Here is a 72,089-nt window from a genome sequence, read left to right on the forward strand (position 1 = left end):
ACCTACATCATCGCAGCACTGAACAACTAAATAAATTAAATCTCCAATGAGAGAAGCTTACCGATTCCAAAAACGACTAAACTTCACCCGTGAGACCATATGCCGCAATAACCTAGGCAAGGATCTCCACGTACGATTCACACATCACGCGATTTACCCGCGATATTTGAGTTTTAGGGGGTTGCAAAATCACTCAACCATGCCATTCCGTCCACCACCGACCGGTGAGCGCAACTTTGAGAACCAACCGTTCGACATAATACATACCTAGGGTAGACTCTTCGCCTCAGTTTCATTCACATTCTCTATTCTGTAACGGAAATGTAGATGACGGCGAGGGTGGTCGCCCTCTACCGACACGTGTAAATTTACAAATATCTCGGGGCATCCAAACCACCCTAGTATCGCTGGCTGGCTGAATCGAATTTGTTGATTTCCGAATCAGAAAAAAAAATGTGTGTGTACCTCCAAAAATGTGGCTCCAGGGCTTTCGTCATACTGCTACCGTCACGTCGCGTCGTAGGTTGTTACGAGGTTACACAGAAGCCAGGTCAGGTATGCGAGCCCGCCTGATCAACCCCAATACTGTAGGCTCAGTCGGTGTTCGTCGGTCGCGCGGTTCACATCGGCCGAAACCGGGAAAAACGTTCGTTCCTTTTGACGGTTTGACGCCAGGCAGAGAGGACCAGGTGTAGAGGACTGCTCCAGTTTGTTTGGTCGGTTCGCAGCAGTTACTGGCTGTAAGTGCTTCCGCGTGTGTATATTATGAATTGTATTTTTTTTCGTATCGTTAGATTACAGATAGCCTTATTAGTGGTGCAGATGAAATTTTCGGCAGAAGAGTAAAAACAGAAACAGTGTTTTTTTTTTGTGAAGGTCAGACTGACGGGTGTGTTTGTGTGAAACCCACAATATCTAAAGAAGAAAAACAGCGGCAGTAGAATAAGGTTATTGATTGTGGTGCTATCGGTGTGCTGCCATAACGATTTTATTTTGGAATAAGGTCAGCCGAGAGTGAAAGTGTTTGCATATCTAATAGGGGTTGGCGTGCGTTGGGCTACATTGGATTCTAGACAGCTTGGACAACTAGGGTAACGATCCCATAAATATGGGTGGAGGCTCCGTATTTCGCCCATTTGGTGCATGCTTATTGAAATACGTTTAATGGAAAACAAATTTAAGGTATTCCTGACCCATTAGAATTGCATCATAAGATAATACTGATTTTATATCTTACTAATTACACTGAGCAACAAATCTGACTTTTTTTTCTAGGACTGAGAAAGTTGACCATATTTGACTTTCTTGTGGACCCCTGAGCAAAAGTCCTGAACATACCTATACCCTAACACGTCCTTATTTTTTGGTACCACCCTCTTTATGAATTTTAGTATGTTGTCCCGATGTCGGTTGTATAGTACCTAACTAAAGCATGTTACGGCATTGCCGTCCAAGAGTTTTTTGTTGGAAATGACTTGAGAAACATTTTTTTAGAACATTTAAAAACGGTATCTCGTTGTCTTACCCCTCGTTTGGGTGATTTTTCATACTGAGTATCCCCCTAAAAATCTAGAATTCATGTAAATTCACTGTAAAAAACCATAGTATGTGCTGTATGTTGAGATTTTCATAAAGTAATTATTTTAACAACTTATAAGAATGAAAACACTTTAAATGCGATGATTTTAATGATACTTTATTGTTATTTTATTCAATTTAAAAATATTATTGGTCTTTCCAGATTATAAGAATAACACAACTTTCTAGGACTGAGAAAATTAATCATATTTGACTTTCCTGTTGTCCCCTGAGTAAAAGTCTAGAACATACTTATATCCTAACACGTCCTAATTTTTTGGTACCACCCTCTTTATGAATTTTGGTATGTTGTCCCGATGATGGTCGTGTGCTGCCTAAACTAAACATGTTACGATATTGCTGACGAGAAGTTTTTTGTAGGAAACAATTAGAGGAACATTTTTCTAGAATATTTAAAAACGATATCTCGCCGTCTTACCCCTCGTTTGAGTTATTTTTCAAATTGGACACCCCCCCTCAAAAATCTACAATACGACCATTATACATACTATTATTCCTCATTTTGGTGATTTTTCTTATGAAGTACTCACTCAAAGATCTAAAGTTAAGGGAAATGCTCAATAAACATATAAACATATATATATATATATATATATATATATATATATATATATATATATATATATATATATAGTTTATTAGGATGCGCTCAGATTTCTGGTTATAGGCAATTTCTTTAGCTTTAAGGAATGAAAAGATAAGTGGCCTTCATGCTTTTTTGTTTTTATTACGATATAAACCAAAATTGCAACTATTAATTACTCGGCTTCAAATAAGTTCCAGCATTATTCTGCCAATAGAGATGCCAACTTTTTTCCTGCATACCAAGCTTCAAATGGTGCAGCAATCTGATGGAATCTTTCGCCGTGTTCATCGGTTTCGGTTCTCAATTGTTTTTCGAGTTGATCGAGATGGCAATGAAGGAAATGGATTTTTAGGGACATATGCACATTTATATCGTTGAACGCGATTATCATACTCTCAATAATTGATCGGAATCTTGAAGACCGATTTGTTCCAAGAAAATTATGAATCACATCTTTAACGCATCTCCAGGCAACTTGTTCCTTTAGCAAAAGATTTTTTTTTTAACTCTTTATTTGTTCCAAATTTAAAATAAATTACATTTCATTTTAACCTAGGTGCTCCAGTTACTACAGTAACTTACCAGCCTTACTTGTTATGATATATATATCTATGTGTTTTTACATTGTTTCTGCCTTGGCAATTCAGGTTTTTTAAACCTGCATGTCAGAATAACAATTGAAATCTTAAAACTAAAAACTAAAACTAAATCTTATCTAGGTATAAAGGGAATTAATCGTTGCAATTGAGGATTGCAACGATTTTTGCCTGAAATTATTAATTATTTTGTTGGACATTTGTTCTAAAGTCTCAACATTCGAAATTCTATGTACTTCAGTAGTACTGTACCAGGGAGGCAACTTCAAAATCATCTTCAGAACTTTGTTCTGAATCCTTTGAAGTGCTTTTTTCCTGGTAGTGCAACAACTAGACCATATTGGCACAGCGTAAAGCATGGCCGGTCTAAAAACTTGTTTAAATATTAGAAGTTTATTCGTCAGGCAAAGTTTGGATTTCCTGTTTATAAGAGGATACAAACATTTTATATATTTGTTACATTTGGCTTGAATGCCCTCAATGTGATCTTTAAAAGTTAATTTTTGGTCAAGTACTAATCCAAGATATTTCACTTGGTTTGACCAGGAAATTGGAATTCCGCTCATAGTGACTATGTGACTACTACTAGGTTTCAAAAAGGAAGCTCTAGGCTTATGTGGAAATATTATAAGTTGAGTTTTGGAAGCGTTGGGAGAAATCTTCCATTTTTGTAAATAAGAAGAGAAAATATCTAAACTTTTCTGCAGTCTGCTGCAAATAACACGAAGACTTCTTCCTTTAGCGGAAATGCCTGTGTCATCAGCGAACAAAGATTTGTGGCAACCCTGAGGCAAATCAGGGAGGTCCGAAGTGAAAATGTTATACAATATAGGCCCAAGAATGCTACCCTGAGGAACTCCTGCTCTAACAGGTAGTCGATTAGATTTGGAATTTTGATTATTTACCTGCAGAGTTCTGTCAGTTAAATAATTTGAACTAATTTCATAATATTAAGTGGAAAATTAAACTTTTTCAATTTAGCAATCCAACCTTCGTGCCAAACACTGTCGAATGCTTTTTCTATGTCTAGAAGAGCAACTCCAGTTGAGTGGCCTTCAGATTTGTTTGAACGAATTAAATTGGTGACTCTTAAGAGTTGATGAGTAGTTGTATGCCCATGGCGAAATCCAAACTGCTCATCTGCAAAAAATGAGTTCGTATTGATTTGATGCATCATTCTATTTAAAATTATCTTTTCAAAAAGTTTACTTATTGAAGAAAGCAAACTTATTGGACGGTAGCTAGAAGCTTCAGCTGGATTTTTATCCGGCTTCAAAATTGGAACACTTTTAGCATTTTTCCATTTATCAGGAAAGTATGCCAAATGGAAACATCTGTTAAATAATTTTACCAAGAAAGACAAGGTACTCTCTGGGAGTTTTTTGATGAAGATATAGAAAATTCCATCATCACCTGGAGCTTTCATATTTTGAAACTTTTTAGTTATAGACCTTACTTCGTCCAAATCAGTCCCCCAGGAATCATCAAAAATATTTTCCCGAGAGAAAATATTCAGATAATCCCGAGCCACCTGATCCTCAATAGGACTAGTAAGACCCAAACTGAAATTATGGGAACTTTCGAATTGCTTAGCAAGTTTCTGAGCCTTTTCCAAATTTGTGATCAAAATTTTACCACCTTCTTTAAGCGCTGGAATAGGCTTTTGAGGTTTTTTTAAATTTTTGTGAGTTTCCAAAAGGGTTTGGAACTCGGGGCTAATTTAGAAACATTATTTTCAATTATTTTTAACTTGTTTTTGCAAATCCCGCCAGATAACTTTCATGGCAGGATCGCGTGTTCTTTGATATTGTCTCCTACGGACATTTTTAAGACGGATCAAGAGCTGAAGATCGTCGTCTATTATAATTGAATCGAATTTAACCTCGCATTTTGGTACTGAGGCAGCTCTTGCTTCAACTATAGAAGTAGTCAGAGATTCAAGAGCATAATTAATTTCATCTTTGGTTTGCAAAGGAATGTTTGGATCGAAGTTATATTCCATAATTGTTCGATATTGCTCCCAATCAGCTCTATGGTAATTGAAAGTAGAGCTGTTGGGATTAGAAATTATTTCTTGGGATATTTCAAAAGTTACTGGAAGGTGATAAGAACCGAAGTCAGCATGGGTATCCAATTGGCTACAAAGTTGACATGAATCAGTTAAGACCAAATCAATAGTTGAGGGATTTCTTGATTTCTTTGGTTTCAAATGAAGAAAGAATTTTATGTTTGATTCGTCTGATGATGAACAATGATGGCAACGCCACCACACGGTCCATCAAGACGATCATTTCTATAAATTAAATAATTTGAGTCCTTCTTAACCTTATGGTCGGGTTTAAGGAACGTTTCAGTTATAACGGCAATATGCACGTTATGAACTCTCAAAAAGTTAAATAGCTCGTCATCATTATCTTTAAGAGATCGAGCATTCCAATTTAAAACATTTAATGCTTTAAAATCCATTACTGAATTTTAAAGTCATGACAATATTATTTGCAAATTTTACCCCAGTTTGAATAGCATCAAACATGGAGTTAGATCATAAAGGGATTCCGTTAAGAGGTTCGACAAATTTAAAGGATGACAATATTATTTGCAAATTTTACCCCAGTTTGAATAGCATCAAACATGGAGTTAGATTTAAGCATATCAGAAATCATATCAATTAATGATTTCTGTAAAAAATCCATTTTAGGGGCAGTAATGCTTCCTAAGTCAAAATTGTCAAAATTTCCGTTAGAATTACGTTGGTTAGTATTTTGATTTCTACCCGCTGCAATAGCAGCATAGGTAGCTCCATTAACTCGCTGAACATTGTTAGCAGCAAGGGGAGTAGGCAAAGATGAAAAATTTGAAGCAGGGGTGATATTTGTACCCACGGGTACGAATGTACAATTTGTTCCTCGCTGACCGTTTTTAACAGCAGAGTAATTTGTACCTGGTCGGAAACGTGGAGCGTTTTCTACCTGTCGCTTAGAACGAGATTGAAGGATCGCTTTGCGAGTCTTACATTCCCAAAAATTGGATTTGTGGTTTTCACTATAATTTGAACATTTAAATTTCTTAGGATCTTCCTTCACAGGACAGTCGTCCTTTGCGTGAGAGGAATCACCGCAATTCATGCATTTAGCTGGCATGTAGCAATTTTTATTTCCGTGTCCCCATCCCTTGCACTTACGGCACTGGGTGAGGTTTTGGAAATTTTCTCCAGTCTTCCTAAAGTGTTCCCACTTCACTCGGACATGGAGTATAAGGCTAGCTTTTTCTAAGGCCTTAAGGTTGTTTAGTTCACTAGACTTGAAGTGAACTAAATAAAAATCATTAGAAATCCCGTTGCGCGAATCGCCAGGACGGGATTTTATTTTCATTTTGATTACTTGGAGTGGCACAACTCCAAGTAACTTTGCCAGTTCATCTTTGATCTGATCCAGGGATTCACCACTGGGCAGTCCTTTCATGACAACCTTGAACACACGTTCAGTTTTGGTATCGTAAGTAAAAAAATTGTGCTGCTTCTCAGTAAGATACTTAAGAAGACATTTAAATCCGTCCAAGGTTTTAGCCAGCATTCACTCCGACGTCCAATTTGCAGTGAAAACTTAACTTCCACAAAGTTCAAAAGTTCCATGCGAAGAGCTTGGAAATCGGAAGTGGTTATCACAATAGGGGAATCTTTTCCTTCTTGGCATTAAGCCGGGAAAGTCTACTATAATTTTTCTTGGATGATGGATCATTCTCATCATCCGTGAGCAAATCAAATTGATTACTCAAATTAATTTCATCAGAAGGGGGATCAAGAGTTTGCCCCTTTCTTTTGCGTTTAGGCGCCATGGCAGCAGTAATTTTTTATCCAAATCGACTTCCAAGCAGATTACTATAAGAATCTGAAGGATTGAAGAGGAATTTTCCAAATCGATATCCAAGAAGGATTACCTCGGGTCCAAACAAGGATCGAAAAGGAATAAGAGTTGAACAAGGTAGAAATTTTACAGGTTGAGCACTGAAAAGTACTGTTTAAATTTGTTGTAGCTTTAGGTAGTAGTAACACTTCCTTCAGCAAAAAGCAAATAGATCCGCACGGCAAGAGAGCACGATGCGGACTGATTTGGTAAAAGATTGTTTTCGAAGACTGTACTCTTCTCTAGCTTCCTGATATCCGGGCCATTAAGTGTTCCTGCCAAACGAATAAAATTAAGATTATTCTACTATTATTCTTGAAAGTTCCGGTACCATAATTGAAGAGCATTCTAAGCAGCCTCTGGCGGAACTTGAACGGAATTTTTAGAAAATAAATTAAAAAATGTTTTTGTCCTCTACACCAATTTTATATTTAGTTCGCACTTTTATGAAAGGGGTTGACAATTATCCACGGTCCATACAAATTTTAAAATTTTTGTAAGGACAATTGTCTACGCAGGGGGAGGGGAAAAAACTGTCTACGTAGTTTATGAACAGCCCCAAAGTTATTTCTAAAGGCAGGTATTATTAATGTGTATTGATTTATCAGCATTAGTATTAGTAATGGAGCTGTTTAAAGAATTAAACCCAGTCCTTCTGCGTGAGAGTCTCAGCACGAACCACTACGTCATCTGAAATATATTAAAGTGAGCTGTTGTCCCGCCTATTGTTGGAGTTTTCTGAGCCTGCTGACTGACTTGAGTACGAAACACAACACCTTGATGAATTTAAATTGGTGCTTGCCCACATGGTATTCCATCACACTTGTGGCGCAGTGGTTAGCAATCGTAGATCACATGCCGAATACACGGGTTCGAATCCAGGAAGATACTTTTTTTTTTTTTTTTTTTTGGATAGAATGTTGCATAAATATAAGAATTATGATTTATTCGGGCCACTGATTATTTCATATTTACGTACATTAAATTTTGTTACAAAAAAAGATTTGTGCGGATTGCTTCATGTGGCTTGAAAGTTCTGTCGGAACTTTATTTGAACTTTATGGAACTTGAAAGTTCTGTCGGAACTTTATTTGAACTTTATGGAACTTGAAAGTTCTGTCGGAACTTTATTTGAACTTTATGGAACTTGGAAGTGTTGAATGCGGAACTTTTGGTTACTTGGGTAATTTTGGATGGGATAGGAACTGAATTAAGAAATATGAAAAATTAATTCAATTAAGGATATTGAATGTCCGCTAATTTCAAAACTTTGAATTTAATGTTTGTTTATTTAGAATAAAATGTATACATCAATAATTTTGTAATGATAATTAAATTGGGCAAAAAACAACAATCTCGTAGCCCTACGTCAATAATGCGGTCGTGCTTGGTCAATCATATGGTCTTTCGCAAAAGTTTTCTGTAATCTCGCGACTATAGGAGTACTGTTTATATTTCTACACATTTGAATCCAAGACCGCATCTTAGATTTCCGCATTTCATTATTATATTCAGATAGGGTTTTCTTAAATTGAGTCCAATCAGAAGTGATTTTCGCCTTATTGAACATATTACGTGAAACTTTCCGAAGGCGGTCCAATTTCAAATTCCACCACGGCACATCCCTGCTAGAAGACGACCGTTTGATAGGACAGCTACTGTTGTAGGAATTTATAATTCTTTCGTTTACCTTTTCAGAAAATGATTCCAATTGTTGGATAGACTAGCGTGCACAGGAATCTTGTTAAGGGGAGGCAATTGTTTCTATGGTGCATTCAACTTGGGAGTACTCCAAAGTGCATGGTAGATGGTGCTATCCACCCACCACTGTTTTCCTACTGTTCAATTTAGCTGATTTAATTTATTTTTCGCTCTGGTGGTGGTTCATCTTCTTCAGTGCAAACTGCTTTCATAAAAAATTGGCAATTTAATCCCATCGACGATGTCGATAATGATCGGTTCGTCAAATAGTTGCGATAGTAGGGCTTCAACCGAAATGATACATTTGCTGCAATATTGTTGCCTTGGTGGTTGGATTCAGCTGAAGTCAGATGGTGGTAATAGCACCGACAAACCGACATGAATGACCAATAAGAATCGCTTTCTCCTTTCGCATGCAAACTGCGTCGACAAGTACAAGGTTCAAACAGTGCGCATAGCAGTGAACAAACAAAGTTCCTTGTTTTAAAATTTTTCCACGCTTCCATACTACCAACATGGGTATCACTGCGATTGTGTTTGCCCAGCTACTCGGTCGCTGTCTTTCAATTTCTGAACCCTGGAATCGGAAAACTTGGATCGTCCCAAAAAGACCGGCAGCGAAATGTTTGATTGTGTAGAATTAGTTCTGAAAATCCAGAGCAACATTGAAAATAGCTTTGAAGTTTCTAAAATGTCTTGGAAGTTACATAAAGTTACAGTCCGAATAATAATTTGATAGAAAAATGTTGTGATAATGTTTTGCGTCATGCTCTTCTTTACAGGTTAAAAATATAAACTATAGAAAATATATTCTTCAGTTACCTTTCTGAAATTTTTTGCAGCACATTTTTGTATATTTAGAAGGTATTGTTTCAGTTTATTTTTTACTATTTAAAGGTTTTGTAAGCCCTATATGCTGTTGTAGTTACACTTTACTATTACCGTTGCAAGTACGTTGAACTTGGTCATTTTCAGCGAAAATTGTAGTTCTATTTTTTTTTCAAATTTGACCTAAATGCCAAGGCTAATAGGATCATTAAAAAGGTTTAAAAAATATGTAACGATTGGATCAAAAGTGCACAAAACTATTTTGACAAGCGAGTACAGTATTGTTAACGGAATGACGAATTGTGTGAAGGATGTCAACCCTGTCCCAATGTACCGCCAGTCGGGGTGACAGAAAATGATGCCGAACATTTAACATGTTTTAAAGATGATATAAAGGACAAACCCGAGTTTATTGCAACGCACATAGACAGTTGAAACTTTTTAACCCCGGTAACAAATGACTTGAAATTTTCAGAGAAGATTCTTAGACGACAACAATAGACCAAGATTCAATGGAAAACTAATACCCACTTTTCAATTAGGGAATCCAAAAGCTGTCTTTAAACTTTGTACAGTTGCGAAAAAGTCCATTCACGAAAAAGTCCAGTTGCGAAAAATTCCTTGAGGTTCTTAAATTATCGATACTTCTTAGAATTTTCCTTAGAAATCCCTTTGGATGAACAGTGGTTGTATAAAGCTTCAAAAGTGTGATGATACAATTATTAACCTCTATTCTTCTAATTTTGGTTCTTAGGTTGTTCACTAGAGATGCCTTGTTCACAAAAGTACAAAATATAATCGATATGATTCAAATTAGGGGAATTTGGCGTGAACATATACCGCCCCCCTTGGAATATGGAACATTCCAACAACATACAACTTCTACTCCTCTTTCTAAACTCAATGGATTTTGCCTGTAACAAACTTACAGTAGAGTAACTTTATCTTGGCATAACAATTGTGAATCCTGATGAATGTGGGCGTCTAAGTAGAATACCTCTTATTGATTTCTTCTTGTGTTGTACTTGCGATGATAATATGGACTGAGGCTATCATCCGTTTCCGTATCCCGTATTCCGTGCACTGGTTCGCTGATACTGGTTTGAGAACCGGTGCAGATTTAACTGTATGCTGAATCCTCTATGGTTGCCGGTTCGATTTGTTGATTGAAGATGAGAGCTCTTGACTGTTGACTGTTTTTTGAGATTGTACGCTGGGACACTGGTGCGAAGTAAACACTTAGATTCGTATGTTCTTTGGTAACAGATTGTAGATAACTGGCTCTTTATTACATAAATGCAAGTTATAATTATACGTTTGGCGCGATCATAAGCCGGCCGCCTTGAAACCTGCTGGATTTCAATTCTACCTTCTAACTAAAACTAAGCTAAGCATATCTAAATCTACGCGAACCCTAACTAACCTTACAGGCTACAACGAAAAAAAGCTTGACAAATTAACTTAGCAAAACCGTCAGTGCATCGAGAAATTTAGTACAGTCCGAGTGTCGTATCTGAATGACGGCGGTTTCGAAAAAGTCCTGCGAAACCGTCGCCCCACTCTTGAGAGCCGCCTGTTCGAATGCTTTGCCGAAGAAGTTTTTACTGTCCTCACATACGGGCGGGACGCCGACCAGTAGCGAAAGGCCTCGATTCACATCGATCGGTGCCACGGCAATCAGCGGCAGCTCTTGCGCCCTTCGTTTTCGGGAGATAGCCACGTGACCGCGTAGTAAGAAGCGCGCCAGCATCAGCAGACCGCACGGACAGGTGAAGAACGGTATCTCCTCTTGCAGGATGAAGTATAGGAACGGGCCGGCTGAGTAAACGGCGTGCAGTTCCAGTGAACTTTGCACCTGCCTGAAGATGGCCGATAGGAGCGTTTTACACATCCCAAGTAACAATTCAGTAACCATTTAGCATCCACTCTGATTTATGATGGTTTTATAACGGCAATGAACAATCCATGTAGTTTAAATATAGCATTTTAAAGTGTAAAACATTCCTGCTTAGAAATTCAGCTTTTTGTTGTTTTAAAAACCTTTCATAGTCTGGCAAGAAAGTCAAAAACTGCCTTCTTTTAAAAATAAATTTAAAACAGTTATCAATCCCTCCTCAAAGCTGTTCTGTAATTCAAGCATAAACGTCATTAGCAATTGTTTATTAATGTCATGATAAAATACTTTATAAACGTGTTCTATATAAGCAACCATAAAACAATTAGGTTTTGCATTAGAGAAAAAAGCATTTATTGTTGCTTTTTAGCCTTTTTAAAGTGCATCATTAACTCCTCAATTACTTTGTTTACAAATTGAGCTTAAAAGATAATTCCTCATAGTTAATAAATGCCAAATTAATGACAAGGAAATCTCGAAGGATAGACGAAGTAGGATGAAGAAATCAAGTCAATTTCAGATAAATTTACTTCTTTAGAAGAACCAGCACACCACTAACGACTGACCATCTGTCGGACAAGAGTAAAGTGAGCGGGGCCCTCGAACTCATAAAACATTGTCTAAAGTTGAAAAACATACCAGCCTTCTCCAGATTTTGCGATGACAATCGAAATAACAACCGACAGCAAACCACTGAATCTGTTCGTTAGCGTAGATCAGCTGGTTTCCGATCCAACGCAGCGATTTTATCCGGCGAAAGACTCTTCGAAAATTTCATTCAATCGTACATCTCTGCATCATTGGATGGTGCACTTCTGTAACCATCCGGAAGAAGGGGATCTTTTTCAGGAACGATTGCGCTTCCAGCTGTTCGAAAATATAGTAGCTGCTCCCAATCCATCGGGAGAAAACCGTCTGGAAGAATCCTGGATCTCACAGCGCAACTATCGAAAGATAAACAAACTTTGACGTTTAACTTTTGCAGGCAACTTTGCCTCCATTAATGCTTCCATAAATCTGAACGGGTTAGGATCAAGCAAAATGGCTTTAGATAAATACAATTCAGCCTGCAAGTGTTCTTCATAAAAGCCATTTTAAAACCTTATGAATTTGTTAAGGAATTCTTGAAAGCAAAACAACTTTTTCACAAATGACCCATCAGTGTTCACTCGGCTGTCGACAAAAGCAGGCCACTCTCGATGTGTGCTACGCGATCGTCTGTTTTCTCGGCAGCAACCATTGTGTGGTCTTCCTCATTGTTCTTCATCAGCAGTTCTTTCGGTCGATGCGTCGTCGACTTTGGAAAGCAACCGTTTCGTGATGAGTGTGTGAGTGCTGACCACGTTTTGCGTCCATTGCTGCAATGGACGCGCTCTGACCCTCGTTGGCGTACAACAATTTGCCACACAATGAAACTACTGGAAGCGGCTCCAGTTTTGATGGAGGAGGCTTTTTGGATAGCGGAAGATAAAGTGTTTATTGTGTTGTACCTTTTGACTATAATTTTAAGATGTATTGTATAGTGACCAAGAATCCTCGGCTCTGTAAAGTTAATTCGGTTGAGCCTTATCAAATAAATTAATGAACAAAAAAAAAAAAAACAAATGACCCATGAAAATCAACTTTTATGTCACCGCCATGTTACAATTAGTTTGCTTGTTTTTTACAATCTTCGATTTTCAATCAACATTTTTTTTTTTTTTTTTTTTTAACTCTTTATTTGTTCCAAATTCAAAATAAATAACATTTCATTTTAACCTAGGTGCTCCAGTTACTGCAGTAACGTACCAGCCTTAATTGTTATGATATATATCTAAGTGTTTTTACATTGTTCATGTCTTGGCAATTAAGTATTTTAAACAGGTTTTTTAAACCTGCATGTCAGTATAACAATTGATATCTTAAAACTAAAAACTAAAACTAAATCTTATCTAAGTATAAAGGGAATTAATCGTTGCAATTGAGGATTGCAACGATTTTTGCCTGAAATTATTAATTATTTTGTTGGACATTTGTGCTAAAGTCTCAACATTCGAAATTCTATGTACTTCGGTAGTACTGTACCAGGGAGGCAACTTCAAAATCATCTTCAGAATTTTGTTCTGAATCCTTTGAAGTGCTTTTTTCCTGGTAGTGCAACAACTAGACCATATTGGCACAGCGTAAAGCATGGCCGGTCTAAAAACTTGTTTAAATATTAGAAGTTTATTCGTCAGGCAAAGTTTGGATTTCCTGTTAATAAGAGGATACAAACATTTTATATATTTGTTACATTTGGCTTGAATGCCCTCAATGTGATCTTTAAAAGTTAATTTATGGTCAAGTATTAATCCAAGATATTTCACTTGGTTTGACCAGGAAATTGGAACTCCGTTCATAGTGACTATGTGACTACTACTAGGTTTCAAAAAGGAAGCCCTGGGCTTATGTGGAAATATTATAAGTTGAGTTTTGGAAGCGTTGGGAGAAATCTTCCATTTTTGTAAATAAGAAGAGAAAATATCTAAACTTTTCTGAAGTCTGCTGCAAATAACACGAAGACTTCTTCCTTTAGCGGAAATGCCTGTGTCATCAGCGAACAAAGATTTGTGGCAACCCTGAGGCAAATCAGGGAGGTCCGAAGCGAAAATGTTATACAATATAGGCCCAAGAATGCTACCTTGAGGAACTCCTGCTCTAACAGGCAGTCGATTAGATTTGGAATTTTGATAATTTACCTGCAGAGTTCTGTCAGTTAAATAATTTTGAACTAATTTCATAATGTAAAGTGGAAAATTAAACTTTTTCAATTTAGCAATCAAACCTTCATGCCAAACACTGTCGAATGCTTTTTCTATGTCTAGAAGAGCAACTCCAGTTGAGTGGCCTTCAGATTTGTTTGAACGAATTAAATTGGTAACTCTCAAGAGTTGATGAGTAGTTGAATGCCCATGGCGAAATCCAAACTGCTCATCTGCAAAAATTGAGTTTGTATTGATGTGAAGCATCATTCTATTCAAAATTATTTTTTCAAAAAGTTTACTTATTGAAGAAAGCAAACTTATTGGACGGTAGCTAGAAGCTTCAGCTGGATTTTTATCCGGCTTCAAAATTGGAACAACTTTTGCATTTTTCCATTTATCAGGAAAGTATGCCAAATGGAAACATCTGTTAAATAATTTTACCAAGAAAGACAAGGTACTCTCTGGGAGTTTTTTGATGAGGATATAGAAAATTCCATCATCACCTGGAGCTTTCATATTTTGAAACTTTTTAGTTATAGACCTTACTTCGTCCAAATCAGTCCCCCAGGAATCATCAAAAATATTTTCCCGAGAGAAAATATTCAGAAAATCCCGAGCAACCTGATTCTCAATAGGACTAGTAAGACCCAAACTGAAATTATGGGAACTCTCGAATTGCTTAGCAAGTTTCTGAGCTTTTTCCAAATTTGTGATCAAAATTTTACCACCTTCTTTAAGCGCTGGAATAGGCTTTTGAGGTTTTTTCAAAAATTTTGTGAGTTTCCAAAAGGGTTTGGAACTCGGGTCTAATTTAGAAATATTATTTTCAAAAGTTTTGTTCCTCAGGGCAGAGAATCGCTTTTTAATTTGTTTTTGCAAATCCCGCCAGATAACCTTCATGGCAGGATCGCGTGTTCTTTGATATTGTCTCCTACGGACATTTTTAAGACGGATCAAGAGCTGTAGATCATCGTCTATTATAATTGAATCGAATTTAACCTCGCATTTTGGTACTGAGGCAGCTCTTGCTTCAACTATAGAAGTAGTCAGAGATTCAAGAGCATAATTAATTTCATCTTTGGTTTGCAAAGGAATGTTTGGATCGAAGTTATATTCCATAAATGTTCGATACTGCTCCCAATCAGCTCTATGGTAATTGAAAGTAGAGCTGTTGGGATTACAAATTATTTCTTGGGATATTTCAAAAGTTACTGTAAGGTGATCAGAACCGAAGTCAGCATGGGTAACCAATTGGCTACAAAGTTGACATGAATCAGTTAAGACCAAATCAATAGTGGAGGGATTTCTTGCAGAAGAAAAGCATGTTGGGCTGTTTGGATATTGAATAGTGTAATAACCTGCAGAACAATCATCAAACAGAATATTACCATTGGAATTGCTTTGAGCATTATTCCATGAGCGGTGTTTTGCATTAAAATCACCAATAATGAAGAATTTAGACCTATGACGGGTAAGTTTCTGGAGGTCACCCTTGAGAAAATTCTTTTGCTGGCCTACGCATTGGAATGGCAAATAGGCAGCTATAAACGTAAGTTGTCCAAATTTTGTTTCAACAGAAACTCCCAAAGTTTCAAAAACTTTGGTTTCAAATGAAGAAAGAATTTTATGTTTGATTCGCCTATGAATAATGATGGCAACGCCACCACAGGGTCCATCAAGACGATCATTTCTATAAATCAAGTAATTTGCGTCCTTCTTAACCTTATGGTCAGGTTTAAGGAACGTTTCAGTTATAACGGCAATATGCACGTTATGAACTCGCAAAAAGTTAAATAGCTCGTCTTCATTATCTTTAAGAGATCGAGCATTCCAATTTACAATATTTAGTGCTTTAAAATCCATTACTGAATTTTAAAGTCATGACAATATTATTTGCAAATTTTACTCCAGTTTGAATAGCATCAAACATGGAGTTAGATTTAAGCATATCAGAAATCATGTCAATTAATGATTTCTGTAAAAATTCCATTTTGGGGGCAGTAATGCTTCCTAAGTCAAAATTGTCAAAATTTCCGTTAGAACGTTGGTTAGTATTTTGATTTCTACCCGCTGCAATAGCAGCATAGGTAGCTCCATTAACTCGCTGAACATTGTTAGCAGCAAGGGGAGTAGGTACAGATGAAACATTTGAAGCAGGGGTGATATTTGTACCTACGGGTACGAATGTAGAATTTGTTCCTCGCTGACCGTTGTTAACAGCAGAGGAATTTGTACCTGGTCGGAAACGTGGAGCGTTTCCTACCTGACGGTTAGAACGAGATTGTAGGATCGCTTTGCGAGTCTTACATTCCCAAAAATTGGATTTGTGGTTTTCACCACAATTTGAACATTTAAATTTCTTAGGATCTTCCTTCACAGGACAGTCGTCCTTTGCGTGAGAGGAATCACCACAATTCATGCATTTAGCTGGCATGTAGCAATTTTTAGTTCCGTGACCCCATCCCTGGCACTTACGGCACTGGGTGAGGTTTTGGAAATTTCCTCCAGTCTTCCTGAAGTGTTCCCACTTCACTCGGACATGGAGCATAAGGCTAGCTTTTTCTAAGGCCTTAAGGTTGTTTAGTTCACTAGACTTGAAGTGAACTAAATAAAAATCATTAGAAATACCGTTGCGCGAATCGCCAGGACGGGATTTCATTTTCATTTTGATTACTTGGAGTGGCACAACTCCAAGTAATTTTGCCAGTTCATCTTTGATCTGATCCAGGGATTCACCACTGGGCAGTCCTTTCATGACAACCTTGAACACACGTTCAGTTTTGGTGTCGTAAGTAAAAAATTTGTGCTTCTTCTCAGTAAGATACTTGAGAAGACATTTAAATCCGTCCAAGGTTTCAGCCAATACACGGCATTCACCCCGACGTCCAATTTGTAGTGAAAACTTAACTTTCACGAAATTCAAAAGTTCCATGCGAAGAGCATGGAAATCGGTAGTGGTTATCACAATAGGGGGAATCTTTTCCTTCTTGGCATTAAGCCGGGAAAGTTTACTAGAATTTTTCTTGGATGATGGATCATTCTCATCATCCGTGAGCAAATCAAATTGATTACTCAAATTAATTTCATCAGAAGGGGGGTCAAGAGTTTGCCCCTTTCTTTTGCGTTTAGGCGCCATGGCGGCAGTAAATTTTTATCCAAATCGACTTCCAAGCAGATTACTATAAGAATCTGAAGGATCGAAGAGGAATTTTCCAAATCGATATCCAAGAAGGATTACCTCGGGTAGGGTCCAAACAAGGATCGAAGAGGAATAAGAGTTGAACAAGGTAGAAAATTTTTACAGGTTGAGCACTGAAAAGTGCTGTTTAAATTTGTTGTAGCTTTAGGTAGTAGTAACACTTCCTTCAGCAAAAAGCAAATAGATCCGCACGGCAAGAGAGCACGATGCGGACTGATTCAATCAACATTTCCTTAGATATAACTATATTTTGGTAAACTTAGCAATAAGCAAACATTTAAATGCGAAAATAATAAAAAAAAAATCTCGGCCAAGCTCGATCTGAAGAATATATTTTTTTTACAATTTTAAATAATTGGTCAAATCGACACCCTCGTAGGACTTAATTTTTTGGATGTTTTCACGTACATTTCACAAAAAATTTGATATGGCACTTAAAACTAGGCCACTGAATGAGAACTATTGTAATAAATTTGGATATTCAACAAGATTTTTGTATGATCAGTTTCTATTTTAATTATTTTGAAAAGATCGGATTCATAAATCTTTTTCTATCTTGATTAATGCTTTCCTAGCATGCGGCTAGGAGAAACGGCTCGGAAAGGGTTTTTATTGTTGCTAAATAGCTTTTATTGTAGCTTTCAAATGGTTCTCAACGCGTTCGTCATACAACCTTTTGCAGTAAATCAATCTTGAGAGCTTCGAGAATACACCCTTCAGAACCTTCTCCAGGGTGGGCCAACTAGACATATTCTAGTCTTAATGAGGTTATGGTGGATGCATTAATGACAAAATAGCCTTGACCAGGGTTTTATGAATGTTGTTTTATAGTTGCTTTGCAGTATTTCATAAAACTTAAAATGTTACTTGGGATGTCGATACCACCGTCGAGGATTTCCTTGTTGTTGCGCGACAGGGCGTCCATCGACTGGAGGAAGCAGGTTTCTGGGGTGCGGTCTTTCTTGATGGATTCCAGGATGGCCAGCATCGACTAAACGTAATCGGCGGCGGAGTACTTGTTGCGGTAGCCGTACTGCAGGATGAACGATCCGTAGATTATGTCCGGAAGGTGGTATTTTTCCGAGAACTTCTCCATTTTGTCGTAAAACTCCTTTCGCAGTTCCAAATCCATGGCATTGAAGGTTTGTTTAGCTTGTACCAGAGGTAGCCCCATGTCAACAAGCAATTCATGCATTACTTTCTCGCCCTTGTAAGTCCACAGTTTCATCTTGCAGGCCGGATATATGGAGTACTTTAAGGAATCCAGGACACTCCAGTGTCTGTACAGTGCCAAATGGAGATCGTTTTCGAAGTTTATCTTCACAGAAGTCTGAATCGCTTGATCACTGGCTTTGTTGGTGAGACGGGACACGTGTGATTGAACGCTGTCCGTGGCCAATGTGTACGTCGAACTTTCGACCTTTCCCAGCAGCAATTGTTCCGTCAAGCCTACAATGGCCCACCAGAGCAGGTCGATTGAATCCTTCGACAAGTGCCAAGCTAGCTCGAATATGGTCAAAGCCGAACTACGTCCGTAGTACCTGAACTGGGTGTATTCGAACATGATTCTGTTACGCTTTTCTTCCCAAACTCGATGCGCTGCAATCTGGTCCGTTCTCGACTACCCTATTTGCAACAAAGGTCTGCCATCGCGATGGAGTGGAAGCAATCCAAAATTTGACAATGTTGGAGTCCGTCCAGAAATACGAGGGAACTGCCAGTTGAGTGCTACGACGCACCTTTTCATATAGATGACTGAGTAACAGAGCGGACGAGAGTTCTAGACGGGGCGTAGACTGCTTGCGTTTCTTCTTTTTCAAATCCTCCAGCGGCGCTACTCTTGACTTCGATATCATTAGCTGGACTCGAACCGATCCATCAGCGTACGTGCATCGAAGATACAAGCAAGCACCGTAAGCGCTATCAGAGGCGTCGCAGAACCCATGCAATTCAATAGATGTGCATTTCTTGCTATACCCAACCCATCTGGGAATGGTAATGGATTCTAGGGCACTGAGATTCCTGCGATACTCCAGCCAAAAGGTTTGCAAGTTTTCAGCGAGCGGTTCGTCCCAACTCACTTGCAGTTTCCATAACGTTTGGATGAAGATTTTGGCTTCAACAACGACAGGTCCTACATAGGATCGAATAATTTGGACGCATCGGAGACGACGGTTCTTTTCGTAACGGTTGGGGTGGGATTCCATTTGGGAACGGTGAAGCAGAAGTTATCGGTTGTCGGACTCCAGAAAAGACCCAAAGTTTTGACGGTAGTGGACGATGCAGGCGAATCCATGTCAAATACCGCCCGTTCATCTCGTAGATGTGATGGAAGCTCGCTCAGAACTTCTTCGCTATTCGAATTCCACTTGCGCAAAGTGAATCCAGCTAAATTGGTCAGATTGACCATTTCCTCGACTAACCTTCTTCCTTCCTCAGGATCATCTACCCCAGTGATCATATCGTCAATGTAGAAATCTTTCCGCAGGATGTTCACAGCGATCGGGTGTGTTGATTCTCCATCTTCTGCTAACTGTACCAAGCAACGAGTCGCTAGAAAAGGAGCCGATGCTGTACCGTACGTAACGGTCGTCAGTTGGAAAATCTCGATTGGATCATCCGGGGATTTCCTCCACAGAATCAGGTGCAACTTCTGATCGAGCAGGAACATCTTAATCATCCGGTACATTTTGGCTACGTCTGCTACCATTCCGATGCGATGTAAACGGAACCGTGTGTGAATAGAGATAAGATCATCCTGGACTACAGGGCCAACCATCAACCCATCGTTGAGTGAGAATCCCGATGTAGTTTTGCACGAAGCATCGAATACAACGCGCAGTTTCGTTGTTGTGCTATCCGGTTTCAACACGGCATGGTGCGGCAGGAAATAGCACGCTGACTCGGACAGATCTTCTTCTCGTACCTTCTTCATGTGGCCCATCAACAAATACTCCTCCATGAACTCGCAATACAGCTCCTTCAACTGCGGATTGGTAACGAATCGCTTCTCCAAGCTTGCAAATCGTTTCTCAGCGCTACGCCTTGAATCTCCCAAGCGTTCAATGATGTGCTCCTTCTTGGGCAGTGACACCACAAAACGTCCATCGTCGTCACGAACAGTGGTCTGCTTGAAGATCTCCTCGCATGTAGACTCTTCCACGGAATATGTGCTCTTGACGTGACAACTCTCGAGCTCCCAAAAACGAGTCAGCTGTTCTTGAAGTTCAGTCATTGAACACAGCGTTGTAGACGTTTTGGGAACGGAAGACCGGAAATCGAATACACGCCCGGACACGATCCATCCAAAAACGGAGTTTTGGAAGGTAGGGCCATCCTCGTTTAGCCTGAGCCTTCCTTCGCATAACAGATTCATGTAGTGTTCTGCGCCGATTATCATGTCGATATCCAATGTCTGGTAGGTGTTACGATAGACTTACTTTTACACCTGACTCACAATATTTATCTGTAAACTGAGGAACGCGGCATTATAGACCAAAAGTTGCTGCGAATTGGAAAAAAAAAAAATCAATTTATGTTCACGCACATAAGAGCGATGGTAATCGCCGGTGTCTCACGCACTTAATTCCAACACGCAGTGATATCGTCACTATAAAAAGGCACCTTTAATCGCGGTTAGAGATACTTTTATTTGGCTTATAATACAACGTTTATTTGCCGTCGGCCGATCGCGGGGATGGTTTATTTATTACTTTTGGTAGCCTATTTATAATGGTACATTTGTATGTATTTGAGTTGACTTAAAGCACTTTTAGATGAACAGTGGTTGTATAAAGCTTCTAAAGTGTGATGATACAATTATTAACCTCTATTCTTCTAATTTTGGTTCTGAGGTTGTTCACTAGAGATGTCTTGTTCACAAAACTACAAAATATAATCGATATGATTCAAATTAGGGGAATTTGGCGTGAACACCTACAATCTCGGTTTTTCCCTTGGTGGTTGGTACCTCAACCATGACTGCGACGATGTCCCGTTTGATTTCTAGTTACCTAGTTGTAGCATTATGTAGACGAAGTGGTTCTCGAATGGGTTAGAAAAAAAAAGTTTTTCATGAATACAGAGATAACATTATGTATCACTTTTTATCTGTACATTTTTCAAAAGTTTTTTCATGGAAAATTTGAAAAGTATTTACTTCAACAGATTTGTATTTCCTATCGATTGGTGTATTTGGATTTTAACTTCATCTATAAATTACAAAGTTATAAGCATTCAAAACCTAACACCATGACGTGACGGTCGCAATTTTAGATTTTAGATTTACACCCTGTACCTTCCCGAAAGACGTATTCTACGTCAAAAAGTGGATTTTATGTTTTAATTGGACCAGATTTTCCTGAAATTTTGCCTGGCAACGCTGGTTAGAAAGCATAGAAAGATCTCTACATGAAATGCGAAATAGAAATCATCCAGAAAACCAACCCCAAAATAAGAGAGGAGAGACTTTAGGGAATTTCATTGGGTTTTCTGGGTTTGTTCGATTTCGTCGAAAAATGTTCATGGACAATTTAGAAAAATTAATGTATCCAAAACGACTATAAATTCCTGCAGTCCTGAGAAAACCGTGGATGAGTTCTTATAAAATTTCAACTAAAGTACTAGCGAAAATAACAGATTTATTTCGGAAAATTTGCGGAATTTTTGAATTCTGCTTGTAAGAATGACCCAAAAATTCTAATGGCAAATTGTAAATATTTTTATGCCTGGCTGTCTGGAGGCCCCCAAATTTACTCCATTTATAATTGTTGGTATCGCGAAGCTATGTGGAAATTCAATTCGAAATAATAATAATAATAATAATTGCCCATTATTCAGCCCCATCCACCCGGACGCTGTTAAACGCTGACCTTGCATATCATAACCCATAACACCCGGGAAAGTACCGAATTATTTCAGTCGTTATGAAACGAAACCCGAATAAATTAATCGATTTTCGTTGAAACCATCATTTGAATTGCATATTTGCCACTTCTCGGACGTAGTTGATTTACGTGTATGCTAGTACCAACCTGTAGGTACAGCGCCTAATGGGAAATAGTCTTGTAGGTACAGCACAGTTTTCTGCAATGCACTTATGTATTGTTCATACCACCCTCCCCCCAAAGAAGACATGAATAAATAACAATCCTTCGTCGCCGACGTCAACATTGCCGTCTGCTAACTTTGCACGACTACGCCATAGGTAGCCTTATTATGTTTACTCAGGATTGTTAGTTTTCCATGTTCATAACCATGCCACCCGTGGGGTAAAACGTATTGAGGTCGGTGGCGCTATTCCTCCCTCTCTTCGTGGGATAGTCGCATCCACTATCCGGAAGCGAAGCGCTTTTGGATCCTTTTGTGCAGTCGAGTAAAGAAATTTATTGTAATCAATCCGGGACAGCTTTGCGAGGCAGGGGAATGTGGGTGGTGCAGAAATTTTTAGGTCACGTTATTTTCGTCGTTCCGATCATGGAACATAACCTAACCTAGGCGCACGTGTTTTCTGATGTGCTGACGGTGCTGAAAGAAAGAACACTTCTGTTTGGATACGCATCGCAGCAACCAGCCGGAAAGCTTATCGATGTCGAAAATCATTTTTCACACGAAACTCTTCAAATTTGTCACGCGTAGCGTAGCGCAAATTGGTTCGCCCAACGAATTGGTATTCGAAATTACTAGTTCCGGAATTTTCTCCTCCCCGGCCCCGTTCAGCTGCCTCTCTGCTCTAGAAAGTGTAACATACCCATTCCCTGGCTTCGATTAGTATTCTCCACTCAAGATCGAAATGGAAACTTGCGAAACTGGGTAAGTTACCTTATCCTATATCTGTATCTCGTCCGATACAGGGCTCAGCACGTTTTGAAGGGCTCGCACGAGGTCAGGTGCCATTCGCTGCTTGCTGCTGAATTCGTTCCGCGCTTATTGTTCCGTCTAATGAAGTTTTTATCGATCAAATAAAAATCCTATTTCAACAACTGTAACCAAACATGAAACTACGAAAAATGTTACAAATGAAGCAATTATCCATCTGAAGTCTGCGCCGAACCTATTGTAGGACCTGTTGAAGTTCCCTGCGAAGATCTAAGTGCCGGATATGTTGACGATGGCGTTCCATGTGATTTCGTAGCTCCATTCGCCACCGGCAGCATATCACAACCAGCCATGGCCGAGTGCTGTGGCGGTAATCCTGCCGTCCCAAGGCAGCGGTCACAGGGCAACATACCACACCAGAGGTGCTACGGCGGTTGCTCCTGTGGCCGTCCGGACTGTGCGCCGGTGAAAAAGGTGGTAAGTTTAAAGCGCTAAGCCAATTTTATCCGTCCTTGCATTTATCTACCAATCATATTTTGTCGATAATCGCGGCTCACCCTCCTCTGCCCTTCTTTGCAGCGCTACGTACAACCAGCGAGGCGGCAGCCGTGCAAACCGGTATCAAACTACAAACCATCGGAAGTGGAATTTCAAGGTGATTCCGTGTACAAGACATCGTTCAATGCCGACCCGGCGACGATCGTCTGCAGTGCGCGCCCACTGCCGATACCACCCCGGAACAATCTGGCGATGGCGCCCGGTTGCGTGGAGAAGAGCACCGTTACCTCGGTAAGGCGGTTTTATATGTCAATCTACCTAACTACAATACCATTTACAAAAAATATTTCAATCAATGTAAGTCGAGTCGAGCGTCATTTTTGTAATATCAAAATAGACCAGTGACCAGAAGTGAGACTCGACTCGACATACGTAACAGGTTCCAATATGTGTGCTCACTCTATTTTAAGAGGGAATGACTCTCCTTGTAGAGTCCTTTTTCTTTTTACATTTCGCAATTGATCATTTTGTCAAGCTTCTGCATTTATGTTCCATGAGATGTCACTGCTGTTGTTTGCGGTGACATCTATCGGAAACTAGACACAATCTGTTTTCCTATAATTTTTCACAGAGGACACTGCAGTGCAAAACAGGTCTGGTACCCCTCACAGAATTTCCCGCCGAATTTTATGTATGGGGTGAAGCATAAAGTATCTTTTGCGCAGAATATGTAAAAAAGGAGGGACTTCAAATGTTAAAGCAAATGCATATATGGAGGTACCAGACATGTTTTGTAGTGTCAGGTACTCTATTTTGTAATCTGTGAATGGGAAAACACAAATCGAGTGTCTACAAAATACATGGCATGTTGAGAGATTGAGGTCGTGAGAGCAAATTTTCTCTCTCAAATTTGAATTTTTTGGCTCTCTAGGAGCTGGTAGTAAATCAGGTAAAACTTTATGGGGAAAAATCGTTTTTTTAGTTGTAGCTTGTTTAACAATAATTTCCGGGGAAAACTGAACTACAAAGTCCCTGATTATTTTCTTTAGGTTGTCGTTCACTTTGTTTGACCTGAATATGCACCGAAAGCGAATTATTCCCACTTCTCTCAATTTCTATATGGGGATTTTTATCACTTCTTACCAGCGGAACAGCGCCATCTCTGTGGAAAATGGTCGAACAAAATGATTAATTTAAAAACAACAAACCCCATTATTTACGAAGTTTATAAATCTGTAAATTTCAGATAATGCTTGCTTCTCCTCAGCAAACAACAAGTCGTAGTTTTAGCTTTGTGGATTCACAAAACCTCAATATTTTGGCTTCGCTATGCAATAATGCGATAAAGGACGCTACAAGGAATCACCTTAATTTAATTTCATCTGTCATTGAATTTACGATTATTTTTATGTTTGTTTTATCTAACACATGTTAGGTCATTCGTAGTATGTCCTGGTGAGAAGCGTCGAACCATTTACAGGGTTGATACGATTACGTTCGCGACTTTCGCGATTTTTGAGATTTTTATGGATTTGTTGCGGTTTTTAATTTCAGATTTGGTCTGGCGCGAATTCGGCGTGGATTAGATTTACCTAGCCTAAATTCAACTATGTTTCTATGTTAATTATTTATAGAATTTGACTTCCGATTATTTCAAGGACGAACTTTCCAATAGATATAAGCGATTTTGTAAACAATGACTTCAACCGTTCACTCGCCCACGCAAAGTACTGAAATCATTGAGCAAGCGCATAGTTTTACCAACCGGTGGAAACTAATGATTTAAAATTGGCTCACTACTTGACTAGCCTATTGGTCCCAAGCAAATTGATTAACGTACCCCATTCTAGTCAAAATTCTTATACTACACAATGTTTGTTTTAATTTGCCATGAAAGTTTGACAGATAAAACGAGGGGTTCGTGGATTTTCCTATGGTTCGAGAGGTGCATCGATTAGCTTGGGACCGAAGATAGTACCAGAGCTGAGCCAAAAAGTTGAGCACTTTTCTTCGGGACTTACTAGTCTTAGAGTTATGTACCTCTATGTTAGAATTACCTCTATGGTTTTACAGTAGGTGATGGAATCTCCCGAAGGTCCTTTTGACGTAGGACTACGCCTTTCAAGAAGGGTGCCAATTCAGGGAAATGCAACGAAAATTGGTCAGAATTTAAATGCTAATAACTTGGCCAATAACACTAGTTTACAGCATTTTTGAACTCGGTAAGGTGATGATCATTTCCAATGCAAAATCCTACGCTGAATTCAATGCCGTGGTCAGAAAAAATTAAAGTAGAGCCATTTTTGAGATATACAAAAATTTTGATTTTTTGAATTTTGGATAAAAGTACGATTACTAAAATGTCAATATCTTTGCACCAATTTTAAATCTTTTTTTATGAAAATGAAGCTAAATAAATTTGCTATTGTTCACTAGAATATTATGTCTTAATAAAAAATTTAATTTTGAAGTCATTTAAAAATTTACAGCATTTTTTTTAATTTTTCCTGCGAATTTTCCATAAAAATCTTGTTTTAATCAACATTTTTAATGGGATAAAAGGATTCAAAAAATCATTCCATAATTTATTCTTAAAGTCCATTAAAAACTGGAGAAAATGAGCCTTTAATGGATGAAATCGGTTGGAAATTGTCGAAGTTATGAGCATTTTTGTAAAACACTTAAAAATGTTGCTGAAATACAACAGCTTTAGAGTTCCTTTTCTAGGTGTCGTTGTAAGCATCCAAATCACATGTAAAGTTTTCATGGGAGATTCTTTTCTCTACATATCAATTTGATTAAGGCATATCAGGAACAGGTTTTGTCATAGAGGCCACTTGTGGATACTCAACTGTTTTGTGACGTCCTTGTTGCTTAACTTTTGTCAAGCAGAAATAACAATCCGTTGCATGACAAAACGGTCGACGCCATATGGTGAGCATGTCAAAGGACAAATAGCGACTGATAGATAACAAATAAGTGAGTTAGTAAGTAAGACATTAACACTTATCAAAAATAGATGAAGTAAGATAATGTCGATCAGGAAAGAACAAAGCACTACCATACTGTACGTAAATTGTTTATATGAAAGTTATTCAAAAAATCAATTTACCTTGCGCCTGACCAGGCATGGAAAATCATTTGCATTCATTTCGTGCATTCATTTACATTCATTTACCTCTAACTTTTTTCTTTAACAGCATTCCGCAAAATGAAGTAAAGAGCTTTTGTAGGTTTTGTTATTAGCTACAACTTTTGTTAACTAGTCAAATCCGTTTCTCTTATGCATGACGAACCAGAGCGAACAGAAGCCACTACTGTTTTTCAGTGAATGTATTTTACATTCACTGAAAAACAGTAACAAGTTCTGCCCGCTCTAGTTCGTGATGCATAAGAGAAGCAGATTTGAGTTATGAGCAAAAATTGTAGCTAATAACAAAACCTACAAACGCTCTATACATCATTTTGCGGAATGCTGTTGATAAAAAAAGTTAGAGGCAAATGAATGTAAATGAATGTATGAAATGAATGCAAATGATTTTCCATGCCTGCGCCTGACATCCACCTAGCCAAGCACGTTTTGCACGAACTACATAATACTTTTGGAATCCACGGTTTGTCAAAGTCTCCAGGATCAATTTTAAAATAAAGCCTGTATGCAGTTTGCAACGAAGCAGTGAAATTGACCGATTTTGTAAATATATAGTTGCCACACGCGTAACAAAACTTTTGAGGATCATTTTAACACTTGAATTCACGTTTTGTCGTATACATCGTTAAGCAATGTTAAAGAAAGAAAGCTGTCAAATTGAGTTGGTTGCGTTAGGTTCTCGCCGAGCGGTCTCACAAACACTAGCGTAAATTATATTGTTGAAAATATCCAATTTAATTTTGCGTGACAGCTGGTAGTGTTAGTGAAATGCACCGTATGCGTACACGTCCGCAGAAAGGCTTACTGGAAGTGGTGCATGAACCTAGGAGCGGAACAACGGCCAATCTTGGAACATTGAATTTCCATGAATTTACAAAAAAATTCATAACTTCGACAATTTCCAACCGATTTCATCTATTAAAGGCTCATTTTCTCCAGTTTTTAATGGACTTTAAGAATAAATTATGGAATGATTTTTTGAATCTTTTTATCCCATTAAAAATGTTGATTAAAACAAGATTTTTATGGAAAATTCGCAGAAAAAATTAAAAAAAATGCTGTAAATTTATAAATGACTTCAAAATTTTTAATCAAGACATAATATTCTAGTGAACGATAGCAAATTTATTAATAAAATTGGTGCACTAGTTCCAAAGATATTGACATTTTAGTAATCGTACTTTTGTCCAAAATCCAAAAAATCAAAATTTTTGTATGTCTCAAAAATGGCTCTACTTTAATTTTTTCTGACCACGGCATTGAATTCAGCGTAGGATTTTGCATTAGAATCGTTGATCAACCACTTAAGTTCACACTTTTTATGTTGTTTTGTAAACTAGTGTAATCAATGGATTTTGATGATTTGTATGTCAATCGATTCACCAGTGTTATAAGATTTGTGTGGTATATAACACATTATAATTGTTAAGTATTTTAATAGTTAAAAATGAAGATATATAGAAATATTCAACCCCATGTTGTGCCGCAACTGATCCCATGCCATTGAAGTTTACAACATTCCGAATTCAAAGTGATGGGAAATCTGTAAATTTTGCATCATAATAATATCATATCGCTTCCCGGTGAGGAGTTGTTCGATGAAAGAAGAGCCATAGAGAATTCCAGCATTGTGAATGGTCTATCCAGAGAGCTGCCGCTCGGAGACGCTTCTAGAGGAATGTGTTGTGCTGGAACTGAGTCCGGACAGACCTTTTTAGCGAAATCGAATATTCATCGGTTGGAGTATTCTTCACTCTCATTAGAAGATGAGCGGTTACGCATGTTGCGAGCCACCCTCCACAAGGTGGTCATTGAGGTTTCTCGTGAGAGTCCCTCGACGAAATTGCGCCAATAACCGCGTTTTTTTGCTTTGCTTAATTGTTTTAGCTTTGTCTCAAGCTTTGAATATTCCTCGAAGTATGTGGAGGTTTTGTGTCTACATACAATTTTGTGCATTCTTCGTCCCATCCAGGTGTGACTGGTCTCCTTTTGAAGGGCGCACTTGGAACTTTTCTTTTTTGTGCTTCCAGTGAGATTTTGTAAATCAAATCGGCAAGGAATCGATATTCTTCCAATGGTGGAAGCGTATCTATTGATTCGGCACCGATTGTCACCGCCGTTGCATATTTCTGCCAGTCGATGTTCCGTGTAAGATCAAATGGAACTTGAGATGGTTCTGCAGAGTGAGGGGCACACTTAATTGAAATGATGATTGGCAAATGATCGCTACCATGGGGATCATTGATAACCTTCCACAGACAATCCAATGATAGCGATCTTGAACACAAAGATAGGTCGACTCGGCTTTCTCGAGCCGGAGGTTTTGCTATACGTGTCGCTTCACCAGTGTTCAAAATAGTCAAGTTGAAATCGTCGCATAAATCGTAAAAAATAGCCGCTCTATTGTCATCGTATCTGCCCCACCCAGTACCATGGGAGTTCATATCACCCAGAATTAATACTGGGGATGGAAGAATCGAAACTAGAATCCAGAGTTGACTACGGCTAATGGAGGTTCTTGGTGGAACATAAACTGAAGCTATGCAAAGGTCTTTGTTCTTCACATTTATTTGGCAAGCGACGATTTCGACGCCTGATAGAGCAGGAAGGGAAATTTTGTAGAAAGGGTAGCACTTTTTGATCCCTAAAAGTACTCCACCATAAGAATCGTCTCTATCCAGGCGAATAATGTTAAAATCGTGGAAGTTGAGTTCTTTATCGGAAGAAAGCCATGTTTCACAGAGAGCAAATATATCACAATCAGAATTGTGAAGTAAAAATTTGAACGAGTCTAGTTTAGGCACTAGACTACGGCAGTTCCACTGTAGCACAGTGATCATATCTTCAACCTCGTTCGACGAATTATCCATCGAAAGATATGATTGATGCAAGGAGGGGCCATGAAACAGTCAATTGCTTAAGATATGATTCTAATGTTGGAAGCAAGGCAGAAACTAAGCTTCTAAGAGGGTCTTGTATCACAGATAAACAGACGTAACTCTTTGAAAAAGTTTTTCTTGAAAACATAGTATCTCAAAACATAGGACCTCAGTAGCGATATCTTTCAGGCTTCTCGCGGAAAACAAGCTTGCTTGTTAACTCGCAAACAATATTGCATAAAAGTTCTATAGAATGCATAGAAACGTCAAAGTGATCCGATGCCAGCGCTGCGGCGAGTAGTTCGCGGAACTGATAATATTCAAATCAACCGTTAAATGCGTGAACGAAGATACACAATGAAGAGTGACGTCTGTTTGTCTGTGCTTGTATGTTGAACATATTTAATATGAATTCCACAATGTCCGAAAAAGCTAGCAAACCTCGTTCGGACTTGGATTTCTTTTGAAAAGTTTGAGGAGCAGTTTTATTATTTTTCTTATCTTTTTTGGGCAATCGTGGAAAATTCCTGCTGCATCCAGGGATTGGTTCAGCAGGAGCCTTCGGTTTCGTTTTATCATCCCCATTACCCTGGGAATTTGCCAATCTTCTGGAGGTGACTTTTGTTTTCTTACGGCGCACTTTCGGGGAGGGACATTTTCTTTTTGAGGATCCGTCTATTTTTGAAGGTGCGTGTACCACCGTAGAATCACCTTCATCGGATGAGTCAGAGTCCGATTCTTCAGCTGACAAAATCGAAAATTGGTTTGCGTCTTGGGCGGCTGATGCAGCCTTCTCCATTTGAGCATATGTCTGCTTGGAGCGTCCTGAGACTGAACGCTGCACTTTATCGGAGTGCTGCTTGTACATCGGGCACTCCTGCCAGGGGTGAGGATTCTCTTTGTGGTTTTCACCACATTTGCCACAACGAGTTTTGTTACCGCAATGGCTAGCCGAGTGTCCCAGCCTTTTGCAGTTGGTACAATTATATACCCTCTGTACAAACAACCGCACCCGAAAAAAAGCACCATCAACTTTAACAAAGTTTGGGAGAACTGAACCAGCGAAAGTCACCCGAAACGAGTCTGAATGCTGATAAACTTTCTTGCCATCTTGTAAAGACACTGAATGCAGTTGCCTAACATCCAGTATCTTTACAAGCTCGCTTGTGACTTTTCTGTTTTTAAAACAACCCGAGGCACGTTTCAAGTCCTCGACAGACAGACTCGCGTCGGAGACCACGCCTTCTATCTCCACATCTCGAGAAGGGATGTAGATGTTATACTCAACACTAAACAACTCGTGATCAGCAATATTATTTGCTACATCATAATTCGGTGCTTCTACACGCAGTTTGTTGAATCTCTTCTTATGTACCAAGATTCCCGGATACTTACGCAGCAAGTCTCTCGAAATGTCGAGAGTTTTCAAAGGTTTATTTTTAGGCCGAAAAAAAACAACCCATGGTCCTTTCGAAAGTGGTTGGTAATAAATACCTGGTACGCGCAACGTTGGCATCGGAAGATGCCATAAGTGTTGCGCAAAAGCGGTGCGCAACCGCTTAAGAAGGAAAAAAATAAAAACCTTCTCCAATTGATTAATTTTAATTACTATTAATTAAATTTTTTGCACGGCGTACAAGCAAATTAAAGAGAAAAAAAATCGAAAAAAAACTTATACATATCTAGTTGCAACAAGTTGTCTCACTATGAACCATACTCCCTTACCAGGGGTGAGAGACAATAGGGAGGCAATGGACTTGCAAAATGTATTGTACTATACTTATGCCAGTTGTGTAAACAACCTAAAGGGTGTCCACGATGAAATTGCCACACTATGAAATTGCTCTAACTTTTTAACCGTTGGGTAGAATTTAATGAAAATTTGGGTGGATTTAGTTCATAGTGCATTATTTACATCCTGCAAGTTTTAAAGTCCTGTGATCAAAACTCGCGGAAATGGAGTCGAAAGAACAGCTCGTGCGTGATAAAATCTTGCGCATTCATCACGAGAACAAGGATCTCTCGCATCGTTCCATCGCTAAAACGTTGGGAATCGCGAATTCCACGGTGTCGCGAGTGATTAAGCGGTTCGAGGAACGGTTGATCACCGATCGGAAGCCCAGAAGTGAAGGAAAAAGTATTCCGTACAACACCAAAAATCACAACCGCGTAGTTGGGGCCTTCAACCTAAATCCGAACGCCTCCGTTAGGGATGTGGCTAAGAAGCTGCACCTAAGCCGAAGTTTTGTCCAGAAGGCCAAAACTAAGGCTGGGCTTCGAACGTTCAAGGTACAAAAGGCCCCTAATCGCGACGAGAAGCAGAACAAGTCCGCCAAAACCCGTGCCAGGAAGTTGTACCTCAACATGCTGACGAAAGTTGAATGCTGCATCATGGACGACGAAACATATGTGAAGGCCGACTTCAAACAGATCCCCGGCAACCTGTTTTTCACGGCCAAGGATAAGTTCAGCGTTCCGGAGCATGTCCGCACTCAGAAGATGTCCAAATTTGCGAAGAAATTCCTGGTTTGGCAAGCCATCTGCACGTGCGGGAAGCGGAGTGCACCTTTCGTGACCCAGGACACGATGAACGGACAGGTGTACTTAAAAGAGTGCCTCCAGAAGCGGCTGCTTCCTCTCCTGAAGGCCCACAACGTCCCAACAATCTTCTGGCCGGATTTGGCCTCATGCCACTACTCCAAGGACGTGCTGAAGTGGTATGCGGACAATAAGGTCAATTTCGTGCCGAAAATGTTCAATCCTCCCAACACTCCGGAGCTCCGCCCCATCGAGAAGTACTGGGCGATTATGAAGCAGCACCTTCTTAAACGACCTAAGGTAGTGAAGACAGTCGAGGAACTGAAGAAAGTATGGGTTTACATGCAAAAAACGGTTGATTCACAGGTTGTGCATAATCTTATGGCCGGGGTTAAGGCCAAGGTGCGGGCATTTGCGTATGGACTGTAAATAAAATACGAGTAAAATGGTAAAATGAAGTTTAATAGTTATTTCTCAATCCCTGAAAATTTGATGGCAATCGGATGAAAACTCGAATTTTGCGAATCAATTTTGTGTGTGGCAATTTCATCGTGGACACCCTTTATCAGCCGGTCCAGCTAGGTATTCCGTTTGCTGCTATTGACGGAGATGGTGCGATGATGATGGTGATGATTTTATGATGATCCTGGGTTAAAGGTGGACAGTCTATACGTAAGACTCAGCTTACGATAGCTGCTTCCGAAAACCGTGCGCGATTCACCTGAACACTTTTTTTTTTACACGAGAGCGATGGAAACGCGGTAAAAAACGAGTGTCGTATGAAGAGACCAGGACGTTGTTAACTGGCTCAGCGCTCGATACGGAATGAACCATAGCCGTTATCGACTCATAGAAATGATGGAAGTGAGGTTGTAGAACTGATCCAGTTCTTAATACCCTTGGTGTAGCTCAAAAGTCCAGTGCCGTACTGTTTCATACTGTCAACTTCACCATCCAACAATTTGGCAACAAAAGCAGCGGCCAAACGCAAGCAACTACAGCAGCTGGAAATTTAAAGTTGAGCTGTTGCTGGTTCAAGAGGATCTCTGGGAGTACGTGACTGGCACGTGCCTAGTGCAAACGGAAGCGAACGCAGCAGCGGTAGCGGCGTGGCGAAAATGTGACCAGAAAGCAAGGGCTACAATCGGTCTTCTGGTAGGCGATAGCCAACGGAATCTGATCCAGGACACCACTACGTCAAAGGATGCGTGTGAGAACTTGAAAAGGAACTACGCGCGTACGACGCTCACGTCGAAGGTATCCATCCTCAAGAAACTTTGCGACATGCGGTACACCGATGGGGAGGAAATCGACAAGCACATCACCGAGATGCAAGATCTATTCGAACGGCTGTCGATAACAGGCCAGGTGCTGGATGCTAATTTGCAAGTTGCGATGGTCCTTCGAAGCATGCCGGATTCTTTCAATCCGCTTACAACGGCACTGGAAAGCCGTTCTGATGCTGACCTAACGTTTGACCTATTCAAGACACATTCGGTACTGAAGGCAGGTACGAAGAGGCAAATTGTTTGCCACCATTGCCATAAAGTTGGCCACAAGCTGAAGGATTGTCGTTTGCTGGCCCAAAGCAAGGATGCAGAACCACCAAAGAAACATGATTCAAGGCAGTCCAGTTAGACCTACGAAGGCGAAAGCAGTTCGAAGCGGTTTCCTACGAGTATGCTTTCATGGCAACCATAGGCAGTGACGTCAACATGTGGGTGGTTGACGAGTCCGCCTCACTGTCATTTTCGACTGGCTACCGGCTGGCTACCAGGATCAAGATAGTTAGCTGCGGTGTTAAAGCAGTGTGCGAGTGTTGTTTGGAGGGCAAGTTTGCCCGGCTCCCTTTCCCCAAGCAATCCAAGACCAAAACGAAGCAAGCACTCGACCTCGTGCACACGGATCTATGCGGACCGATGAACACACCAACGCCAGGTGGTGCCGGCGCCGGTGGTGTAGTGGTAAGCGTGACTGCTTTCTAACACCCCAATGGGTCTGGGTTCAATCCCAGCCGAGGTCGGTGGGATTTTTCTGAGGCATAAAAATCTCTGGTCACGTCTTCCTTCGGAAGGGAAGTAAAGCCGTTGGTCCCGGCCCATGTATGTTGAATGGGTGCGATATCCCACGCAGGTGTGGAAGCTGCCTTCCTGCACATTCGATTGCCGTCAATGGATGGCAATCGATGTCCGTCGGTGATTGGCACTTGATTGCGGAACAGAGACCGACGTTAAATAAAGGAAAAAAGAACGCCAGGTGGTTGTCGGTACTTCATGGCGATTACCGATGACTTCACGCGGTACTCGCTGGTGTATTTTTTGAAGAAAACGTCGCAAGCAATCCATTACATCAAGCAATATGTGCAGGAGATGAAGACAACGTTCGGCAGGTCACCGAAAGTAATTCGATCGGACCAAGTTGGTGAGTTCAAGAACCAGCAGCTAGAGAATTTTTGTCGTCAAGAGGGCATTCGGCAGCAGTTTAGTACCAGCCACACGCCCCAGCAGAACGGAGTAGCTGAAACTGAAACGAAAAATCGTTCGTTAGTTGAGATGGGAAGGTGTATGCTGCTTGATGCCAGAATGCCAAAGCAATACTGGGCCGAAGCAGTAAACACAGCGAAACCGTTTGCCGTCAAGTGCCGTGCCGGAAACGCCATACGAGCTGTGGACTAGACAGAAACCAGACGTAACCCATCTTCGATTGTTCGGATCACAAGCCTTCGTGTGGGTCCCAAAAGAAAAGCGTACGAAATTGGACCCAAAGTAGACGAAAATGACCTTCGTCGGTTATTCGCAGCAGCACAAGGGCTACCGTTTCCTGGATCTAGCGACGAACACGCTCGTCGTATCTCGAGATGCCAGGTTCATTCCAGCAGATGAGGTTCGGGAAACCGAACCTCACGAGGGAAGTATCGTTTTTTATCCTTTCAAACCTGTTTCCGTTGAGGATGATGAGAAACCCGTTGTTACAGCCGATAAATTCGAGTTGGAGCTTTCAGAATACGATGAAGACGATTTCGAAGGGTTTTCTGACGAATCCTTCAGCGCCGGAGAGGATTTTGACACTGCCACCGAGGACGAAGCGGAGAATGTACGACGGTCCAGCCGTAAAAACAAAGGTGTGTTACCGTTGCGGTATCAAGAAACCACCCGCCTAGTGTCCAATCAGCACGATGAACCCCGTACCTATGATGAAGCTATACGCAGCCAGGAACGCCACGACTGGAAGAAGGCAATGGATGAGGAATTCGCAATCCTTCAAGAAAACTCGACATGGGAGATCGTGAAGCTGCCATCGAAACAAAAACCAGTTGGATGCAAATGGATCTTCAAGAAGAAGCTGGATTAGTCTGGCCAAGTGATCCGCTACAAAGCACGACTCGTAGCACAGGGCTACAGACAGAAGTTCGGCACCGACTACGACGAGGTTTTTGCTCCAGTAGCCAAACAAACTACGCTTCGAACGCTGTTGACGATTGCCACTCGTCGATCCCTGCAAGTCAAGCACATCGATGTGAAGTCAGCATACCTGCACGGAGACCTCACCGAAACCATTTACATGTAGCAACCAATGGGCTATCAAGTAGGATCTGAGGAGGAGGTGTGTTTGTTGAAGCGTAGCATATACGGGCTGAAGCAAGCGCGTCGTATCTGGAACCAGAAAATCACGGAAACGTTGAAGCACTTGGGTACTTGCAATCCAAGGCACTTGGATACAAGCAATCCAAGGCAGACCCGTGCCTCTACGTTCGGCGCATCGATAATCAATTATCGTTCATATTGTTGTACGTCGACGATGTGTTAATTGTGAGTCTCGACAACAACGAATATGAGAGGATCTACTACTACCTGTCGAAAAGATTCAGGCTCACGTGCCTGGGGGATGTCACCAAATACCTCGGCATACAGGTGGAGCAAACGTGTTCCGGCAGTTTCTTGTTGAACCAATCAGCTTACATCCGGAAGATTGCTGAAAGGTTTGACATGGGCCAAGCGAAGCCATCAAAAATACCCATGGATCCTGGGTATCCAAACGTGAAGCAAAAGGAGGAGGAGTGTGCCATCCGGCGAGTGTTACCAGAGTCTGGTCGGTGCTTTGCTATACGTTGCGGTGTGCACCAGACCCGATATTGCGATTGCTGTGTCTATACTGGGACGAAAGGTGAGCCAACCTACCGAAGCGGATTGGTCCGAGGCGAAGAGGACTTTACGGTACCTTAACGCAACAGCTGACTTGAAGCTTGAGCTTGGCGGAACCGGCGGTCTCGAAGGATTTGTGGATACAGACTGGGGCTGGTGACAAATCGGATCGAAAATCAAATTCCGGGTTCGTTTTTAAGCTCGGAGGTGGTCCAATCAGCTGGGCCGCAAGGAAACAGCAATGTGTCAGCCTTTCGTCTACAGAAGCTATCCGAGTCTAGTCAGGAGCTACTCCGACTGTTGAAGCTAATGGAGGACATAGGCGAGGTCGTCGATGGTCCAGTGGTGATGCACGAGGACAACCAGAGCTGCATCGCCATGCTGTCATCCGAAGGAGGGAGCCGACGAACCAAACACATTCATACACGTTTCAACTTTGTGCGAGAACTGATGTCGACTGGATGGCGTGATGGAAGTCAGGTATTGTCCGGTCGCAGACATACTCACGAAGCCTTTGGCGAGAGTTAAGCTGGAGAAGTTCCGTACCATGATCGCTCTGAAGCTCTTCAACGTTGAGGAGGAGTGAAGCAACGTGAAGAGCTTCAGTGTAGAAATAATATAGGTCTAAGTTAGCCATGAGTTATTTGAATAAAATTCGTTCTTTTGTCGTCGCTCTTACGGACTAGACGCTATTTTACTTTGCTCCATTCCTCCCAAGATTTCGAACCTCAAATGCCACGTTGATATGGAAACCATACCAAGGAAGCGTTTTCCAAAATTGGTCACAAGCGAGCGGTAGAGAGCATTAAAACGGAGGTATCCGAGAAATCTTTTGAAATTTTGGAGATGAAACCTAAAAACTATATTCGAAAAATAAATGAATTGGCATCTACTTTCATATTATGTGATAAAACTATGGGCTTTGATCATGAAAATAGGAAAACGACATCAAGTCAGTTTGTCCCATCAAGCAAAGGAATCGCATATCAGTCCCATCCTGATATTCAATCGTCCAGAGGTCAAGGTTACAGTTCTGCTTTTTGAATCGCCATATTTTTCGCCATGCAAGCTGCATTGCTACTAATTTTAACTTGTGAAAATATCAATTAATTTACTATGATTTTTTTAAATATTTACATGGAAATTGCGCTTCACAACTTCAACTGCTATTTTCTCAATGCCTACTTTTTTCATATGGGACTGATATGGGATTATAGCCAGTATAGATCTTCGACAGTTTTCAAACTTCAGTAGACTTATTATTAGGACTGTTATTATTCTATATCGCAACAGCTTTCCTACCCAGGATATAACAATGTGGAGCGACAGAAACCCATCATGCCTACCGGAAACCAAATGATGTCTCCCGGTCCAATGCAGGAGATGACCACTACCCGCCATGACTATGTGGCAAAAACAACACCCAAGCGATACAAGATCATCCCTGAGGGTCACATTCGCAGTGTCAGCGCTCCATTTGAAAAGCAAACGGTGAACAACCTCTCGTACAGCTGTCCCGACATGGCTCGCTTTACGCCGGCTAAATCCTGTAAACCTATTCGAGAGTACAGGAGATCTGAAAGTTTGTATTTCCTTCAACTTCTTGATCTATATTATTTGACTCACATCCGGATCATCTTTCAGTACCGATGGATTCGGAAACGACGACAATGCTGAGCTATCCCCCAATGTGTCCTGCACCCAAGGAGGACTATCCGTGGGCAAAACGAGCCGGCTACCACGCGCCGTCGGTACCGATGGAGCACGATACGACGTACAAGCAAAGCTACTTGACCAGCTGTGGCGCAGAGCGTCCCAAAATGATTCCGCCTTTCAATAACTTACATGTACCTGCTGATTCCGGGTTCGAATCAAAGACAGTCTACAAAGAAAGTTATCATAGCGCGTGTGGCGAACGGCCGCCAGCGATCCGCCCCGTTCATCACCTGCGAATTTCGAACCAAAAGCTGGAAGATGACACCGTTTACAAGGTATTACCTAGCTATGTGGTGGATCATAACAAATTCTTTTGATCGAACAAATCCAAAACCTGCCGATCAAAATCTACTACATTTTCTGCACACTCTAAACACACTTATGCATACATGAAAGGTAATTCGGTTTTTTTTCCACGTCACTGTTTGATAAAATCTTGAACTAACCGTTTTCGCATGTGGAACGATCAATTTGTAGTTCCCTACAGTTCTTTTCCTAGCATGCTGCCACTGACATCTCACAAATACCTACGCAATAGATTTTGATTGATTCGAAAACGGTATCACTTTTTCTGTTACATATTCTGCCACCCAACACAAATTCAATAGTTTGTTAAAAAAAATCAACAACAATTCCTTGTACAAACACTCTGCCTAAGAGGTTAACAAGTGAGAACTGTTCAGATTTAAACATCTTATCTTAATCTTTCAGTTATCCTTCCCAACGTACTGCAACACAGAACGTCCTGCACCGATTGTTCCTAGACCTGCACCGTTGATAGGTGATGGGCCGATCCAGGAGATTACGACCACCAGGCACGACTACGTTTGCAAGAGCGGCACCAAGCGGGAACCGATCGTACCTCAGAACTTGCTACACATTCCATCTGGTAGGCTGGAAAGCAACACCGTGAACCGGTTGTCCTACCCGGCCAACAAGGAAAACGTTCAGCCTCCGAAGTCCTGCAAACCAATTCTGTCGTACAAACGGCCCGAGAGTAAGTATCGATGATTCTGCAGTTTGTAGTTCGTTTAACGAAAAACTCTTATCGATCTAGTTCCGATGGAAAGCGATACAACCACCAAGTTGAGCTACATGCCGGTTTGTCCGGCACCAAAGGAGAACTACCCGTGGGCACAGCGAGCCCGGTATCAGCCACCACCACTGCCAATGGAATCGGAAACGACGGCTAAACTGAGCTACCCGCCACCCGGAGAGTACATTGAAGAGTATTGCGGCTCCGGAGCAGCCTGTGGCCCATGTTGCCAATCGTGTGATCCTTCCATCGTCAATTGCTGTGCAAATCTGGCACCCACTGGAGGCTGCTATCCACGGGCAGCGATCGTAAGCTAGAGGTTAGGAAGCAAACTGGATTAGACCACATCCACATATACATTTCTGCTAGCAACATGTACGAACTATGTGTAGAATGGAAAACTGTATTAGCAGCAGCATACCAAATTTTGTACCATACATTGAAGGAGCAAATTCTTCACGTAGGATAACATATTTATTGAAACTTTATCTTTGTAGTTTATATTTACGTTATTGGTTAGCGAAAATTATACGTCTCCTGATAAGACCAAAACAAGATGCCTTACTATGTGTTCCCGAAATGAGAAGAGCGTTTTCAGTACGAAAGAAATGACATTCTATATATAAGTATCTACAATTTCCGACGAGACCACGGAACCAAAAACAAAACTCGTCTTCTCTAGCATAGTGTGCTTTTCAGCCGCGCCGCATTACCCGTACAGGTATCGAAAGGACGCCCTTTCCAACACAAGAAGCCTATAGACCCATTTGCTTCAATACTGACACATACAGTGAATCTCAAAATTGAGCGTACAGTACATCCTGGAAAAGGAAAAACTGCTCTACGTGCACAATTTAAAAAGATAGATTTACCAAAAAGATAGATTTTTGCTGGTTTATCAAACATTTTATCGGTCATCGGTATAAAATTGGACTTATTTGGGTGAGTGCGTAAGAAGTTAGAGCTATTTAAAAAAATACATTTTCTAGAAATGCAATGAACCAGCCTTTTGAAATTTTGCCCATTTGCAGTCACAATAAAGATCTTTTATATTACCACTAATTTTACTAAAATCCAAAGTCCAAACCTGTACCGAAAAATCAATGAATAGTTGGTCAACCACCAACCAAGATTTCAAAAATCAATTGATTCTGTGTTTCAAAAAATAATTTCCATTCAGGTGTACGCTCAATTTTGCGATACCCTGTAGGCAATTGTAAGAAACCTACACCTGCATTCCCGCATTGCCACAATCCCTAGTAACCGCGTAACTTTGACCTATCTATTTCAAGGAGCTTATCGATAAAATAAAATTTACACCCACGCCTTCCGCTTACCCCGCATAGCATTCCAACACCCTACAGTAGGATAATCAAGGGGAAGTTCGAATCCAAAAATGAGAACGCGGTTCAATTTTTGTTTTGTTTTTCTTCCTCCTTCTTCATAATCTGTTTATGTTGCTTTTCTTCATTTTTTTTTCTATATAAACAATAGTTGCATTGTATGGGATATTATCGCGTTTGGACATGCCAATCACCTGACCTACTATCCGGCATGTCGATCTCAATCCCCGCGAATACACAACAATGTATGGAGTACCTATGAATATGCCTTACTTCCCAATCTGATTTATTCCTTTACTAAATTTTTATCGCCTCCGGATGCAACACTTCCGAACTAAGAGTTCTTGTGGATTAGGTACTTTGAAAAACATATTTAGATTAAAAAAATAATAATTAATACACTTTTTAACAAAACAATCAAGTGCAAGCCTTTTACTGCTTTGTCGCTAGGCGTGTGGGAATAAATATTTGGAACCGCGGAAGCATTCAATAAACTCAACTAGGGTTGGTATAAACAATTACGGAGCTGGACGCCTCCGCGAGTACTAGTTGTGGGCGGGGTTTCTCTCTAAATCAATAATGGCGCAAACGCCGGAAAAATTTCATGACAACACATAAAAATTTAATAAAACGAAGCACCTGTATATTTGCCTGTCTCATTCAGTAGATTTTTATGCTGCTCCTACTTCACCATGTGTTGTAATTGTTTTCTAACAAACTAACCAGTTGCGGATGTTGCATACAAACTGGGATTTCGCGTACCAAATTAGCTTTTTGATCTCGTTTGCTAATCGTACTCTCGCTTTTAAATACTATACTGAACAAATCACGAAATGATCGGAAATTTTGTTTTTTTTTTTGTTTAACTGCTTTTACTGCTGATGCTGCTGCTGGTAAAAGCTGTGCTGTTGCTTTTGGTGGTGACCGATCATATAGCGTCCACGGCGTCCACCTCCTCCTCCGAGCTGTACTCGTCGCCGAACTCGATGTCGTCGTCCAGGTCGTTGTCGACGAATGTGACTGTGTCGTTGATGCGGACCGACTCCGGGAACTCACCGTACGTCTTGAGATTTCGTGCCTCGTCCGGTGTGTACTTGAGGATGACGTCCGCTTTCGAGTCCTGGTAGTCACGCAAGCCGATAAGAATGATGTCGCCCTGGTTGATCCAGACCTGATGGAGAAAAGCAAAAACAAAACGGTTGTGAAAATGGCGCTCCGGTCTCTAGAGTTTGTAATTATGGTATTGTATGGTTTCGATTTGAGCACGGTCTGATTTTGTCGCGGTCCAGTTTTGGGTAAAAGCTAAAATATTTAACAAGTTCACGTTACAATGTTTGTATTTTAATGATGTAAATTAAGCGAGAAAAGTAGAAAGAAGAGAAAATTATCAGCTGTTCAATCAGGGCTGTTTTACAAAATGCTTCAGAGTCACATTTGTAGGGCTGGTAGCGATCAATGCTATCAAAATAGTGATTTTAGTGACCCTGTTGAAGAAATAAGTGACCAAATGGTGACTTACAGTTGTAAAAAATAACTAAAAGTAAAGCCAAGAAAATAAAATTAATCGTTCTGATGGCATACCAAAGTTTATGACCAAACTCTTAGAGATGGGAACAAACTCGACTGGTTTGATTGAAAGCGAAAAGTAAACTAATTGAGAAATCCAACTTAAACTCCTGCGCGCCTGGTGGCAGGAATAAGCACTAACCGACGGTGATAAGTCTGTGACAGCCCTTGACAATTTCATTGATTGTTTGCAAAATTGTTTAATTTCAATGTAATTTCATGCAAATTTCTTGTCAGCATGGATGAACCTTGTACAAAATGCATAAAATTATTTTGTAATGCATTGTTCCTAAATAAAAAGCTACTTCAAGACAGTTAAATTACAGAAAACATGTTAAGGTTTGAAATCATCTGCTGAATAAACAGCAGACAAAGTTGGACGACTAAATCCATCGACGAAAAACTATTAAATAGGCCGATTGCTCGGTGTAGCACCAGACGAAAAACGATTTAATCTGCTGATTAATACACCGACTGAAATTAATTTTTAAGTGGCAATAGATTTAGTCGGTGGACGAATCGGGTGATCTGGATGATGTTTGTTTATTTGGAAGATATTTTCGAAACAAAGCACGATAAAATTCAGAATTATATACCATTATTACGAGTACTACTTTTTTGCTCGGATCATGTTTTGACTCCCACAGAAACTCGCTAGAATAACTACAAAATAATAGTTTTTTGGTTGAAATTTCAAAAATGTATTCAGTTTGACACATTATTTCGGACTTATCACCGCTGCGATTGCAGCGCCACGGTGGCCGATTGAAACTTGGATTTGTCAATAGCGAATTCGTTTATTATTCAGTTCCAACCTGGATCGGGTATCAAGATTGGGTCTGCTTGTTTTCTGACAAACGTCAGTTTTTCCTTTGTTTTTAAAACCTAGCTCAGGTTGAGGTTCGCACTGACAAAAAGTTCGGTTTCATTATTATTTTTGGCTCACTCAGTACCAGAACAACGGTCCCAAGCAGTCCCAAGCTATTTCACTCACCTCTGCATGTTCTGCATGAATCCACACACCCCTGATGTTATCTGTCAAACTTTCATAGCGAATCAAAACAAACATAGTGTAGTAATAGAATTTCAACTAGAATAGGGTACGTTAATCGTTTGCTTGGGACCAATAGGCTACTAAAGTGGTGAGCCAATTTAAAATCGTTAGTTTCGTATTGATTGTTGGTATAAGTCTAGTATGCAGATCGAAGCGAAACAAAAATTGAAGCACGCGAAAAATCATGAAATTTCGCTAGCGAAAAAGGTTGTGAACAAATGTTTGTGGAACATTTTCCAGTTTCCTTTTATCGCAGTTTACAGTTCTTGTGAAACGAAATCGATCAGTTTACACCTCCGGTGAAGTGAAAATCTAGGGGCCTCATAGCCTAGTCAGTAAAGGCACGGTATTACCAACAATCAATACGAAACTAACGATTTTAAATTGGCTCACTACTTGACTAGCCTATTGGTCCCAAGCAAACGATTAACGTATCCCATTCTAGTCTAAATTCTAGTACTACGCAATGTTTGTTTTGATTCGCTATGAAAGTTTGACAGATAAAATGAGGGGTGATTGGTTTTTCCTATGTTTCGAGGGGTGAATCGATTAGCTTGGGACCGAAGATAGTACCAGAGCTGAGCCAAAAAGTTGAGCACGTTATTTCGGGACCTTCTAGTCTTAGAGTTACCTCTATGGTATTACCAAGCCGGAGGCGGCGGGTTCGATTCCCGGTCTGGTCGAGGGAATCTTTCGGGTTGGAAATTTTCTCGACGTCCCTGGGCATAGAGTATCATTGTGCTTGCCACACAATATACAAATTCATGCATTTAATTGGCATCGAAAGCTCTCAATTAATAACTGAGGAAGTGCATTTAGAACACTAAGTTGAGAGCACGCAATAAGCTAATATGCACTAAGCAATAAGCTTGAAATGCGAATAAGAAGAAGAAGAAGAAGAAGTGAAAATCTGACAGATACGCTCTCCCGAAACGTCAACTTTTCGCTTAGCTGCTGCTCTTTTCGCGAGCGCTGCATGCGCGAAAAAAAAAATAAACGTAAGCGAAAAAGATGCGATCCACAACATTAGATTTCGCTGGATCGTATCTGTTTACAGTTCAAAGCGAAGTGAAAATTTTGCCAATTGCGTTTTTCACGCAGGTGAAAAATATAGTATTTTGTATGAGATTTACGCTTCGCTTCGATCTCTTCGGCCTATAATAAACGAATTCGCTATAATATATTCAATAATCAAACACTTAATCCACAGAGTTGCTTTGATCTCCTTCACTCCTTCTCAACCTCTGTTGGACACTGTGCCGAAACACAGTATGGCCCACTGTTCGGCACGTTAGGACGCACGTTGACGAGTAGAACACAAAAAAAATCTAAGGGGAAGAGGTGACAATTGGCTTCTTCCTCTTTTATTTCTATCTCTATCTATCTCTATCTCTATGTGCGTAAGCATGAAATCGGCCAATCAGGAGCGGGTTCACGTTTGACAGAAAAGTGGCCCATTTTCGCCCTCGCATTGTCACCTCTTCTCTTAGAAAAAAATATAATATAAACAAAATATAAAGCAAATCGTTGCTAATGGGGTGTTTATATCTGTGCGGATTTACTAGCGCTAGTATACTAGCCAACTAGCTCGAATTTCAGTTGTTCCTGACGAGTACACTAGCGGTAGCAAATCCGCATAGATGTAAACACCACATAAGGATGAATACTGTGGTTATTCCAAAAACTACATGGGACAACCCTATGAGGTTGTACGCAATGGTGACGTAGGACTACGTGGTCTTATAATATAATAAATCTTATTTGTTAACGCAGTAGCACGAGCTTGTGTTTTGTGTAGGAATAGGAATTTGAGCGGTGTTCTCTCTGTTTATACTCTTAAGTATGACTATGATTGCCCTGAAAAGAAGCTTTTAATATGAATTTCAGTTAGGAAATATTCAGAAATTTGACTCTTTTGGAAAATCTCGGTGGCCCTGGAAAGGGCCGATGGTAGTACAGGCTTAAAGCTTTTGGAAGATGATCATGCCGTGTAGGCAGCAGGATCAGCAAATCGGACCGGACAATTCCATATTCTTCGGTTCAATGATTGGGCACTCGCAAGAGTCTCGGTCCGTCTGCTGCTGGACAGGGGTTGAACTGGTGTCTGCGATAGGTTGGAAGGCCGCAGAATATCAGTGTCCATCCAGTTAAAGCTCGTCCCCGTTTTAGTTTTTCTCGTTAAACTCCTTCTCACAAAAAGTTGGTTAATCTAAGCCTTTAGCAGAAGGACACTTAACACCTTTTTAGGCAAATTTATGATCTTGTTGTACTTTTAGGCATCCCTAGAAAATAGTGTAATTTCATGTTTTTTGTGGTCCTTCGAAGATGTCGAACAGCAGAATGGCAACCAGCAAGTGTAAGGAGCAGAGCGGTGAAAGTCAATTAATCGATTTCCTCTTTTGATGACCATGGCTTCACTAATTTATTCCGCACTATTGCTGCTATGCTCTTCTATCATCCAGAACAACAAACGTACAAATAAATGTGTTTGCCGTCGAGTTATTAACGAAACAGGAAGTCGACGAAAAGATAATCGATCAAAATTACTTGCACCCCTGTTTGGTTACAAGATAAGAATTTTGGAGAGCATTTTGTATGGTCGTTGGGGGCGTGTGGTTCTGAATATGTCGATGAGTGTGTAAAATGCTACGCAATTGCATCCTTCCTATTCGCACACGCCCGAAGATCGGAGGCGAATGGCACTTCGACTTGTTTCGTCTACAAACGACTCTCTGATGACTGTGTTGGTGAAGCAGCATATGCATGTACGTAATTGGTGGTTTTGTTAGTTATTTCGACGCTTTTGGACAATGCTTGACATTTACCACTTTTTCAATAGTTTTTTCTTAAAAAAAAATCTACAGTCGCAAGCATTGTTATCGATATGTAGAAATATTTCTGATCGATTGGTGATAAACATATTAAAATTGGTCAAGAGGCATCTGAGTTCTTAACGTTCAAAATCTTTCATAATATCGTTACATATTCCATGTTCGGTTTTTACAAAGCGTACCCCCATATTGAAATCACAGACGTAGTCCTACGTCAAAAGTTCGAGGTCTGTGACATGCCACATTTCGAAAAACTGTAAGCATTTTCTGCACCATGAATCCATTTCATCTGATTCGCAGCGAAAACCCCTGCAGCTTGTGGTTTTGTCCAAACCAGCTTCTATTACAAGTTCTTCCACACCAAAGTTGGTCGATAGGGTCTTTTCGATACGGCAGTCAAGACGTCGGTACCGGATTACCCGAGGGGGCGACTCTATCAACAATGCAGATTTTTTTTTAATTTGCTGTGGATAGCTGCGCGGACGCTGGCTAGATAGAAAGAAGATTGATGACGATTCTGAAGATTTCCTGCAAAAAGATGATGCGCGATGCAAGTATATGTGAGAAATGAAAGAAGATTTTGCGAACATTGATTAGTGTGCGATTTGTTTGCATCTAGAATTCCGATTTAGATGTGTCGCTTCCCTCGGGATTACCTCCAACGGGGGTTTTCAAAGACCTAGAAGATCTGGTTGTCCAATACGACGGTACGGTTCGAAATGCGATTGGCAAAAAAAGTTAAGTTTGCCTTTGGTGTAAACAGGTTGGATCATGGAACATCAGTTTAAGCACGTTCCGTTCACAGTACGTATCTCTGTAGTGACGAAACTCCTCTGTACGGTGACTAAATTGTGCCAGCTGCAGAAGATTTTTTGAAGAAGTCTGCTTTCAACGGTTTTCGAAACTCTTGAAAATAATGCTTTTCGATGCAGTGAATTTCGTACAGGTTGAGGTTCCTGCCACAGGTGCGCAACACGTACAACAAAGCCATAACCGAAACGGGAACGGCCGGAAGAATATCCTGCATTATGCATCATGGTCAAATTTTGGAACACAGGATAGGGCAGGATATTCTGGATCGAACCTGACGTTTGTTTTTTTTTCCGTTGAGTTTTTTTTATCTATAATAGGTTGCTGATCTGGCCAAAACCAGGCCCAGGAGACAATTTCTAGTTCCTCAATCCCGCTGAGAAGCTGTTCCGAAGCCAAGTAGAACCTCCACGAGGCGTCCCATCATTCGTTGAGTCGCAGCGTTGAACCTGAGGCCACGATCAAAAATCAACTACATACATCATTTGTTTATCTCAAATCGACGGAAGACATTCCGCGCAAGTACCATAAACCGGACTAGTTCAAGTTGATCTTCGTCAAGCTTCGTCTACAATTTGGACTTCTACATCAACACATGTCAGACAGCCTTCAGGTTCAATTGGCTAAACTTGGTGAGTTCGTTCCATTTTGTAAATTTTTATCTTTTCAAACCAGTAACATTGAGAGATCACCTTTTTGTGGTGCGTTACTGGTATAAGATCTACTACCGAACCCTAGTCGTGACAAGTTCAAACTAGGGAATCAGGATTTTCCAGTAATCAAAGGATTACATTTTAGTGCTTGTTACTTTTTATGACTTGATAATAGTGACAAGACTCGGGTAGTGACCACCGCCGTTATGCATGTCTATATTGTATATTTCAAATCAAAAATATTGTTTATGTTCATAGAGTTTACATAATCCTTTTCCCTTGTCCCTTTTGTCTCCTTTGTCCTTCTCCTTTTCCTTTCCCTCTTTTCTTTTCAGAAAGCGAGTAATGGCGCTATAGCAATAAGTCATAAAAGGAGAGTTAGTGCTCATGTCCCAACCGTCAGAAGAAAATGGAGCATCAATTAACCTTTCTAGCTTTGATGCTTCCAGCAACCGATATAATTATCAAAATCGGAACGTACGGTACGAGATGTCCACGTTTCATCCATTTATTGGATTCTAGTATCGTGTTTAAATCTTCGATTTAAACAGGCCCGATGTTTTCTGAATCATCTTGCCCCTTAAATGCTGCACAGTAGGCCTGGCCGTTTTGATATGTGTGACGCATCTTTGATGTGAAACATATATCAAATAGACAAGAAAAATTATGGAGGTATATCCATCATTTTCCAGGATGCTTTCAAGAACTGGCTGTGTTGGTGTTAGATTAGATTAGATTAGACAGGATAGGGCAGGATATTATATGAGAGTCGAGCTACATTTACAAGCTTTCGATGTAGAATGACTGATAAATGTACATCAGCCTAACGTACTACAGCTTAATGATCCACCACTGAATAATCAATAAAAACAAAAAGCTTATCATAAGGGTTTTCGGCCAGGTTATAATATCGGTAGGCCTATTACCAAAAGTGTAACCATAGACGTAGTTCTAAGACTAGTAGGTCCCGAAGAAACGTGCTAAACTTTTTGGCTCAGCTCTGGTACTGTCTTCGGTCCCAAGCAAATCGATGCACCCTCGAAACATAGGAAAATCCACGAACCCCTCATTTTATCTGTTAAACTTTCATAGCGAATCAAAACAAACATTGTGTAGTACTAGAATTTCGAAAAGAATGGGCTACGTTAATCGATTTGCTTGGGACCAATAGGCTAGTCAAGTAGTGAGCCAATTTTAAATCGTTAGTTTCCACTGGTTGGTGTAACTCTCTGCCACTAGTGAGGTGACAAAAGTAACGTCGTATGACGCGACTCTCCAAGGTCTATTCTACGAGCCGTGTGACTGTCTATCACTAGTTAGGTGACAATAGTCACCTCATGTGAGGTAACTCTCCATTTGATTTGCACGGAGAGTCACCTCACTGGCGAGTGACTTTTGTCACCTCATTAGTTCAACTTGTTCATCGCAAGAGACCTTTGTACGATGGGCCTAAATTTATAAAATTTGACCCAGCAGAGTGAGTTTCGGTGTGCTCAGACGTTTCCGGTTGACGATCCTAAGCAATTCTCTGTTCAACAAGATCCTCGCAAGATGCTATGGGTGTGCAGATGTACCAACTTCAGGCAACCTGCACAATAGACTGATGCTAAATTTGAAATTTTCACTCCACAGTGCTCAAACGGTTCCAAATTGGGTCCTGATTATCCTCCCAAAATTTGAACTCCTTTAGTAAGAATCTGACATGGCACAAACCATTTGAAGTTTATATGGAAATTACTATAGGGAAACCATAATTTCGGTTCATATCAATCTCGAAATTCACCAGTTCACTCTTCTTTAGAAAATGATAGCTGAGCTTGTTGAAAATTTTCTCAGCTACAACTTTGTTCAAGACCACTTTCCGATCAAATGTAAGGAACACAAATTATTAATGATTCAAGTCACTGATATCTTATGATTATGCTCAATCAACTGTTCAGCAGGCAACATTGGTGTTTATGGCGCGTAGTATAGAGGACAAAAATCATGACTACTATGTCACACTGCAGTATACAGTGTTGCCCACATTACAGTTGCTTAATCTTGCCATAAGATTATCAATCTCTTAAACAATTAATAACTATTTTATTTGACGTTTGGCTGAAAAACGATTTTATGCAAAGTTGTAGCTGATAAAAATTCCCATAAGAATAGCAATAGAACTTGTTTACAGTACAATATGAAAAAAGGCTAGAAGACAATGAACAAAAAGTTTGGTTTTCCTATAGTAATTTCAATATAAACTTCAAATGGCTTGTGCCAAGTCAGGTTCTTACTAAAGGAGTTCAAATTTTGGGAGGCTAATCAGGATCCGATTTGAAACCGTTTGAACACTGTGGAGTGAAAATTTCAAATTTTGCATCAGTCTACTGCACATGCATATCTGAATCGCGCTTTAAATATATGAATATGTTTAAAAATCTGAACCTGTAACCTGGTCATCATTCGACACACTCAGATTTTTTGTCGAGATGGGCACCACCGAGCCCATTCTAAGCGCACTAAGCCCAATAGGGGAAAAGTTGGCTTCGGCAATACCTTAACCTATTATCGTCAGGGGGTAAACAAAGTCCTAGAGCACTCAAATTTGGCCAATAGTTGCTCTGAAACACAATTTATCCACATGCAAAAATTGAGCTCTCAAGGACGTTGTTTACCCCCTGACGATAATAGGTTAAGGTATTGCCGAAGCTAACTTTTCCCCTAGTAATATGCTTGGAAGTCGATTTGGATAAAAATTTACTGTCGCCATGGCGCCTAAGCGCAAAAGAAAAGGGCAAACTCTTGATCTTGATGAGAATGATCCATCATCCAGGAAAAATTCTAGTAAACTTTCCCGGCTTCATGCCAAGAAGGAAAAAAATCCCCTATTGTGATAACCACTTCCGATTTTCATGCTCTTCGCATGGAACTTTTGAACTTCGTGAAATTTATGTTTTCACTACAAATTGGACGTCGGGGCGAATGCCGTGTATTGGCTGAAACCTTGGACGGATTTAAATGTCTTCTTAAGTATCTTACTGAGAAGCAGCACAAATTTTTTACTTACGACACCAAAACTGAACGTGTGTTCAAGGTTGTCATAAAAGGACTGTTCAGTGGTGACTCCCTGGATCAGATCAAAGATGAACTGGCAAAATTACTTGGAGTTGTGCCACTCCAAGTAATCAAAATGAAAATGATTTTTATTTAGTTCACTTCAAGTCTAGTGAACTAAACAACCTTAAGGCCTTAGAAAAAGCAAGCCTTATGCTCCATGTCTGAGTGAAGTGGGAACACTTCAGGAAGATTGGAGGAAATTTCCAAAACCTCACCCAGTGCCGTAAGTGCCAGGGATGGGGTCACGGAACTAAAAATTGCTACATGCCAGCTAAATACATGAATTATTGTAGTGATTTCTCTCACGCAAAGGACGACTGTCCTGTGAAGGAAGATCCTAAGAAATTTAAATGTTCAAATTATGGTGAAAACCACAAATCCAATTTTTGGGAATGTAATACTCGCAAAGCGATCCTTCAATCTCGTTCTAAGCGACAGGTAGGAAGCGCTCCACGTTCCCGACACGATACTAATTCCTCTGCTGTTAACAACGGTCAGCGAGGAACAAACTCTACATTCGTACCCGTAGGTACAAATATCACCCCTATTTCAAATTTTTCATCTATACCTACTCCCCTCGCTGCTAGCAATGTTCAGCAAGTTAATGGAGCTACCTATGCTGCTATTGCAGCGGGTAGACGTAATTCTAACGGAAATTTTGAAAATTTTGACTTAGGAAGCATTACTGCTCCTAAAATGGAATTTTTACAGAAATCATTAATTGACATGATTACTGATATGCGTAAATCTAACTTCATGTTTGATGCTATTTAAACTGGAGTAAAATCTGCAAACAATATTGTCATGACTTTGAAATTCCGTAATGGATTTTAAAGCATTAAATATTTTAAATTGGAATGCTCGATCTCTTAAAGATAATGAAGACAAGCTATTTAACTTTTTGAGAGTTCATAACGTGCATATTGCCGTTATAACTGAAACGTTCCTTAAACCTGACCATAAGGTTAAGAGGAACGCAAATTATTTCATTTATAGAAATGATCGTCTTGATGGATCCTGTGGTGGCGTTGCCATCATTGTTCATAGACGAATCAAACATAAAATTCTTTGTTCATTTGAAACAAAAGTTTTTGAAACTTAAGAGTTTCTATTGAACAAAATTTGGACAACTTACGTTTATAGCTGCCTATTTTCCATTCCAATGCGTAGGCCAGCAAAATAATTTTCTCAAAGGCGACCTTCAGAAACTTACCCGTCAGAGGTCTAAATTCTTCATTATTGGTGATTTTAATTGCAAAAAACCGCTCATGGAATAATGCTCAAAGCAATTCCAATGGTAATATCACCGACGAACCGACGTGACAGCTCACACAAGCTACTTTCAAATTCGTGCCCTAGACGCCATATATAAAATACGTTAAACACTACCGACATCTACTCATTCGATTGCGTCATACCATGAGCAAGGACACGAACCCACGTATAATTTATATTACCTTGGTTTGCGTCTCACCTCATTTGACAGAACTGATAGCCCGTTTGAATGTTCGAATCGCTCGTTTGACAATTCGAATTGTTGGCAAACGAAATGCTCCTGTGGCATGTCGGTTCGTCGGTGGTAATATTCTGTTTGATGATTGTTCTGCAGGTTATTACACTATTCAATATCCAAATAGCCAAACATGCTTTTCTTCAGCAATAAATCCCTCAACTATTGATTTGGTCTTAACTGATTCATGTCAACTTTGTAGCCAATTGGTTACCCATGCTGACTTCAGTTCTGGATCACCTTCCAGTAACTTTTGAAATATCCCAAGAAATAATTTCTAAGCCCAACAGCTCTACTTTCAATTACCATAGAGCTGATTGGGAGCAATATCGAACAATTATGGAATATAACTTCGATCCAAACATTCCTTTGCAAACCAAAGATGAAATTAATTATGCTCTTGAATCTCTGACTACTTCTATAGTTGAAGCAAGAGCTGCCTCAGTACCAAAATGCGAGGTTAAATTCGATTCAATTATAATAGACGACGATCTTCAGCTCTTGATCCGTCTTAAAAATGTCCGTAAGAGACAATATCAAAGAACACGCGATCTTGCCATGAAAGTTATCTGGCGGGATTTGCGAAAACAAATTTAAAAACGACTCTCCGCCCTGAGGAACAAAACTTTTGAAAATAATATTTCTAAATTAGACCCGAGTTCCAAAACCTGGAAACTCACAGAAAATTTGAAAAACCTCAAAAGCATATTCCAGCGCTTAAAGAAGATGGTAAAATTTTGATCACAAATTTGGAAAAAGCTCAGAAACTTGCTAAGCAATTCGAGAGTTCCCAAAATTTCAGTTTGGGTCTTACTAGTCCCACAGACAAACAGACGTAACTCTTTGAAAAAGTTTTTCTTGAAAACATAGTATCTCAAAACATAGGACCTCAGTAGCGACATCTTTCAGGCTTCTCGCGGAAAACAAGCTTGCTCGCTAACTTGCAAGCAATATTGCATAAAAGTTCTATAGAATGTATAGAAACGTCAAAGTGATCCGATGCCAGCGCTGCGGCGAGTAGTTCGCGGAACTGATAATATTCAAATCAACCGTTAAATGCGTGAACGAAGATACACAATGAAGAGTTACGTCTGTTTGTCTGTGCTAGTCCTATTGAGAATCAGGTTACTCGGGATTATCTGAGTATTTTCTCTCGTGAAAATATTTTCGATAATTCCTGGGGGACTGATTTGGACGAAGTAAGACCTATATCCTCATAAAAAAACTCCCAGAGAGTACCTTGTCTTTCTTGGAAAAAATATTTAACAGATGTTTCCATTTGGCAAATGCAAAAGTTGTTCCTATTTTGAAGCCAGATAAAAATCCAGCTGAAGCTTCTAGCTACCGTCCAATCCAATAAGTTTACTTTCTTCAATAAGTAAACTTTTTGAAAAGATAATTTTGAATAGAATGATGCGTCAAATCAATACGAACTCAATTTTTGCAGTTTGGATTTCGCCATGGGCATTCAACTACTCATCAACTCTTAAGAGCCACCAATTTAATTCGTTCAAACAAATCTGAAGGCCACTCAACTGGAGTTGCTCTTCTAGACATAGAAAAAGCATTCGATAGTGTTTGGCATGAAGGTTTGATTGCTAAATTGAAAAGTTTAATTTTCCACTTTATATTATGACAGTGGCGTCCCGTAACCTCACTTTTTACCTGTGCACCAACTTTCAAAACCACTTTGACTATATGTTTAGTATTACCACAGACAAACAGACATAACACATTGAATATTTCTCACTGTAAAACATCGTCGCTAAAACATTACCGCCATCTGTTGAGTACACTGTGGTGGGTAGTACGCTGAACAGATGGCGGTAGTGTGTAAACGTCAAACGCAAGGGAATTGACTATGCGCGCCACAGGTGGGGGTACTACCAACTATGATACTTTAAAATTGACCGTTAAATGCATGTTCGATGAACAACTTGCGATTGTTATGTCTGTTTGTCTGTGGTATTACTTCTGCGTGAAGTCAACGATTTACATAGTTGAAGATGCTAATTTAGAATAACTGACTGAAGTGGTAATTTTTTTTTACGATAGATGAGGAGGAGATGAAAGTATAGAATTGATAGTTCCGTTTAGATTACGGCAGTGTGAAAATTGCATATAGAGAGTAGATAGCGAGCTAGGACAACTTTTAAGGAAGGTACAAATCGGTTTTATCATCTCTCTTTACCAAACTCCCCCTTTGGAGAGGGATGGTGAGGGGTGTCCCCCCTCTCCCCCGCCACCACTGGCAAAAAGAGATGATCGCCGACCGCTCAAGTACCAACGATGTGTTTGAAACAGTTCTACCGATTTTTACCGCACTCCAGTTGTTATTCGACAACAAAATAATTAATAATTTCAGTCAAAAATCGTTGCAATCCTCAATTGCAATGATTAATTCCCTTTCCCTTTATACTTAGATAAGATTTAGTGTTAGTTTTTAGTTTTAAAATGTAAATTGTTATACTGACATGCAGGTTTAAAAAAACCAGTTAAAAATACTGAATTGCCAAGACAGGAACAACGTAAAAACACTTAGATATATATCATAACAATTAAGGCTGGTAAGTTACTGTGGTTAAACCTAGGTTAAAATGAAATGTAATTAATTTTAAATTTGGAACAAATAAGGAGTTAAAAAAAGAGCTGTTGGAATTAGAAAGTGTTTCTTGGGATATTTAAAAAGTGACTGGAAGGTGATCAGAACCGAAGTCAACATAGGCTAACCAATTGGCTACAAAGTTGACACGAATCAGTTAGGACCAAACCAATAGTTGAGGGATCTCTTGCTGAAGAAAAGCAAGTTGTGCTGTTTAGTTATTGAATAGTGTAATAACCTGCAGAACAATCATCAAATATTATTTTACCATTGGAATTGCATCAAAATCGTGAATAATGGAGAATTTAAGCCTATGAAGGTTACCCTTGAGAACATTCGTTGGCTGGCCAACACATTGAAATAATAAATAGGCAGCTATAAAAGTATATTGTCAAAATTTTGTTTCGAAGGGAACTCCAGAAGTTTCATAACCTTTGGTTTTAACTTAAGAAAGAATTTGGTGTTTCATACGCCTATGAACCACCACCGGTTCTATCAAGGTGATCATTAACGGTAAACAAAGAAATGTCGATCTTTATACCTATTAAAAGGATTAAGGTTTTAGTTATAACAGCAATATGCACGTTATGAACTAGTAAATAGGTGAAGAGATCGTCCTCATTATCTTTCATAGCTCGAGCATTCCAATTTGAAATATTCAATGTCTTAAAATCCATTAGGTTGAATTTCAGGCATAATAATTTTATTTGAAAGTTTTACTCCACACGGCGAATGAGAACGACCCAAATTTGAGTTTAGTTCACTCATAATCGCCAAAAGTGCAGGAACGCAGCGATGAGTTAAATTTGTCTCATGGTTTCTTGTGGAAAATCTAGCAAATCTGCCGGAAAATGAGGAAATTGACGAAAATTTTATTCAGTCTCGGAGTATTACCAATAAACTGAGTGAATCCAATCTTTACTTTTCTCAAATTCGGGAATTTTTCCCTGGAAAACCTGGGAAAACATGAGGCAAATTAACTCATCGCTGAGTTCCTGCACTTTTGGCGATTATGAGTGAACTAAACTCAAATTTGGGTCGTTCTCATTCGCCGTGGCAGTTTGAATTACACGCTATCTAGTAACAATCATTGAGCTAAACAGACCAAGTACAACGATTGTATCATTTCGAAGGTAACGAAAAACATACATGTACACTTCGAAGGGCAGACTTACACAGATCTATTCAATAAAAAGGGAAATTGCGTATTAGTCATTCCTTTATTACAAGAGCTTATAAACACTTGTTAAATTATGGCAACTAAACAATGGTCCTTTCCGAGCACATCTCATCGATTTTGTGATCTTACCTGGCTATAGGTATTTACATTAAATCCCCACTTTCTTGAACTGTGCATGTGAGATGCCCAGTATTGCTACGGATAGCTCACAAGACGAAAAATGCAATAGAATGCGCCATACTGTAAACATAGATGCGCATCATTGGCGATTATTTTACAACTAGACTTCGTCAACATCCCTGCCCTATATAACTCAGCGTGCTTATTAATCATCGATCGCCCCCAAACAGGCAATAATCATTAACCACTGCATCGAAGTCAATACCACTGCATTGTGAAACAGAAAATAACATTCACGACGTCATTGCAAACTGCAAACAGAATTTGCATGTGAGGCAGGAAGGGGCGATGTTGCTCTGTCAGCAAAATCTCAACGCAGTGCTACCCCCTTGAAAATCTAGTAAGACCATCTTCCTCTCACCTCTAGACAAAGGAATACCAATTATAATCCGAACCAGGAGACTCTTTGTTCGCTGATCGTCCTCCCCCCAAGGGGGCCAGTAATGCTTACCTTTTTCCGGAGCTTTCCTCGGATGTGACATAGTCGCTTGACACCGTCGAAGCACATCGCCTCCAGTCTGCCATTGCCAAGCATTTTTGTGACCTGTGCGTATTCCTGTTCGTCTTCCTTGAAGATCAGCTCGCGCTTTTCCGATTCGTTTTCGTTCTTACCGCGGCGACGGTTCTTTCCTCCCTTGCCTTTATTCTTCGGCATTTTGGTTGCTGCTGCTGTTGGTGCTAATTTGAAGCGCTTCCCGTGGGTTTAACGACGGAATTTCCCGACGACAAAAGCGATCAATCGCAAACACACAAATGGCGAATGTACTTGCACACGCGAAAAAGAGAGCTGGAAAGCAGTTCGGGCTCGCGGATGACAGCTAGCCGTGCGCACGATGAACGGCGGCGGTAGATCGAAAAAAAATTGCTCTTCGACTGCGGGAAACTGTCAAAAGTGTGAGATTTCTGAAGAGCAACAAAACGGATGCGTTCAATATCTGACAAGGTCCTTATCATAGGTTGGGAATTCATGTCGATCTACGGAATTGCATTGGCTGCGTGCTGAAAATAGAGTATGTACCAGATTTTATAGAGTAAATCACCGGGAATATGTACAGTAGACAGTAGAAATACTCAGAGGGAGAGATGGGCGGAGGCGAGGGGGACGACTCTATCTACGATGCAGAAAAGATTTTGTTTTGCTGTGGCTAGCTGCGCGCACGCTGAGTAGATAGAAAGAAGATTGATGACGATTCTGAAGATTTCCTGCAAAAAGATGATGCGCGATGCAAGTAGATGCGACAAATGAAAGAAGATTTTTCGAAGATTGATTCGCTAGTGTGAGATTTGTTGAGCATCTAAACTTGAGATTTAGATGTGTCGCCCCCCTCGGGCGGAGAAAACAAAATACAATTCGGCAGCAGGGATTTGTATCTAAATTATCTTGCAACCCTTGCTAAAACTTAGCATTTCACATGACTTTTACTTTTGATTCGATTTACGTGTAAATTAATAATTGATTGCATCGCAATATTTTGCTCATTTTTTGGTGCCATTAATTGACCAACTAAGATCAATTAATCAATAGAGCTAGAATATTGATTTTGATTCCAAAAACTAGTTGAATTTGAGAAGCACACGAAACATAAAGGTGATTGAATTGCTGTTCGATTGCAATACTCTCAAATTCAATCTAGTAAGAATAAGAAATCCTCGGAAAAAAATCTAAACTCCTGGTGTGCCACAAGGTTCCCATCTTGGTCCACTACTATTCATCTTATTTGTCAATGATATAGAATACATTTTGAAGCTGCTTCATGTTTCAATATATGCAGACGACATGAAACTTTTTATGGAAATATCTAAAGCATCTGATATGCAGCTATTTCAGCAAGAAGTTGACATTTTTTACACTTGGTGTAAGAAGAATTGGTTAGAGATTAACGTTAGTAAATGTAATTCTATATCGTTTACAAGAAAGCATGCCATAGTAAATGACACAATTTCCCTTGGTGAGAAAACAGTTGAAAGGTATAATCAAGTAAGGGACTTAGGCATTATTCTCGACTCTAAGTTGTCATTTGTTGATCACTAAAATAACATTATATATAAAGCAAGTAACATGCTAGGATTTATCAAAAGATTTAGTCTGTACTTCAATGATCCTTACACTATTAAAACATTGTATGTGGCCTATGTGAGACCTCTTCTTGAATACTGTAGCGTAGTGTGGGCTCCATATCAGGATACATATATAAACCGCATTGAGTCTGTTCAAAAACAGTTTTTGTTGTTTGCCCTTCGAAAATTAGGTTGGACGAGATTACCACTTCCATCTTATGAACCGCGATGTTTGTTAATAAGTTTAGATGGACTGAAAAAACGAAGAGACTTTGCACAGCAAAAAAAAATGTAATATCGATCAACGTAATTCAAGCTGATGTATGAAATAATGATGTAATAGCAAAACGCAGATACAATATTACATCAATGGATGTAATTTTGTTCGCAAAATCGATGTACATCGTACAATGTGATATTACACAACCGATGGATTGACCTGGTTGCAGCAGTTTCGATGTAATATTCAACAACTTTTTTTGCTGTGTGCCATGGTAACATTTATAAACGATGTTATTGCTCAAAGAGTTAATGTTCCGGAAATTTTAGAAAATATAAATTTTTATGCTCCCACTCGCTCTCTGAGGATTAGGAATTTGTTTTACATTAACAATCAAAGAACAAACTATGCTAAAAATGGGCCTTTGAATAGAATTATGACCTGCTATAACGCATATTCCCAATCAATTGATGTAACAATGAATAAAATAACACTAAAAAAAGCATTCTTTTCAAGGTTAGCCAGGCAATAATATTTAAGACATAGTTAATAAGCATTCATTGTAATTGGTCTAAGATTGATTGACGACATAAATAAATAAATAAATAAATAAATAAATAAAAAAATCTAATGGGAATGTTCGTTTGGCTCAGGTTTTGACAGTTCATTTCGCTCAAAACATTCTCTCCGCTCATCTCTCCTTATAGTATTTCTAGTAGACAGGGTCCCTTTCTAATGTACGGTATCCTCCTAGGGGCAAGACAGCTTTCAATCATGAGTAATTTTTGAGCAAATCTTGAGCAACTCTGAGTTACTCGCGTTGCTCAATAATGAATCTCGTTGTCAATATACCATCACAGCAACTCAGTCAGCGAGACAAAAATGTGAAATATTTGTCACACATGTTTATTCGTAGAAAGTTCAAAACAATTTAGAAATCTGTTGATATCTTGTTGTAATTTCCTATTGTTCTGTCGTATCCGTTGATTACTTTGGTTAGCCATATTTAAGGAACAAGTCGCTAGATTTTTTCCACACATCGCAGTCTGTCTCTTCAGTAGTAGTGAAGCATCATTTCTAATTCCGTTTTGCAAATTGAAAGTATACTCCGAATGTGAATATTCTTTCAAATACGTTATGGAGAATACATATACCTACATTCGTTCAAAAAACAAATAAGTTGTTAAACCATATAAAAAATTATCATTTATTTCTTCATGAGGTACAATGTTTACGATAATGTCGACATGATGAACATATTCGAAAGACGAAAGGATGTGTTTATATGAGTTATAGGTTATTGTCAAAATTCATTTCAAATTCTGATGTTGTACTGGAACTGTTTCGATATGTGGTTATTTCATAGGGATGTGCAGGTGGCTCAATCGGTTTCAGGGCCGTAACTACATGTACATTGGAACCACAAACTTGAACAGGTTTCTCTCCTTATTTACATGTTTGTGTTGACGCTCACTTAAAACAGAATAGTTTTTGATGATCTGGGAAAAAGAAAACTTATCGACGGTATAAGTTATAACACTATGCTTCTCGTTACTACTGAATGTCTAAATAAAAGGATGACGTTGTTTGAACGTAGACAAACGTTTTCAGCATGCATCAGTATCTACACATAATAAAAATGTTTTTCCTAGAGGCTATTATGAAGAAACTTAACTTACTTGAAATTGAAAAAAATCTGTTCAGAATGGCTGGCGTTAGTGTGTTTGTAAATATAACAGTTTGGAAAAAGTAAAATTCAGGCTACTTCGTTATTTTTCGAGGAAATACGAGTAACTCACAGCTACTCAATGTAAATATATTAGCTCAGAGTACAGCCATAGAGGTAACTCTAAGACAAGTAGGTCCCGAAGAAACGTGCTCAACTTTTTGGCTCACCTCTGGTACTATCTTCGGTCCCAAGCTTGTCGAATCACCCCTCGAAACATAGGAAAAACCAATAACCCCTCATTTTATCTGTCAAACTTTCATAGCGAATCAAAACAAACATTGCGTAGTAGTAGAATATCGACTAGAATAGGGTACGTTAATCGTTTGCTTGGGACCAATAGGCTACTAAAGTGGTGAGCCAATTTAAAATCGTTAGTTTCGTATTGATTGTTGGTACAGCTGACTTGCCCCTAGCCTTTAATAGTAAAATGCGATAGTAAAATTGAAATTGAAATAATAATCTACCCGTTTCATACATTGTTTTCTATGAAAACGTGAAAAATGCTACATAGGACATTTTGCTCTTGTCAGGTGTACATTGGACATGTTATATAGGACGTTTTGTTATAATCACAGTTACATATGTTTTCAAAATTATTTGTTTGTTTTTAAGCATTATGAGTGCATAATTTAAGTTATACGAGTTAAACGAACAATATGAGTATTGGACAATGCATCAATTTTTTTAACGGTATATCGCAACACTGCCCACAGATTGTTTTGGTCGATCGTTGGTGGTCGCGTGAGCTGCTTTTTATTTGATAACAGTGTTTTTTTAGGGCTGTTCACTAGCTACGTAGACAGCTTTTCGGTATGCTTGTCCCCCCCCCCTCCCCCCTCCCCATGCGTAGACAATTGTCCATATAAGAGGAAGCATAGTCGCTCGAACACACCACATTCGAGACAATCTGCCGGATTGCAGATAAAATGATAGTAAGTATAGACACCATAACGCATTGAAAATAAATTATCTGAAGTAAAATCTTCCCCTTGTTTTTTTTTTTAGATCCAGAACAATTTTCGTATCCGTTAGATCCCTCGTTGGATCCCCAGTGGAAGCATTCCTATGCGCATCTGAAAGTGGCCAGTAATTCGGTGGAAATGGCCTGTTCGTCAAGCAATCCACATTTACATTGGAAAACAGATTTACATATAAACGGGCCTCTGGACTAGGAAATATCGCAAATCGCGTCGTTTTATAGCTGCAGCTGCCCGATCAAGCATTGGAGGATTTAGAAATTATTTAACATTGCATACTAAATGCACAGACAAACAGACATAACACATTGAATATTTCTCACTGTAAAACATCGTCGCTAAAACATTACCGCCATCTGTTGAATACACAGTGGTGGGTAGTACACTGAACAGATGGCGGTAGTGTGTAAACGTCAAACGCAAGGGAATTGACTATGCGCGCCACAGGTGGTGGTACTACCATAGAGGTAACTCTAAGACCACTGGGTCCCGAAGAAAATCATTATTATTTTTGGCTCACTCAGTACCAGAACAACGGTCCCAAGCAGTCCCAAGCTATTTCACACACCCCTGCATGTTCTGCATGAATCCACACACCCCTGATGTTATCTGTCAAACTTTCATAGCGAATCAAAACAAAAATAGTGTAGTAATAGAATTTCAACTAGAATAGGGTACGTTAATCGTTTGCTTGGGACCAATAGGCTACTAAAGTGGTGAGCCAATTTAAAATCGTTAGTTTCGTATTGATTGTTGGTACTACCACAAACGAAGTGACAGACGGAGCGGCTCGAAATTTGGTTTGACGCACTTACATTTGAAATTTTCGAGTGTACCTCACGGCAACTCTATCTACTCATATGTACTAGCTTAAAGTAGTTGATGCTATTCACAAACGAAGTGACAGACGGAGCGGCTCGAAATTTGATTTGACGCACTTACATTTACAATTTTCGAGTGTACCTCACGGCAACACTATCTACTCATATGTACTAGATTAAACTAGGGGGTACCGCCTGTTATCTCTTTTTCTCTAACGAAAATTGAAAGGGAGAGCCTGTTGTCAAACAGCATGTCATTATATCGCTTCTTTTGTATAATGAAAGACCATAGGCCAAAATGATTAGGGATGAACACATCGGGTTAACATTTGCTTACAAGTAAACGATGTTGAGCTGTCAATGACTCGCGCTTGTTGCAATTGTTGCTACAGATTTCTTCAGTCCGTGCTAGAAGCCTAAGTCACAGTCATTCGCGACCGAGAAGACATAGACATCGTTGTTGGACGCCAAACAGAACCCGGCCATACTCGGTATGCTGGTATACATTCACTCCTCCGTAGCGGAACTGGAAGGATCCACCCAAGCTGCCGGATATCAGTTTTGTCTGCTCCAGCTTCTTCTTATTATTCTGCAGAACCAGACAGTGCGAGGACTGGTCGTGTTTGCCAAACCAATTGGTGGAATACTAATCTGAAAGCCGATTTCTTAGGCACGTTGCATTTGTCGCAGTAGATCGTCACTTGCCGCTGCACTTTCATGGAGCGGATTACAATCGCCGTGGCAGTAGTTTCATCGTACAGATCGATATCAACCCGATAGGTATGACCGGCATGCTTCGCGTAGTGACGCTCGCTCATGTCACGGGGAATCCTTTCCGAACAGGCGGCGCATTGAAACTTCTGTACGAATCGATCGGGACATAGGATTTGATGTCACGCTTTTGTCTCTTGTTTTTGAATTGCGGACTGTTCGAAAAAAGTTTAAAACTCTGCAGGAAATTCAAAAATATGAAACTTTTTCTGAACTTGTACAGATAAAGTTCTGTTAATCTCATTTCTTTTTTTTTTTCCTTTGATTTGTTTTTCGTCGATCTGGTTTTCCGTACTGAGCACCAATGCTACCGATGCCAGCACTGATAAAAATCCCCTTATACCTTTTGGCAAATTTCCATTGCTGATTATTCATAAAATTTATAATGTGATTATTCATAAAAAACGAAATTTATTATTTCTCCTTTCCAATATTAATAATAAATTTTTAATGTGCCCAAAATTCAACCGTAAAATTCATTGTAATTTCGTTATTTTATTATATTTTTTTTGCGGCCATCCTCGGTATGCATTCGTTACTCCGTAGCGGAACCGGAAGCTCTCGACGAGGGCGATCTAAAGGAGGAAAATTTACTCCAAAATCATGCCGAGATCCATCGAATCAAAAAGGCGATCGACGTGCTGGAGTTGAGAATGAAGGAGGATCGGATGAAACCGATTTTTTTTAAATTTATTACGGCTAGAGATGCTGTATGTCAAGCGTTTGAGCATGATTGCGGTACGATGCACTATTCTGGACTGGTCTACTATACGTGGCAAAACTAGTCATTATACCTGCTACGTGTACCTTGTTACCTGAAGACGAGGAGGGAATCTTCGGATTCATGGAGGAGGACATCAGAAATGAGGAAACTCGTATGCGAGGACAAAAGTGTTACATCTGCAAGGGTTGATGTTATGTCATGCTCATGGGAGGGGGGGGGGGGGTCTAAGATTTTGTGACAAGCAATGCATTAGGTATAGGAAAAACGTCACTATAGGGGTGGGGGGTAAATTTCTCTTCGATTTAGCGTGAAATAATTAATGCATGGGCCCCAAGGAACGGTATGCGAACGTTTTGTGTTGCACGAAGAAGTGCTTCCGTTCATTTCAGACGCTTTGTGGGATGCAGAATGAGTGCCTGTCGCATTACGTGGATACGTTCCAGTCGTGGTGCGATAAGCACGTAGCGCTGGTGGGTAAGGTGAAATAATCCGGGACCGAGGCCTGTGGGATTTGCTACGATGAGATGGGACCGTACAGGAAGCTGGAATCGATTCGTGCTGTCAGAATGTCTGGTTCCATCGGAGCTGCATGGCACAGTTTGCCCAATCGGCGGGGTACTTTTTCAAGTGCCCTTTGTGCAACAACAAGGACGACTTTAGTCAGCAGATGCAGCAGCGTGGCATTTATATTCCGGAAAAGTAAGTGAAGCAGAGGTGGGTATTTGAATACTGAATATTTTATTTTATTTGTTCCAGGGATGCCTCGTGGGAGCCTGAACCGAATGCATTCAACGATCAGTTGGAACGTCCTTCGGAGTGTGACGCTGAAGCGTGTCGCTGTCGGTATGGGCGAGATTACGATTGCAAGCGTTGGGATATGATCCTGTGTGCAACGTGCGGTTCGACTTGTCGCTACGATCAGTGCATGGAGGTTCCCTCGAAGAACTATGTTTGCACCTTTTGTCTTCCGATTGTTTGAAGCTAGCCGAGGCTTCCCGAAGAGCGGAAGCAGCTTGACGTGCGGAAGCCAGTAGCAGAGAGGGGAGTTCTAGGGGCTGATCTCGTGGCAGACGTCATATTAAATCGGATGATTCAGATTCTGAAGAGTCAGTTGCATCGACGACCAAACGCAAATCTCAGAAAAGACGAACCACAAAAGACAGTGACGACAGTGAATCCGATCTGGTTTCTAAACGAAAGAAACCAGCGTCGAAGCGACGGCTGTCCACGTCTTCGTCTAGTTCTTCCTCGTTCGTTTCTTCGAATGGCGAAGAAATCAGTCTGGAGGAACTGATCAAGAAGATTCCACTGCCACGAGGAACTTCCGTCGAAAAATTGCTTCGAGCCAAATCGGTCGTATCAAATCGTTGACTTCTTCGGACAATGAAGACGAAGCATCCTCCGCCGGATCGTCGACCGTGTTCGATTTCAACTATCGTGTGAATTTAACCAAAAAAGCAGTGCCGAAAATCGATGGTAGAATTGCAGTCGATCAAAGAGTTCATCCATTCCGACACGGACACGCTAACGGACGCCTCGGTGGGACAGGAGATCGTGCGTCCCAAGACGCCTGCCAGAAATCTTTTGGAAAACTGTTCAAATTGTAGCTTTTCGGGTCGAAAACCGTCCCACGAAAACGGTCCACCAGCGAGTCTGATCCGGAGTACGTTACAGCGAAGAAAATTAGGTTGATTTAATTTTAATGGTGACGTTCCTTTGACGGTGAATTTTCCAGCACTAGTCAGGTCTTTCCCACGGCGCAGTGGATTACTGCCAACGGTGCCACCTCAAGTGGGAATGCGATTCGAAACCGTTGATGCTCAAAAGTGAGAAAATGTTCCGGATTTCACTACCCACATTAAGCGAATGTCAGCTGGTATCACGCTGCTTTCAGGTACTGAGGGAGAACCTTCCAAAACTTCTAGTGTTTGGACTGGTGGAGATTGCTAAAGTATGATCCCGATGAAAACATTTTGCGTATACGTATGCGTGACGTAGTGTGCGTAAGATTTTTTTTTTTTTTTATATTAATTTATTTGTACAGGCTCAATCGAATAAACTTTACAGAGCCGAGTTATCATTTGCATTATACATGATTCATGTCTTAAATCTAGAGTTAAAGGAATTGAACCGATTACTCGCGGTCGTCTCGAGGTTAGGGGAGATTTACAATTTTTTGGATGGGGAAAGGGAGAAGGAGGTTTGAAATATGATTTATTATACAAATATTTAATTAATCCTAAAACATGAACTTATTTCTATTCATCTTGAAGACAAACATTAAAAAAAAAAACTACACGCACAATACACAAGGTTAATCAAACTTACAATCTAAGGTTAGTATTCTTAAAGTATACATACATGAGTTTCATAAACTCCAGATCACGTCTAGCCAAAATATCCCGAACTGGAACATTAGGTTGTCTACCTCGAGCCCGAAGGGAATCGCATAGCTCAGATCTGACTCCACGATGCTCAGCACAAGACCAAAGGATGTGATCGGCGTCTTGGTAACCTTGTCCACATTCACAGAGATTGCTGTCTCCCAGCCCAACACGGAACAAGTGAGCGTTTAACGAATAGTGATTGGACATGAGGCGAGACATCAGACGAATGAAGTCTCGACCCACATCCAACCCCTTGAACCAAGGACTCTTCGACACCTTAGGGATGATCGAGAATAGCCATCGTCCCAAACTTCCTTCACTCCATTTATTTTGCCAGCTGGCGAGCGACTGTTGACGATAAATGAAGAAAAATTCATTGTAGGCGATTTGTCGATCGTAAATATCGCCTTGCATAGCGCCCACCTTAGCAAGTGAGTCCGCCTTCTCATTGCCCGGAATCGAGCAATGAGATGGGACCCATGCAAAGGTGATGACAAAAGATCTTAAAGATAAAGCACTCAGAAGCTCTCGTATTTTCATGAGAAAATACGAGGAGTGCTTTACCGGCCTCATGGATCGAATAGCCTCGACAGAACTGAGACTATCCGTAAAAATAAAATAATGATCTGGTGCAAGTGAGGCGATCGTTTCTAGCGTATAATGTATTGCCGCCAGCTCAGCAACATATACGGAACAAGGAGCTTGAAGCATTCGAGAGGCGCTATGAAATTCGTTATAAATACCAAAACCAGCGGACGCCTCTATTAATGATCCATCTGTGAAGAACGATCTTGCGGAATCAACTTGGCCAAACTTTGCAGCGTAAATTGACGGAACAATCAAGGAACGATGATGTTCTGGGATCCCACGAATCTCCCGCGTCATGGATAAATCAAAACTAACTGAATTGCCGAAGTCGGAGAAGCATACACGATGAGGATTATGCTGTGAAGGGCTGACATCCTGAGTTATGTACACGTAGTACAATGACATAAAACGAGTTTGAGGGTTTAGCTCAAGAAGCTTCTCAAAGTTTTCGATTACCAGTGGGTTCATAACTTCACAACGGGTGAGGAGCCTGAGGGACAATTCCGAAAACCGATCCGATAGTGGCAACATGCCCGCCAACACTTCGAGACTCATCGTATGAGTCGAGTGCATGCATCCTAACGCGATACGAAGACAACGATACTGGATACGTTCCAGTTTGATGATGTGAGTTTTAGCCGCCGACTGGAAGCAAAAACTACCGTACTCTAAAACCGATAAAATCGTTGTCCGGTACAACGTTAGAAGATCTTGCGGATGAGCTCCCCACCACGTTCCGGTAATTGTTCGGAGAAAATTGATCCTTTGTTGGCATTTTCGTCTCAGATACTCAATGTGTGATCTCCAGGTGCATTTGGAATCGAACCAGACCCCAAGATATTTGAAAGACATGGAATGAGTGATCGGTTTACCCAAAAGTTGAAGCTTTGGTTGTGCTGGGCTATGCTTCCTAGAAAAAACGACCAACTCAGTTTTCTCCGTGGAGAATTCGATACCTAGCTGGATAGCCCAAGTAGACAAATTGTCTAAGGTATCCTGTAAGGGTCCTTGCAGGTTGACCCCTGTGGGCCCTGTCATAGACACTACGCCATCATCTGCAAGTTGTCTCAACGTGCAGTTGTCACTTAGACAATTGTCAATTTCTCTGACATAGAAATTGTACAAAAGGGGGCTTAAACATGAGCCCTGGGGGAGACCCATGTAACTAAATCGAGAAGCTGTAGAGTTTCCATGAGAAAAGCTCATATGTTTCTCTGACAGCAAATTGTACAAAAAGTTATTAATTAATGGGGAAAGGCCACAAGCGTGGAGTTTGTCTGAAAGGACTTCAACCGATACTGAATCAAAAGCCCCCTTAATATCCAAGAACACAGAAGCCATTTGCTCTTTTTTAGCAAAAGCCAACTGGATTTCTGTGGAAAGCAACGCGAGACAGTCGTTCGTTCCCTTACCCCTACGGAAACCAAATTGAGTATCTGAGAGTAGGTGGTTCGTCTCAACCCATTTGTCGAGGCGAAAAAGGATCATTTTCTCCAACAATTTTCGAATGCACGATAACATCGCGATGGGACGATACGAGTTATGATCTGACGCGGGTTTTCCAGGCTTTTTAATGGCTATAACTCTCACTCGCCTCCAATCATCTGGAACAATATTGAACTCCAGGAACTGACAAAACAAGTTCAACATGCGCCTCTTAGCGACGTCTGGGAGGTTCTTCAACAAGTCGAACTTGATCCTATCAGCCCCCGGAGCCGAATTGCGACACGAAAGGAGCGCGAGTGAGAGCTCTAGCATTGAAAAAGGCTGGCTGATCTCGTCTACCGAATTCGTCGTTTCGCGAGGAATCATCTGTGCCGGCACGGAATCAGGACATACTTTTCGCGCGAACTTGAGAATCCACCGATCCGAGTACTCCTCGCTCTCGTTGTTTGAAGACCGGTTACGCATCCTTCGCGCCGTGTTCCAAAGCGTATTCATCGACGTTTCGCGCGATAAACCGTCCACGAATTGCCGCCAGTATCCGCGTTTCTTGGCTTTGATGAGGCTCTTGAGTTCGTGTTCAAGAGTCGAGTACGCTTCGAAATACTCGGGTGTTCCGCGTTTCCGGAAAAGCTTAAACGCGTCGGACTTTTTACGATAAACCTCAGTGCATTGCTGGTCCCACCAAGGGGTAGGAGGTTTCCTACGAAAAGACGTTCCTGGAACCGGCCGAGATTGAGCTCGAAGCGCGCTGTCCAAGATCAGATTGGAGAGGAAGTTATATTCCTCCAACGGTGGAAGCTCTTCTACCGACGACACGGCTTCATCTATCGCGGTCTTGAACGTTGTCCAATCGATATTACGGGTGAGGTCGTACGCGACGTTAACGGATTCCGACGAATTGAACCCACTGGCAATCGAAATGCCGATCGGCAAGTGATCACTACCGTGGGGATCCTGGATCACATTCCACGTGCAATCCAACGATAATGAATTAGAGCAAAGTGTGAGGTCTAATCTACTTCCATTTGAGGATGGACCAGCCAGACGTGTTACTTCTCCATTGTTAAGAATTGTCATATTGAAGTTATCACAGAGGTCATATATCAAAGTAGAACGGTTGTCATCATACAGTTCCCCCCAGCCTGTACCGTGGGAATTAAAATCTCCCATAATCAACCGTGGAGTGGGAAGAACTGAACAGATATCTGAAAGTTGTTTTTGACTAATCGAAACTCGGGGAGGAATATACACAGAAGCAATACAAAGGCTCTTGCCTTTAACAAAAGCCTGACATGCGACAACTTCAATACCTGGAAATTGTGGAAGATTCACTCTATAGAAGGAATGGCACTTTTTGATCCCCAAAAGTACTCCTCCTCCACGCGAATCCTCACGATCCAGTCGAATAATGTTAAAATCATGAAAAGGAAGATCGATATCTGAAGAGAGCCAAGTTTCACATAGAGCAAATGCATCACAATCATTATTGTGAACCAAAAACTTAAACGATTCTATCTTAGGAATAAGACTTCGACAATTCCACTGTAGAACAGTGATCAAATCCCCGACCTCGTTTGGAAAATTATCCATCGAAGGAGATGATTGCTGCAAGGAGGGGCCACTTCAATGTCAACTGCTTCAAGAGGGTTTTCACAGTAGGAAGCATTGCCAGAACAATGCTTTTCAGAGGATCAGAAATATCGAGGTAATTGAGGATACTGTCCACAATGTTATCAAATGAGAACAACCCAGATGAAGAAGGGGCTTGTGTTCTGAAAATTGGGGCATCGGGGGTTTTGGATGTCCCCGGGAGAGGTGGAAAATCCTGGGTATAATCAGTTCTGCGGAATCCAGGAGGAGTAGAAGTCTCCTTTTTTCCACCACTCCTTGATTTGGGCAAGCTGATTTGGGGTTCTTGATCTGCAACTTTCCGCGAACGGATGCGTTTTCGTTTCCGGGCAGAACCTTCCGGAAAACTGAAAGAAACTCCCTCCTCAGCCAAGTCAGAGCCAGACTCGTCATCTGACAAAAGAGCGAAGGGATTTGTTTCGTTGGTCGATGGCTTGGCTGTCTTAAGCATTTCTGCAAAAGACCGCCTGGAACGTTCTTTAAGAGAGCGCTCTAGTTTTTCCCCGCGTTGTTTGTACACCGGACACGACGAGAGACCATGAGGAGGAGATCCTTTGCAGTACACGCATTTTGGTGCCGTGTCTGTGCAGGCGCCATCCTCGTGCTTCTCCCCGCATTTGGAACAGCGTGCCTTGCTGCCACAGTGAGAGGCCGTATGTCCCAACTGTTTGCAGTTTTGGCAGATCATGACCCGAGGAACAAACAAGCGCACAGGTAGCCGAAGTTTTCCCAACTCGATGTACTGAGGAAGGGCTGAACCAGAAAAGGTCACGCGAAACGAGTCTGTGGGGGTAAAACTCTTTTTACCCTCGCTGACAGATACTGAGCCCAGTTTTTGGACATCCAGTATCTTCACCGGGGGGAGCAAGGGGTTCTTGAAACGGCCAACCGCCTGCTTCTCCAAGATCTCGGGGGTCAGACTCGCTTCGGTGACCACACCTTCGATCTCCACATCACGAGCTGGTATGTAAACCCTGTACTCAATCGTAAAGAGCTGGGAGGCAGCAATTCTGCTTCAGGTTAGAAACGACAACACGAAGTTTATTATGCCTAACCTTCGTGATTTCGGTCACGGCCGAGTATCGCTTCGTCAGATCAGTGGAAATTTGCATCAAGTTCAAAGGTTTGTTTTTGGGCTGAAAGTAGACAACCCATGGCCCAGTCGAGTCATCTGGATAGGCTCGCGATCGGGGGCTTTTCTGAGACGAACCATGAATGACAGGACGTTTTCGTCTTTTCTTGCCATCGAGTGGCAAACTGGTGTCATCTTCCGACAAAATGTCCATATCGTCTTCTGACGAGACGTCCATTTTGCCGTACTAGTGGGAGCGGTAAACGCTCTACCACTGAAACGATGCTTAAAACCACACAGACACAATAAACAGAAAAAAAAACTACAAACACAGAAACACAAAATTAAATTTAACTGATGGGCGAGAGAAAGAAACAGGAAAAAAAACTTATCTGCTATACTACTACCACCGAGTGATTACACAGCAGCAGCGGAGCGACGCGCAGCGTGGGTGACCTTCGATGCGCGTGTGCGGGCGATCTTTGTAGTGGTGTGCTTGTATGAGGTTCGGAACTCAGCTGGACACACGATGATGGATGACCGGTATAAATGCGGAGGCAGATGCTGACACTCGATGACGATGATCTGTGTGCAGGTATGCGTTATCACGCACCGATGAAGCGCAAATTGGTTTGCGAATATCCAATTGCAAGTGAACAATTTTCTTTCCGATGACGCCGAAAACCACTTTCTTCTCAAAAAAACTCACTTTCAGATAATTGTTTAGCCGGGTACTATGCCAGTAATCACTAAGCGAGAAAAAACTGATAATTTAAACCAACCGAATACCGAGAAAACTTCCGAAATACCGGAGCGCGAAACAAGTCGACTGTACTTCTTGCTAGGTCGCAGTGGGATGTGTGCGTAAGATAAACGTCAGCAATCTCTATGACACAAAGAATGCACCTGAAACCGACGGAGAATCGCAAGTGCTGTGGTGAGGCAGAAGGAAACAAGTTAGCACTTTCATTATCACGACGTTCTTATCCATAATTTGTGACGTAACGTTGGATCATGCGTAAGAACACCGTGAGAACGAAAGAGTTGTCAACATTCCTTCTGCCGCACCTACAGTAACGCACACGGTTCCCGCGCTGATTGTTCCTTACTTTCTCACTCTAATCAAAATTTCCTTCGATGAGTGAGAAAACAGCACCACGTTAACGCGAGCGAGAACGAGGGTTGCCAGATCATTGCACACAAAACCAACTTGAATTAATTCAAAGCAAAAATACTAGCGAACCTGGCGGTGAGGGGCGGAAGGTGGACTAAAATTCTATTACAGAGAACCACATTATTTTAATTAATTTCTTCGGAGAAAGTCGTCTGTCACTTCGTTTGTGATGCTATTGGGGCACCGCCTGTTATCTCTTTTTCTCTAACGAAAATTGAAAGGGAGAGCCTGTTGTCAAACTGCATGTCACTATGTTGTGTTCATTGTTATCTGCACTTTTTTTGTATAATGAAAGACCTTAGGCCAAAATGATTAGGAGTAAACACATCGGGTTAACATTTGCTTACAAATAAACGATGTTGAGCTGTCAATGACTCGCGCTTTTTGGCGGCAATTGTTGCTAAAGATTTCATCAGTCGGTGCTCCTAACCAAAGCCATGGTCATTCGCGACCGAGAAGATATCGTTGTTGGACGCCAAACAGGACCCGCCCGTAAAAAAAAATACAATGATTTTGAATGGAGATTTTTGTTGATTATCATAAAATCAAAACGAAAATCATGGTATATGAGAAATGTACAGTAAAAAAGGGGGGTTGTTAAGCATCTTAACAATAAAAAAACTGATTTTTCTCGAACAAATTTGATCTCATCAAATTAATTTTCATTGAGAATTGTATCTTTTAAAACGAAATTTATTTTTTCATCCGTCCAATAATTTAACAATAAATTTATAATGTGCCCGAAATTCAACCGTAAAAATCATTGTAATTTCGTTATTTTATTATAATTTTTTTTTTTCGGGTGGCCATACTCGGTATGCATTTGCTCCTCCGTAGAGGAACTGAAAGCTCTCGACGAG

At 40.5% G+C, this 72,089-nt stretch overlaps 2 protein-coding genes and 2 pseudogenes across 7 annotated transcripts; 2 read left to right on the forward strand and 2 right to left on the reverse strand.

Annotated features, from left to right (window-relative positions):
* The first annotated feature begins 592 nt into the window (after positions 1-592).
* LOC135702492 (stabilizer of axonemal microtubules 1) lies at positions 593-39,343 on the forward strand. 6 transcript variants are annotated; one of them, XM_065223547.1, is made up of 7 exons: positions 593-740; positions 23,052-23,322; positions 23,425-23,634; positions 37,347-37,635; positions 37,698-38,044; positions 38,481-38,766; positions 38,827-39,343. In XM_065223547.1, exons 2-7 carry the CDS (start codon positions 23,197-23,199, stop codon positions 39,120-39,122), a joined length of 1,554 nt encoding a protein of 517 aa, XP_065079619.1. In that variant the 5' UTR covers positions 593-740; positions 23,052-23,196; the 3' UTR covers positions 39,123-39,343. The 6 variants fall into 6 exon arrangements, with proteins under 6 accessions (XP_065079619.1, XP_065079618.1, XP_065079615.1 ...); XM_065223546.1 differs by having other exon boundaries at positions 23,090-23,322; XM_065223543.1 differs by lacking the exon at positions 593-740 and adding an exon at positions 755-1,003 and having other exon boundaries at positions 22,881-23,322.
* On the reverse strand, positions 10,596-19,122 carry LOC135702557 (cell division control protein 45 homolog; annotated as a pseudogene).
* A 1,426-nt stretch (positions 39,344-40,769) lies between the features above and the next one.
* eIF1A (eukaryotic translation initiation factor 1A) lies at positions 40,770-56,442 on the reverse strand. The gene is made up of 2 exons (XM_065223585.1): positions 56,085-56,442; positions 40,770-41,319 (listed from the first exon to the last, which is right to left on the reverse strand). The coding sequence occupies exons 1-2, from the start codon at positions 56,286-56,288 to the stop codon at positions 41,077-41,079; spliced, it is 447 nt and encodes a 148-aa protein (XP_065079657.1). The 5' UTR covers positions 56,289-56,442; the 3' UTR covers positions 40,770-41,076.
* Positions 56,443-64,406: 7,964 nt separating this feature from the next.
* LOC135702559 (pineapple eye protein-like) overlaps positions 64,407-72,089 on the forward strand; it is a 9,450-nt pseudogene continuing 1,767 nt past the window's right edge.

The sequence above is a fragment of the Ochlerotatus camptorhynchus genome, unplaced genomic scaffold, assembly GCF_037179485.1.
Source record: "Ochlerotatus camptorhynchus isolate MF236.1 unplaced genomic scaffold, CSIRO-AGI_Acam_v1.1 ptg000193l, whole genome shotgun sequence".
NCBI lineage: Eukaryota > Metazoa > Arthropoda > Insecta > Diptera > Culicidae > Ochlerotatus > Ochlerotatus camptorhynchus.

Excerpts from the sequence above, each read along its gene's own strand:
- LOC135702492 (XM_065223542.1), top strand. The coding sequence starts at position 22,820 with ATGGAAACTTGCGAAACTGG. Across the intron at positions 23,635-37,346 it reads AGAAGAGCACCGTTACCTCG|CTTTCCTACCCAGGATATAA; the intron begins GTAAGGCGGTTT and ends ATATCGCAACAG. Across the intron at positions 38,045-38,480 it reads AAGATGACACCGTTTACAAG|TTATCCTTCCCAACGTACTG; the intron begins GTATTACCTAGC and ends TTAATCTTTCAG.
- eIF1A (XM_065223585.1), bottom strand. The coding sequence starts at position 56,288 with ATGCCGAAGAATAAAGGCAAGGGAGGAAAGAACCGTCGCCGCGGTAAG. Across the intron at positions 41,320-56,084 it reads GAGGAAAGCTCCGGAAAAAG|GTCTGGATCAACCAGGGCGA; the intron begins GTAAGCATTACT and ends TTTCTCCATCAG.